Raw genomic sequence first — 61,238 nt, forward strand, 5'->3', positions numbered from 1 at the left:
CAGCACAATAATGGCGGTAGGTCTTAAGATAACCTCGGTAAATAATATTTGGAAGGCGGCCGTAAATTAAGATAAATATTCTTCAGAACTCTAAGACTAAAAGATTATAGGGAAGGCGGTCGGCGTAATTATTGTAGATGGGGGGGGGGGGGGGGGGGGGGGGGGGAAAGACTCTTTGAGCGTACTTACAAGAAAATAGTAATAAGGTATTAAGAAAGAGAATTAAATATAATATAACGGGATTATTAAAGTATTATATAGCGAGTAATTGTATAATAGTTAAAATATTATATTTAACAAAGAGAATAAAAGGAAGATTGTACTAGAAGGATATAGTTTGGGGAAGGTTTTATATTAGGCGCTAAGACCGCACGGGCTAGGCAAATATATACATCCGACTAACTAGGAGGCTCACATCCTTATTAATATCGCTAGTCCCAGCTTAACAGATTTAGCAAAGCCGAATCTTTAATTCAGGGCGCTAGCCCTATAATATATACCCTTCAGTTAGGAAATTCGTACTATTAACAATAAATCTAAAACTAAATAATTAATTAAGAAACAAATTAAAAAATACACCTAGCGTATTTATAATAATGATCTTGTTCCCTATACTATATAACTATAGTACCTTATTAGCATAGAGTCCTTCTCCAATTCCCTAAAGGGGAAAACCGTACAGCATTAAACGCCGCTAGATAAAAACCCCCAACTATATTTTAGTTGTAGATTTTACGCCGCTCCTCCTTTATTTATAATTATAATAGTTCTTACCTACCGCTACAACGAATTAATCCCGTTTCTCCCACCGCTATATCATTCTAATATTAAAATAATAAAAATAATAATAATAAAATTTAAATCTAGAGCGCTACCTCCCTTTATTATCCTTCTATCCTAATATCTACCGTTCCTTCTTTTACCCTCTCCCTACTTCCCTATTCTATTTTTCTATCCGTTACTCTATTTCCCCACCTCCTTATTCTATTTATAATTACTTCCACCCTAACTTTTTACTTCCTACTCCATAATTCTACTTCTATTTATAATAATATAAGGACCCTCTCCTTCTTCTATATAATCCTCATATAACACCCCTTCCTAATTTCTATCCTCCTTCTTCCCTATTGTAACTTTATTTAAAATAACTTCTTTCAATTATTATTGCCCCAACCTAATCGATTTAACTTTTAATATAAAAATCTCCTCCTTTAAACTATCCCCTAGCCCTATATACTTAATATATTTAAAGCCCGTAGCCCTTACCTACTTTCTTTATAATTTTCTTAACCTTATAATTCCCTAAAACCAATATAATTTCCTCCCTTATCCTTCTAATTTATATACTAACCTAATTAATACTCTATATAAAATTCTTTATTTATACTATACTCTAAATTTAATTACTTTCTTAAAGACTGGCGATAGGCCCGCCTCCCCTAACGCCTTCCGTATAATTATTATTAGTAAGGTTTATTATATTTTAACATCTAGTAGGTTCTTTATTCTCCTATTCCTTTCCTTGTTATTATCTAACTCCCGTATTATAATTAGTAGCTCCCAAAATGCAATTTATATCTATACTACTAATAAATTTATATTAAACATCCCCGCCGGCCTTTATAACACCTATAATACTATTTAAACAGTAATTATTACTATACTATCTAATAGCTAGCTTAAATTCAATTAAAAATTAGAATCCTTTATTTCCCTACCCCCCGCACTCTAACGTCACTAACCTCCAACGGAAGGATTACCATAAATTAATTATAAGGAATATCCATTATAATCGCACCCCCTCCCTCCTTAACAATAGCGTTATAAACTTAATCCGGATTATTTCCAATTCTAATAGCAATATTATTACTCTTATACGTATTTCTAGTAGTAACGTTACTACTACTCCTATTCGTATAATCTCTAATATTAATAATAGTAATTCTATTCCTAATAATCTAATAATTATTAATACCCCCGGCTACCCTACCCTAAATAAGGATTAAGCTTAATAGTACTATAAAGTTATTATAAATTAAATCTATATAATAGTACTACTTAAGCAACTCCTTAAGCATAATTAAACGTTTCATTAAATAATATTTCAATTCTTACTATAATTATAATTTAAATAGCACTTATAATTAGTATAATTATTCCTTCTTTATTCCTATATTTTATTATTTTAATATTACTAATATCTTATTCCCTTTTTAGGAATATTTTACAAATTCTTCGCACTACTCCTCTTCTAATTCGATTACTAAATAATATTCTCTCAACTTCCCTAACTTTAATACCTAAAAAAAAATCCTTTCACTCTTAAGTCTATTATCCAAATATTTTTAAGATTCTTCTTTTATTAATAATTAATTTTTAAAGTCCGACCAAAAGAAAATATCTGTATTAAAGTAATTCAGAACTATATAAATAAAAGTCTCCTTCTTAAACCTATACGTATAAATAAGTATTAAAATGTCCGGCACTTTCTTCTAATTAAGGAAAACCTGAAGGTTAATAACCTCTATCCTAGCCTAAATTAGGAAGGAATTCTTCATTTTAATTAATAGGTATAGTTCGTTATTCTCGTCCTCCAGCGTCTATTATCTACCCTTTTTCTTCTTCGTACCGACTATATATTATTAAATAACCTTTTTACTAAATTTAGGGGTAAAGTTAGTAATAATAAATTTATACCGCCGATTTAATTTAGCTACTACTATTATTAAGTAAAAATTATAGTACAATACCTATTTTCAATTCGTTATATCTTCTAACTATTCCTCTTAATCAATAACTATTAATTCTAGGATTTATAATAGTAGTAACTAGGTCCCTAATTCTAAGGGGGGACCTATTACTATTACTAACAACTTCTCCGTTAATACCTATACTCCGGTCTACTAAACCTTAATTATACTATTTTTTAATTTATCGGCGGATAGCCAACCTCTAACCTATTAAATTTAAATATAATTAGTAATTTAAATTATAATCCCCTGGACGAATCTAATTTAGTCCGTCCTAATAAGCCTCTCTTCAAAAGTTCGGACCTTTTTATTAAAATAGAGGTTGAATAAAAGATAAAAAATTTCTATTTTTGAATTTTGTACTAGTATAACCTTATATACCTTAATAATAATTTTTAAATATGTAATTTAGTACTTTACTAACCTAATTACTATCCTTCGTATTTTCCTATAAATTTTAATTAGCTAGTAGAATACTAAGGCTCCGTACGTAATAGTACTATATGTCATAGCTGAGCCAGACTGGTTGCCAAGACTGCCAAGACCACTCCCATGGTCCGTGTTCTTATCTGTGCCTTCTAGTTGGGTGCATCCTTATCGCATCCACCCGTATTGTCTAATTAGTTGCATCCTTCCAGGGACCCACTTCATTCCTATATTTAGTTATACCAATTAGAACCAACACTTCTCTTCTTCTCTTTTACTCCCCATAATTAATTATTTATTACATTCGTCAAATTAGTAGTACTAGCTACTTACCCAATCTACGTACCGTAATACTTAATTAATTATCCCTTCTCTAATTGGCTTAGTGTACGTAAACTATTAATCAATCAGCGATTATAATCTCTCTCTTCTTCGATTAGTACTGCTAAGAGTAAAGCTGTACTATATTAATATTTACCCGACCGACGGAACCTAATTTCTATACGCAATTAAATAGGGCGCCTATTACTTTATTAGGTCTAGCCCTAATACGAAATACGTAAAGTATTACGTGGACTACGTTATTAGTGTACTAGAAGGTTTACGATTAAAAGTAGAGGATTATACGTAACCCTAAAATTCGCTATACTAACGGAGAGGTCTAGAACCCGGATTTTCTTTTTTCCAACCCTATTAGACTACGATTTACATTATCGGTGCCGGTTAATTAGTATCGTTTCAACCAACTATTCACTTCTCCAATCTTATTAGATTGTATATAATATTCACTTCTTTCGTTTTACTACCTTTAAAAGGCAGTTCAACTTGCCCCCCCTTAAAGGTACTTATTTTTTCTCTTCTTTACTTCGACAACTACTACTATAATATTTAGTCGACTATAGCTAAAGTACGCCCGCTTACGCAACTACACCTTCTCGACCTATTACCCTTAATACCTTTTTACAATAGCGGATTAGGGTTAATAATAGGTTTTAGTACTAATGCCCGAGTAAGTTCTAAAAAACTATAATATTACGATTTAGCATATTAAAAAGACTATTTAAAGTATACTTTCCAATATGAACATCTTAAATAAAAAGCTCTTTTTATTAGTTAAGACCATTAACAAGGCGCCTACCCCTAAGGCAAAATTGCCTAATACCGATAAATTCACCGGAATCAACTTCTCTTTTAAGATATAGCTGTTTATAATCTGTGTAAAATTTAAGTTCGATAGTAAGGCTATTAGTAATATTAAAGTATAATTCTTTTACGTCTACTCCCGTTTCGATGGAAAGATTTAGGCCTTGGTTATACCGCAATTAATTCAATCCTCCGATAGTAGCGTTTTCGACCCCTAAATGTTCCTTAACCAATTGGCCCGTATTTATAATAATCTTAATAAAATTTAATAAACCAAAGCCGCCTTATATATTATTCAATAGTATAAGGATCCGTTTAGTGTGTTTATTACGAAGTTTGAACGTTTACTCTATAAGGCTTAAATTAATATTTGGTCCGAACCCGCAAAGATCTCCCTTCTCCGTTAAACCCTTAATAAAGAGATTCGTAAATGAACGTTACAGATTTATCCCCAGCCAACCATATACGTAGACTATATCGATAAATTAAAGAAAGTATTCGGATCTATTCACTTCTCTAATAAATATAATAGTAATTATAAGGATAAAGATACTATAAATATTAATATTATTTAAGTTACGCTAAGCTCAATTAAATTTAATTATATAATTTCCCGTAAGGCTCCTAATAAAATTTTGCCTCCCGCTCCCAATACTATAGCTATAGTTCCTTTAGCCTTAACTTCTCGCGCTTAGTTTAATACAATTGCAATTTTATACGATGATAATAATAATAATAACGTTGATAATAATAATAATTCCGTCTCAAGTTACAATTCTCGCGCTTCTTATTTGTTAGAAGACTTCGAGCGCAAGTTGGAGCGTATGCACTACGGTAATAGATTGGCTAGATGGGGTTGTAATTTGGATTGAATTGATTTAAGTATATAAGACTGGGTTTAAGGCTCTCTAGAATAACGTTATTGAGAACCTTGATAGTTACGTAAATCTTTATAATAATGAAGGATTTTGATATTTCTAGTCGACTTTAGGTCTAAGTCTTTCTTCCGCCGGGGGGGTAATATTATAACTAAACCAGACTAGTTGCCAAAACTACCAAGACCACTCCCGTAGTTCGTATTCTTATCTATACCTTCTAATTAGGTATATCCTTATCGTATCCACCCGTGTTGTTTAATTGGTTGCATCCTTCCAGGGACCCACTTTATTCCTGTATTTAGTCGTGCCAGCTGGAGCCAGCACTTCTCTTCTTCTCTTTTACTCCCTATAGTTAATTATTTATTACATTCGTCAGATTAGCAGTGCCAGCCACTTGCCCAGTCTACGTGCCGTGACACTATAAATATACTTAATATAAATTTCCATTACTTAAATAAAGAAATAACCCTATATCTTTACTACTAATTTTATAAATATATTTATTTAAATTTCTATTTTCTATCTTACTATTTCCGTATAAACCCTATAATTAAATTTATAATCTAGCTAAACCCTTAGGAATCATATAAATTCCATTAATCAAAATATTACATCCCTAAATTAAGAAGTTTCCGTCCTTAGTACCCTTATTCGTAATAAATATATTAATTCTATCTTACTTACTTTAAATTCTATACGTCTTACTCCTACTTATTCCGAATATATCTCCTATACTATCTATAAAATTTAATAATGCTCTTCTACAATACGCACTACTACAATAATATTAATATCATCTACAAAGCTAATCATAATTATATTTAGGATCATAATTAATTTTTAGTATAACGGGGTAATAAAAAGGATAAATAGGATAGGGGAGAGGGGAGAGCCTTAGAATATACTTATAATAGTAATATAAAGGTAGGATATTTTATTATTAAAAAAGAAGGAACCTCTTCTACCGGCAACGAAATTAACTACTTATTTAATAATTTATATTAGGAACTATATTTCCTATAGGGTATATAATAGCTACCTATAATTAATTTTATTGAACATTCCTTTTAAATTAAAGAGTATAAGGATAGTACAACTTTAAGCTTCTAAACTATATATACTACGTTAATAACTACCTAAATTGTAAATTTTATTAAACAGCCTACCTACTTACCTATTCAACCTTCTAATAAAAGATTGAACTTTTCGGCTACCTATATTAATCCTTTAGTAATAAATATTTTAAAGATCTTTCTAATATTATTAAATAGTAATATAAATTTCTATACACCCGCTAACTTTTATTAGTATTACGGCACTATATAACATAGTCCCGTCCCTCTCGGCGTTCCGCCACCGCAACCCAACCGTTCTTTAATCAACTCTATCGAATCTCTACTTAATTTATATATATAATCTAGGAGTAGAGTTTTCGCTACTCTCTTTTAATCTTCCCCTCTTTATACAATATTATATTTTCTCTAAATCCTTCCTAATCGGTATTATAATAGTATATTGCACCTTTTCTACTAAATTAATAGCCTAATAACCTCTTTATTATTTCACTTCAACTTACTTTAAAATTAGTACTAACCTCTCCTAGTCCTAACCCTATTACGCTATATATACAACCCAATTACACCTCACCAAAACTCCCCCTCAAAAAACGCTTTAAATTAACAATTTTACTTTTATTATTATATTCTATTATTATTACGCTACGTATTCTAACTATTTACAATACCTCACCTCCTTTTCCTTATATAATATACTACTAACGTTCTATTACTAAAACTCCTATATTAAACTACAAGCGAATTTATAAATTCATTAAACACGCCTACCCTCGGCTTTAACGTTATACCTACCCGCGAAATTACCGCTTGGACCCTCTTCCGCCCGGATACCTTCCCTTTTATTTATAAAGCGGTTGAAAGCTTACCGGAAGATTTCTCCAATTTCGTTTCCGCTTTAGAGGCGGATTTTAATATCTTTATTTAATTTTAATTTCATTTTATTACTATTAAAAATTATTTCGGCCGGATTTATAGCGAGTTTTGTACCGCCCGATAGGAGGCTTTAAATACCTAATAAACGGTTAATTAAATTTAATAGGCCGCTATCTAGAATTTTATTATAATTTCTTAAGCATAGTAGGACTTTATTAAGGTTATAGCCGAGGTTACTACTATAATTACGTAGGTTTAATAAGTATAATAATAATTCACTATAATTGAAGACTGGGCCTAGTAATAGAATACTAATATAATAGTAATATTAATTATAATTGCCCTAATTACTAATACTATCCGCCTATATAGCGTTAAACCCCCCGTGTTTAACAATATTAAAATATCCTTATTTAAACGCTAGGAAGAATATATTAATTAATAGTCCTAATTAATTATTAAATGAGTATTCGACTTTATTACGTATTTAACCCCGGCCGACTACATCCTTTATATCTCTTAACACCTTTTTAATCATATTTATACGTATATTCGGGCTAAGGTTAATATTATTACTTTTAATTTTCATAACGCTTCGGCCTAACCGACCGGACTCTCCAATTTCTAAGATATCTTTATTTATTTCCACCTTTATTATATTACTTTAAATATTTATATTAAAGTAGTATAGGAAATAGATTATTTTAAATAGGGTAGTACCCCCTTCATTAATTTTATTACTATTTCTATTAAATTAGCTAATTAGTACGAATTCGACGGATAGCGCTATATCGACGCTTTTAAATTTAAAATTAGTAGCGTCCTTTAAAATACTTTAATTAACGTTACTATACGATTAATGGCTAATAATTTTAATATATAGGTTAAATTCCTCCGGGTTTTGGTTAATAATATTAATAATTATTATTATTAGAATAATAGCTCTTCGGCCCTATCTTACCCGCCGCTCCTAACTAGTAATATTAGCAACCCTATAGTCTTTAATAAGGTCAGCGCCCCTTAGAAGGGATTAATCTCCTAAATTAAGAAGGATTGCCATTGGAAGTTCAATTTATATATATATTACAACGCTTTCAATCATTATATAATAATTTATATACCGAAGGTTAAATTAAAGCCTATTAATTTCGCTATTATTTTAATACTTCTTTAGGACGTAGGAAAAATCTAACCTTTAATATAAATCGCTATTAAAAGCGAAATTCGAGGGAATTAGAAGATTTATATTTATATTCTATAGGACTTAATACTAATTTCTCTTTTTCGAATTCCTTTCGTTTCGGCGCCGGTTCGTCAATCCCTTACTCTATTATAATTAATTCTAATTACTCCCCAATAGGTTTTATTAATTCCTTATTTATATACTACTATAATATTCCTACTACGCTACTTTTTTAATTATATACCCTTCGTTTAATTAATAGCCGGAAGGGTAATAAAATTTTATATATTTATATTCTATCCTACTCTATAGGTTTATTTATAGACCGTTTAGCCCTATTTATATAGTTATTCGACGGCCCGGATATAATCTTTAGCCTCCTTTAATTATAAAAATATAATTTAAAGATTAATTAATTTAATAGTTCTATAAAACTCCCAGGTTTTACTATTATTAAAGTTGCGGCCCCTATTAGGCCTAATTAGTAAATATTTAAAAATATTCCCCCTAATCCTAGCCCGGCCGGAACTAACCCCTTAACTACCGTACTAATTATTAAGTTTACCCTCCGAAATAAATTTAAACCTTTTATAAAATTTAAAATGTTTTACTACTATTCTACAATAGTAGGGAAATTATAGTTACCAATAAATATACATTTAAACAACCGTACCTAACCCTAGGACGCCTCTATCCGGATATTATCCGCCCTTAATTTTATTTTTATATATAAAGAGCCTAGTATTAAAATTTATAAGTATACGCCGGATTAATTCTACTATTTTACTAAACCTTTAATATTAAGACCCCTTAATATTATAAACGATACTTAAACGCTTAATAATTTAACTAATCCTAACTAATTTTTTTATATTTTTAATAATATCATACTTTGGATAATCTTCTAAGGCTAGCCTACCGAATAGCCCCTCTCCTAATTAATTATTAATTATAGGGATTAGGTAATAGAAAAACTATAGTTTAAAATTTTTTTAATAGAGGATATTTAGAAATATATTAATAGTAAATTATTATTAATTTAATAGGAAATTTTCAACGCCCTCCTAAATTATCTTCGGCCGAAGTAGAAGGCCTTCGACTTTAATATTATTAAAACGATACTACCCTACCGCCCCTTTAATTATAAAATCAATTTAATCCTTAGTTAGAACCCCCCTTACTACCGCTTACGGCCTATATCCTAAGAAGAACTCCGTACTATCCGTAAGTATTTAAATAATTACTTCGCCGCCGGTTTTATCCGTCCGAATTCTTTACTAACGGTTACCCTAATTCTATTTATTAAAAAGCCTAGTAGGGGCGTTTATATTTATATTAATTATAAGGGTTTAAATAATACTATTATTAAAAATAAATACCCTATCCTCCTTATTAGGGAGATTATTAATACCCTCCGGAAGGTAAAGAAGTTTAATAAATTTAATATTATAATAATTTTTAATTAGCTACGGATCGCTCTTAGGGACGAATAAAAGACGGTATTTATTACTAAATTTGGCTTCTTCGAATATTTTATAATTAATTTCAATATAATAGGCGTACCTATTTCCTTCTAATACTATATTAATTACATTTTATTTAACGTTCTTAATAAATATATTATAGCCTATTTTAATAATATATTTATTTATAGCGAGATTAAAACGGAATATAAATATTATTTCGAAGATATTATTCTACACTTTTATAAAGCAGACTTTATAATTAATATCCGGAAGTATAAGTTCTATAAGTACGAAATTAAATACTTAAGTTTAATTATTTCCCAGGATAATCTCCATATAGACCCGGAAAAGGTAAATATTATACTAAATTAGGGCGTCCCTAAAATATTAAAGGACCTCTAACATTTTATCGGCTTTATAAATTTCTACCGCTATTTTATTAAAAGTTTCTTAAAGATTGCCCAACCCCTAACTATATTAATATCCAAAAATAAATAAACTTCGCTTATACCTCTTATTATTATAACCGTATTTGAATAATTAAAAGTCGCTTTTACTTCGGCGCTAATCCTTATTTACTATAACCTTAATTAAAAGACTATTATTAAAATAAATATATTAAATTAAATTTTTGAGGGTATTTTATCGTAGGTTAATAAGGAAGGGAAATACTACCCTATTACCTTCTTTTTATTAAAATATTTTCCAATAGAATATAATTATAAAATTCATAATAAAGAATTATTTATTATTATTAAAACTTTCGAGGAATAGCGCTTTAAATTCTAAGGTATAAAGGAACCGGTTAAAATTATTATAAATTATAAGAACTTACAATACTATACTTCTACGAAGTTCCTTAATTAATAATAAGTATAGTAGTCCGAATTCCTTAACAACTTCCGTTTCTCAATTATTTACTATCTAGGTACTTACACTATAGTCCTAAATATACTATCCTACTTCTCTAGTAGTACCCCGGTTAATAAATAGAATATTAGTAATAACCGAATTATTAATTATATATATACGTTCTTACCTAAGGAGAATTAGATCGAAGAACTAAACTATAATAAAGCTAAAACGATACTAATAAAACTGTTCGTCCTCGACGCCAAATCCCTTATTAATAATTATATTAATATAATTTATTTCGCTTCCCTAGAGTCCCTAGCGGCCTTCGCAACGCTTTAAAACTCTAATTATAAAACTTTCCTAAAATAATTGCAAAAAATTATTAGTACAATTATAACTAATTATATAATAGCCAATAATAGGGTTTTAATCAATAATAGGATTTTCATTCCCCTTTATTCTAAAATTAAGCTCTAAGTCCTATAATATACCTATAGTTTAATTCCGAGCGGCTACCCCGGACGGTTTAAAATTTATAATTTTATTCAACAGATTTATATTTAACTAAATTCTTCCTATAATATAATTATTTTTATTTAGGTTATTACTTTTACACTAGGGTTAAAAATTCCCGCTTCGTACTACTTAGTCTCTTTAAATTATTATTAATCCCCTTTCGTAATTAATTTAATATTTCTATTAATTTTATCGGCCCCCTCCCAGAAATAAAATCGGACGGCTATATTTATATTTATATTATAATCGTCGTCAATAAATTAATAAAAATATATTACTATATTACTATTAATAATTTATTAATTAGGGAAATTGTAGCCGTTTTCCTTTATAAAATTTATTACCTTTATAATATACTAAACTCTATCGTTTCTAACTATAGTACTTAATTCGTTACTACTTTTTAGTAGGAGTTTTATTGCTTATTCGGCATTAAGTAAAAACTATCCTCCTCCGTTTACTTTAAAATAGATAACTAAATAGAAATTATTAATATTTATATCGAATAATATCTCTATACCTTCTATTCCTACTATTAGGACGATTAGTTATAGTAGTTCCCTTTCGTTAAATTTATAATTAATAATTATATTTCCGAAACTATTAACCTTTTACTATTCTTTACTAATTATAAATAATATTCGAAGATAGGTACTAAGCCTTTTAATTACTAGACCGGCCCTATATCGGTAATATAATATTAAGAATTCTTTAATATACATAATATTAAAGAGCGGGTCGATAGGATTACTTTTAAAATTTAATTATTTATAAAGGAAGTTTAAGAACGTTATTATTATTATACTAATTTATATCAGTCCGACGCTCCTTATTATACTATAAGTAATAAGGTTTGGGTAAATATATAATATTAGAATTAGGGCCGCCCGGTCCCTAAGTTTTTTAATAAATAGGCGGGCCTTTTCGCTATTAAGAAGGTATACCGCCGGGCTATTATTATTATTATAAGTCCTTTATATAAAGTTTTTCTAATTTTTTATATTTCTTTCGTCCGCCCCTACTAAGAAGGCCTCCTAAGCTAGGCTATATTTAATAAGGCCCTAGACTAACGGGCCTGTAGCGTTATTATTTTACTAATTAACCCCGGGGAAGAAGAATAGTACTTTAAATATATTTTAAATTCGTAATAGGATAAGGATGGTAATTTCAAATACCGAATTAAGTAGCCGAAGCCTTACCACCCCGATTAGCAACCTATTAAAGATTTTTAGGCGAATATTAGCGATATTAAGGATTTTTATATTAAGAACCTAGGGAAGCCTAGCCTTTAATTATATAAGAACGGTACTAAAATATTTGTTCGTTATAGGAGCGTTAAGTTAATAATTAGTATACTATCGGAATATTTACTACTATAAATTACCCTTTCCTATTCTTAACTAAATTAAGTAATTAGGGTAATTATACCCAGCTCTAGGTATCCGGCAAAGTCTCTACGGTTTTTTCTTTACAATTATTCTACAACAATTTTATAGTTTTTATAATTTTAAAAATATAGAATTACTTTATTTAGTATATTTAATAATAAGTCGTTATAAGTATGCCGCTTTTTTAATTATATTATTTAAATATTCTACTATAATTACCCTAATTAATTATATTCCCAGAATATTAATAAAAAACCTAACCTCCAATTTCGGTAACGTAGTGCCTTCGACGCAGGGATATTAGTACGCTGTAAGTAAGGCGGTTACTTTATATTTCGGTCCAATTCGGATAATTAAATATAATTTAATTAATAAATTCTTTAATACTTTTAAGAATTATATTCTCAATACTCAATACTAGTAATTATGCGAGATACCTTAGTTTCGATATTGGAATAGAATTGGAACTTCGCTAGGGTCTATTATATATAATTAATATTTCCCTCTATAAAATAAAGCTTAATATCCTTAACCTAGGTACAATATTCGATTATAAACGTATTAAAAGCGGGGTAAGGACCGTCGGTAATTGCGAATATATTATAATGTAAATTAGCAGTAGTATAAACGTTAACATATTAATATAATATTAAAAAACCGTCTAAATACCCTTATTAATACCCTACTAATATACTATTATTTATAATTTTCTTAATAGCCTTTTTAATACTAATAAGACCCTAATTACTACGGACGTCCTCTATCATAGCTTAGACCCATGACTGCCTGGGTGCAGGAGTAGTCACGTGGGCGCGTGCCTACGCGGCACACTCCACTACTCCTTAACGGGAGTTTGGCGCGTACTCTATAAAACCCTGCGTAGCTAGTTCACCTTTGCACTTTTCCTCTTCCTTTCTTTAACTTTAATATTATATTAAATTACACTACAACCTCCTTAAACTAGCTTACTCTCGTAATTGTATGCGCCCTCACATAATATTAAAGCTAAAACCTATTATATAACCAGGGACGGTAACTATAATATCCTAACCCAAATTATCGATACCCGAAGTCGTAAGCCTAATTGTAATTAGTAATAATAAAAACCCAAGAGTATTTAAAATCCCTATAACCGACCGTTCAAATTGCAAAAACCTAATAAATTATAATTAACCGTAGCGAGAACCCGATATTATAAGATCCTACTTTGAAATCTATATTTATTACAATTAAAAATAACAAACTCCAATATAGCAACCAATCTTAGCGGCTAACCCGAAGACAATCCGACGGCTAAAAATTATATTATAAATTATATTAATATTAATAGCAAAGAAACCGAAATACCTTCCCTTACCATCGCCTACCCAACCCTTCCTTAAATAAATCAACCTTCTTCCCCTCCTATTAGCAATTAGAATCAAAATCGCCCATCCCCTAATTCCTCTACAATTCGCAATTTATCCACCCTACACAATCGTATCACAATACAATAAAATACGCCGAATCGTCTACCCCCCATTAAAGGTAAACCTAATATAGAAGGCCCCTTCGAAAATTCTTAATTATTACAATATTAGAAAATACAATTTAGCATTAAATTTATTCGCAATATTTAGAATAAAGTCCCTTCAATTCATTTATCTATTAAACGTATATTGCTAAATATTTAAAAATTCAATTAATTAATACTAATAACTACTTAGGACTAAAGTATAGAAATTAAAAATTTCGTACAATATACCCTACAAAAAATATAGAACCTTTATTAAATTAATATTGTTCCTAAAATAAATAGTAAACGCCTAGCCCCCTCTTTCAACAATTTAATAAACGACGTTATTAATCAAATAAATTATATAACTAATATTTTCACTAACTATCGCAGTTTCGGGTATATATACTTCCAACCCTTTACAGAAGACGGGCAACGATTAGCTACTTTAAGATCCCTAAAAGGAATAATAACTTTTATTCAATTTACAAACACTTATAACTAAAACCCAGCGGCAATATAGAATAAGGTCCGCATTCATTTCCTATCCCTTTAAACTTTTTATACATTTATTAACAATTTAGTAGAAATAACTAGACATATAGATACTATAATTCACAAAATATATTCTTTTATTATATACTTTATTTAGAAGATTAAAAAATAGAACGCAACTATTGTTTATATTAAAAATAAACGTAATATTGCTATAAAAGTATCTAATAGGGACGTCGATTAACAAAATCGCCTTACGGACCTAGAAGTTGAATACCGATAATTAAAAGAAGAATTATACGAAGAGCGCAAGAAGATTAATTATTACTAGATATTTTTTAACGAATTACTAACCGAATTAGCAATTAATTACAATCTTTATATTAATAAGGCCGTAAAATCCTATATAAATAGATTATTTACCGAAAGGACTACGAATCAAACTAAAATCGCCCGTCTTAAGGGTAAAATCAACGCCCTAATAGTACAACTCAATAATACAAAAATCCGAGCTAAATTCAAAGGAATACCCGCCCTAATAAGTTCTAACGAATTCCGAAAGTAAATTATCATATTAGAATAAGAAATTAATAACCTAAAGGCCGAACTACTCCTCTTACAAAAAGAAAAAAAAATAATTAATATTACTATTAATATATTTTATAATAAACTTTAAATTACTAAAGAGAAAGCCAATATATTAGAGAAGAATAATAAATTTTTTAAAAAATCTTTAATAATTAAAAATATTACTATCTTTTAAATATTTATCGAAGGAATAGCAAAGTAAACCTTCACTAACGAATTTATTAAAATTACCCGAGATAATCTCTATAAAAAGCGTTAAATCTAAATATCCCCGGCTTATGAAATCCCCGAAATAATTAATAAAATTCCTTAGAATATTAGAAGTCCTACTAATAATAGTAAACTATTATAAACCAATAAAATTTTAAGTAACGGGGGTAATAGAAAAAGGATAAATAGTACGGGAGACTCCGACTCTTCTAATAATAATTCTAATTCGGATTAATTAAATAATAATAATAATAAATATTACGAAAAATAGTCGGAAAAAGCCTTTATTCGCCTATTTTTAAATATTTTACCCAAACTAAGCTTTAAACGTTTTTTATATTCTTTTAGTAATCGGAGTAAAAAATCTATTAAAATACCCGATATTCCCCTATTTTATAATGAATTTAGTAAGGATAAAATATCCTTCGAAATATAATTATCCTAAATCTACAGCATACTAAAAATTAATACAGATTATTTCGCCTCTAAATAGGCCGCCTTTAATATTATTGTAAATTAATTAAAAAGAAAGGCTAGTAAAGTTATCCTACCCTTTATTTATAAATATAACGGTAATCCCCTATGTTTAATAATTATTAATAAATTACTAAATTATTTAAAAAAGAATTACCTAAATAAAAATATTTTAGAGAAAGCTAACATAGAATTTAAAAAATTAATAATAAAAGATAATAAGTATTTCTAGGATTTTAAAGTTAAATTTGTACATTTAATTAAGCAAATCTATATCCCTTTATATTATTAGAAATTTATTTTAAAATGCAAAATCCTTAAGCGACTTTGCGATCCTACTATAGTAATATACTTAGATTCGACTAAGAACTTCGAGGATTATTATACAATTATCCAATTTATTAACGAGAACTATTAATTGGATATTACTACGTCCTCTGTTCCGTCGTCCAAAAAATTCCACTACGAAGGTTTAAGTATAAAGATTATAACGACGTTTACGTCTAACCCGAATAGAAATTATTTACTAGGATTATCCTTCTTCTACAAAAAACCTAATATTAAAAAATACCGTTAATTCTAAGCTAAGGGTAAGTATTTTATTTATAAAAAGGAAGGCTATCGAGCTTCAAATTACCCTAAACGTCCTTGCATTGAACGAACTTACAAAAAGTATAAAGCCTTTCAATTTAATATTATAATAGTAAACTTACCGGATATCCTTAAAAATATTATAATTACCGACTTAAATATTAAAGATTCTAAAGAAAAAGAAATCGAAATTATTTTAGAAGAAGAATCGAAAAACTAAATACCCTAAGGAAATTAACCTCCTTCCTAAGAGAAATATCGATTATAAAAGAGGAAATAATGAAAAAAGTACCTATAATAATAAATACTTTCCAATTAAATAATTATCTAGGTAAAGGATCTTCTTTTTTAATTAAATACGAAATAATTCAAAATAAATTATTAATTTCTATAACCAAAGCTTTAATTAATACGGGAGCCGATACTTACTTTATTATAAATAATATATTTACTAAATAACTACAATATCTATAATTTAAAATTTATAATAATTTCCAATCGGGTTATATTACCCTATACCAATAGGCCGAACCCAACATTATTAACTAAGTTATAAAGGATTATATATACCTCTAGGGTTATAAATTCTATAATAAATAGATAATTATATTCCTTAGCCTTAGCCGAAATATAATTATAGGAAGAATATAATTAGAATAATATTAAATAATAATCGATTATTACTATTAATTCTTATATTTTCCGGACTCCTTAATTCTAACGCCCAATACTTAAAATATTAGGATAAAATAACTTAAATTTCTAAATAACTTAGAATATTAAAAAGATATAGCCTGCTATAATACTTTAATAGTCCGAAAAGATAAGAGACGAGCCGATAGCGCCCTCTTATAAATACAATATAATTTATCGGAGAAAGGAATCGAAGAGGATATAAAAGAATTTAATAAAATAATAATAAAAATAGGAAGAGGCCTAAGGATATTAAAGGCAGAAGAGGAGGTCTATATAGAAGACGGAACAATAGAATTCAAACCTAGAAATACATTTATAGAGGAGAGAACTCTATAGAACTATATCGTCGAATTGGAAGTAGCTTAAATATTTACCCTACCCCTAAAATTTACAATTTTACCTAACAATAGACTACTATCGCCGGACTAGCGCCTAAAAGAATTATATATATTAAAGTACTACACTAAGGGCATAGAAATCTCTGAAATAGCCTAAATAGAATAGGAACTCTTTAATAGTATTAAATACGAATATGTATTAAAGGCCGAAATAGTTTAAATAGAATAAATTATATAAAAAATAAAAATATTTCGCTAATTAACTACCTATCCTCTAAAAAATAAACGAAGTCCCTACCGATTAAAGAAAATATTCGGTTAAATAAAGGAGAGACTAAGAAACCTAGCGGTAGTAAATACAATAGTATTTAAATACTACTTCTAATAAGGAATTAAAATAGAATTTATAAACCTATACGAAATTAATAAATTAATTAATAATATAAAGAACTAAATATTACCCTTAAATAACGAAGAATACTAATCTCTAATCCTAAAGAAATTACCTCCCTAATACTATAACTACATTAATATATTCAGCAAATTCGAATTAAATACTTTACTAAACTACCGAGAAAAGGTGGACTACTAAATCCTCTTAGAAGAAGGAAGATCTCCAAATAACCTAGGTTATAACTTCTTATATAAAATAATATTAGAAGAATTAGAGGAGTATTAGAAATATATTATTAAGAATTTATAAAAGGGTTTCATTAAAATTAGTTTAATACCGTAGGCGGCCCTAGTTTTATTCATCCTTAAGGTTAATAATAGATTACACTTCTATATCGACTATTAAAAATTTAATACCTTATTGAAGAAGGATAAATACCCCCTACCCCTCATTAATAAAACCCTATCTCGTATTGGGCAAGCGAAAATTTTCTTAAAAATTAATATCCAATAAACCTTCCACCGCATTAAAATACACCCAAACTACAAAGATCTAACAACGTTCTATACAAAGTATAAATTATATAAATACAAAATATTACTATTCGAATTTATAGGCGGCCCTTCGTTATTTTAACGGTTTATTAACAATATTCTAATAGACTATTTAAATATATTTTATAATATTTATATTAATAATATTCTAATTTATTCGAATACTATCGAGGAATACGATAAATATATACGAAAAGTATTATCTAGGTTATAAGAGGCCGGTTTGTAAACGGATATTAAAAAATACAAATTCGGGGTAATAAAAACCAAATTTCTAAGATTTATTATTAGTACCGATAATATTTCAATTAATCCCGAAAAAATAACTACAGTTAAGGATTAAAAATAACCTACTATAATAAAAGGAGTTTAAACCTTTTTAGGATTCTATAACTTTTACTATAAATTCGTAAAAGATTTTAACCGAATCGCTCGACTATTAATTAATTTAACGAAAAAGGACCTACCCTTCTAATAGTCGGATTATTATTAGGAGGTATTTAATAAATTAAAGGATATACTATTATCTACCCCAATTTTAACGCATTTTAATTACAATTGAGATACAAAAGTAGAAATAGATACGTCTAATAGAATATACACTAGAATAATAAATTAAAAATAAAATAACGGAGAGTAGTACCTAATAGTTTTTTATTTAAAAATTATAATAATAACGGAACTAAACTACCCTATTTATAATAAAGAGCTATTGGCGGTTATTCGGACTTTAGAATATTAGCGACTGGAGTTAAAAGGAGTAACCCCCTTTATAATAGTAACTAATTACTAAACTTTAGAATTTTTTAATAATAAACGGCTCTTAAACAGCAAATAAATACGATAATTAAAATTACTATCTAAATACTAATTCTAAATAACTTACCAACCTAGGAAGGAGAATATAACAGTAAACGCTTTATCCTAAAAACTCGAGAATCTAAAAACTATTAAAATTAAAAAGGAGGATTAATTTATACTATATTTATTAAAACTAAACGAAAAAGGATATTTAGTATTTGCCGGCGATAAAAAGGAAATATCGATTACGGAATTATACATAGTATTGTCCGTAGGATTAACTTGGATTAGCGGAACTAATTTGGCCGAACTAGTTCCGGTATTAAATAGAAGAAAACTAGCGGTATTATCGGGAATAGCCCTAATTAATAAGATACTACAACTAAATTAGGAATCAATATTTTTAACGCTATACCGAACAAAGGCCAATTAGAACAATACTTCCTTTTCATTAACCAATAGATTACTATATTATAAAGGGAAATTAATAATTCCGGAAGATGAGGATACTCGGATATATCTTATTAGGGATATATATTTACAAATACCTATTACTTACCTAGGTAAAGCAAAGATTAAAAAACTAATCTAAAAGTAATACTAGTAACCAACTATAACTTCCAATATAAACCGGTATATAGCTAACTACTAGGATTATAAAACTTTAAAATATCTTTATAATAAAATATCTAATAAATTATACTTAATTCTAATTAAAAATAATTATTTATAAAGGAGTATAGTAATAGATTTTAAATTAATACCAACCGATAAGAAGGACTATAACAACGTACTAATAATAATTAACTAATTTTCAAAACTATTATAGTATATACCCTACAAGGATACAATAACAGCCCGATAGGCGGTGGAACTATACTACTAAAGCCCTTATCGTATATTTAAATACCTAAACGAGATTATTAATAACCGAAGACCTCAATTTATATTAGATTTTATATAAGAATTAATAAAGATCCTAAGAATTACTTAGAAGTTAAATAGCCCGGAATATTTATAAACAACGGGTTAGACGGAAATTATAAATTAATATATCAATTAATACCTACGGCCATTTATTAACTACAATTAGAATAACTAATCCGAAGTATTACCGGCTTTCGATTTAATATAGGCTATACTATCCTACGAGAATCTAAATAGCCTATTACCTTATAAAATAGTTATAGACTATCCTATACCAATATTTTTTAATTAATAAAGCCGTACCTAACTAACTAATTTACTAGTAAAGGAAAAGATTAATTATATAAACGCCCAGAGAACGGCAGAGATATTATAAAATTATAAAGATATAGCTCTTAAGGCTATCAACCAAATACAGGAGCGTTAAATAGCATAGGCCAATCGTTACAAGCGGGACCCCGACTTTATTATAAGCGATAGAGTCTTTATTATTAAGAAAAATTAGTTTATAGACCGTCCTAATAATAAATTAGATTTCCTGTAGATAAGAATCCTTTATTGGATTAAGGTAATAAAGGGCTACTTATATAAATTAAACTTACCGCTATTATAGAGGAGTTGTAAAGTATTTTATATAGACCAATTTCGTAAGGATATAGGGAACTTATTACTAGGATAAACAAAGACGAACCCCAATAGAAAAATTATTAAAAATATAAAAGAAGAGTAGGAAATCTATTAAGTATTATCCTTAAAAACAACGGATAGGAGGCTCTAATATTAAGTAAAATAGTACGGATAGGACTTTAACTTAGAATAGTATTTAATAGAAGGATTTAAAAATATAGTAGAGGAATTAAAGCGATACTATAAAAAGTATTTAAATAAATTAGGACCCCTAAAAAGGCTTTAATATTAGTTAAAAGGTAATTACAAGGATTATAAGGAAAATAATATACCGGTTGCAATAAGAAAAATAATAAGGAGGAAACGAGGTTGAAAATAGACGGTTATTAACGGACGAACGGTAGGATTTACTAATAAACTAACGATGATCGTAGGATTGGTTGGATAATATAGCGGAATTGCGGTCTACGTCCCGAGGGTAAACGTACTTGGGAAGTGAAGCGTCGTGGGTTTAAAATAGGCTTGCGTTAAAATGTTTTTTTTTTTTTTTTTTTTTCCTTTTTGTACTTAATTCGTTTTCGGCTCTAGGGCTGAGCCTTCATTTGGAGGCGGGGGTAATATCATAGCTCAAACCCATAACTGCCTGGGTGCAGGAGTAGTCACGTGGGCGCGTGCCTGCGCGGCACGCTCTACTACTCTTTGACGGGAGCTTGGCGCGCACTTTACAAAACCCTGCGTAGCCAGTTCACCTTTGCACTTTTCCTCTTCCTTTCTTTAGCTTTAATATTGTATTGAATTGCACCACAACCTCCTTGAGCTGGCTTACTCTCGTGATTGTGTGCGCCCTCACATCCTCCTTAACTATTATAAAGTTTTTAAAGAGTTTTTACATTTCGGTAACAATATTTATACGAATAGCCTTATTTTAAATAAATTCACTATCCTCCTTCTCTTTAAAAAAAGTAATTTAAGTAATTAAGGTAGCAGTATTAAAAGCGTCCCTAATTATTAATAGAATAGCCTTATTTTAAATAAATTCACTATCCTCCTTCTCTTTAAAAAAAGTAATTTAAGTAATTAAGGTAGCAGTATTAAAAGCGTCCCTAATTATTGATAGAATAGCCTTATTTCATTAATAAAACTTCAAATTTAGAATTTTTAAAAATACTTATAGGATTATAATTATCCTTAAATATATAATAACGGTAATACTTCTTCTTCTTTCCTATAGGGAGAAAGTAGGGAATTTTTAGCGGGGTAATATTATTAATCTTAGTATTTAAATTATAATAATAAAGATAAGGTATATAATTAATTTTAGGTACGAGGGTCGATATTACGGTTTCGTAGGCGGTAGTATATCCCTCAGCTATTTCGGTAGTATAATATATATTTTTTTTAGAATGTTCTTTATTTATAATAACGGCGGGAAAGTAATAGAGGAATAAGAACGAGGTACAAATATTTTAGTAGTAATACGCTATTATAGAAGGAAATAATAATATATTATTATTAAGAAAAGAAAGGAAAGAGTGAGAATAGGAAGAAGGAGCGAAAGAAGAAGTAGGGGAAATACGCAACGTACAGTACTTATATTACTAAAACCGAATCGGAATTAATATAATATTATTTTAATTATTAGAGGCAATAAGCTTTTAGTAGGTAGCGTACAATTAGTAACGTATTTTAATAAACGTAAACGTATAGCGATATTATTATAGTAAGGGAGTAGAGAGTTTGTAGTACTTTTATTTCATTTATAATTAAAGTTAATTACGTTTTGAGGCTGGGGGTACTATTACAGTACTATATAATATAGTCCCATCCTTTTCGGCGTTCCGCTACTGCAACCTAACCGTCCTTTAGTTAGTTCTGTCGAATCTCCACTTGGTTTATATATATAGTCTAGGAGTAGAATTTTCGCTATTCTCTTCTAATCTTCCCCTCTTCGTGCAATATTACGTCTTCTCTAAGTCCTTCCTAGTCGGCATTGTGATAATTAGGCAGTATCTTTTTTAAATTCTTTAAAGATAATTACTTTTATATTTTTGAACCGCTATAGAAAATACCCGAATTGGAAGTTAGCGGATATTCAATACGTTATAACTTACTAGAATAATTACCTATATAATTTCAAAAACCTATTTAAATACTAATTAACCCTAGAAACTTTATTAAATACTATCCGCGAAAATATATCCTAAATATCCTCTTCAATAACCAATTCGCTACTAACTATTAGATTAATACCCTCTAATAATTTAATCTAATCTAGTAAATAATCTATAAAAATATCCACCTTTAAAAAAAAATAATCAATAAAATCCTTAACTTTACCGCTATAATCTCTAATTTTTATTACCCTTTTATAAGTTTAAAGGGCTGATAATTTAAACGGATCTACTAATTAATAACTTTAAGTCCGGGCCCACCTTTTAAATAATTAAAATTAATTTAAATTCTTCGAAGCCTTTATAATACCCTCGTACTACGTAACCTACTATACTTTCGCTATTATCTTCTTCTTTATTATAACTTTAATGAAATCCTTCTAAGTTAATACTATTCAATATTTAAATAATATTTAATATATCCGCCGCACTTCCTTTATTACTAATTTATATCCTAATATCTATTAATTTACTCTTCTCCTTCGACCTTTCTTCGAATATAAAACGAATTCTTTTATAATACTTATAAATTCTCCATCGAACCTACAAAAAGCGAATTTAATATTTTCCGCTATATTAATCCTTTTTAGAACTAAAATCTATTCTCCACCCCCTCCATCACTTTTACTATATTTATAAAACTCTAATTATATTTTTCTTCCATTTTTATTTTTCTATTCCTCCTTCTTGATTAAACCTAGACTTCCTAAGGGTAATAGTCCGAACCGGTTTATTCGTACCGCTAAATTCCCTAATATTTAATTTTAACCTTAAGTAATAATTATATTTAATTAATTATCCTATTCCTTTCTCCTTATATTATATTCCTGAATCTTATTAATTCGCTATAGGACGTAAATAAATTGAATTTCTAACGTTATACCTATATAAGGAAGTAAATAATCCTTAGATTAATCCTATTCTCTAAATCCTAATTAGGATAATAGAGGTTAAAATCCCCGACTATAATTTAGTCTTCCGTTAGGGGCTAGTTTTAAAGAATTTAAGAAATAGCAACCCCTATTAATATTTTAGCGTTTCTTATATTAAAATAAAAGAATAAATAAAATAAATATTTATTAAATCCCTCCGGTTTCTAAATATTACTATAGCCTAATCTTTGCTAAATCGAAAATTTAAATCTTTTAAAACCTACTTTTCATTTATATATATTATTACCCTTCCCTCCTTTGAATAATTAACCCTGAAATACCTCCCGCTTCTTAGATAGTAAATATCCCTATTTAAATTCCTACCCGGCTCCTAAATTATTATAATATCATTAATCTCCTCTTATTCAAATAAAAGTTTCTTTTTTTTATATAACTTCCTTATTCTTTAATAGAATATTTTTAATTAAATAATTAATTACTTTAAAATAAAGTTCTTTCTAATTTTACAATAGAGAATAAAAGTATTACTTCTTTAGGGGGGCTATAACCGTATAAGCGCTATCACGACTACGTATTCGGATCCCTCTTATATTCTACAATTATAAGTAATAAATATCGATTAGACTCTATAGGGTTAAGGATTTCAATTAGAAAATTTAACGAATAATTTTTTTTAACCGTCCTCTCTTTATACTTCCTATAAATTATCTCTCTAAAGTAATAATATATAGGAATTAGGAAAGGCGTTTAGTAAAATACCCTTATTTACAAACTCTATTATTAATTCTAATATCTTTCTAATAGGGTTCTTATAAGAGGCAAATACCTACGGCCTTTCAATATATATAATAGATATTTTTGTAATAATTTTCTAAAGAATAGGGTACTCTTTATAATTATAAATAAAATATCCCTTCTTCCTATATAATTTATAATACATAAATAACTAATTTTTTATTAGAAGAATAATTTACTTTACTAAAATAATGTCCTTTATATTTAATTTTACTATACTAAATATAAATATTATCCTAACGATAAAACCTTACTATATATCTAATTCAAAAACGACGCCGAAACCGGAAACGCCGATTTCCGGTCGAGGAGTGCTCCAAAACGAAAACTAACAACGGCAATCGACTTACGAGGGTCGTTTACATCCCTCACAATATTTTATAACGAACGTAGTAATAGCGTTACATTGTTATTACTAATAGCTATTGATAGTAGTACTTATAGGCTTACAAATAATATTTATAACCCGCTTGCGGAAATCTCAATTTATAACGACCCTAAATGTGAGATGAACGGCACGATAGAGGCAAAATGGTCTGAATATATTATCTAGAGAAGAATCTAACTATTGGGAGGTTTACCGTCATTCGAATCTTATACTCTTATTCTATATCCGTTGATCCTGCCTACCAGTAATCGCCTCAATAGTCGTCCTGACTATAGATGGTCGTCCTGACCATAGTAGGGTCAACATCTTATAATACCCCCTCCCAAATTAATAATCGTCCTAATTATTACTAACTACATAGAAATGGAGATAGTCTTTGAACAATCTAGTATAACCGTAAGAATAATAGTAATAGTCATAGTAACCGGTAGTATAGTCTTATAATTATAGGGCGAAAGAAAAACGACGGAGACCTCCCTTATTTCGGGCAATATTTATAAGTAAATAGCCCAAAGGTTTCGTTCTACAATACTCGAGCATCGTAGCGTCGTACCAAATACCAACCATCCTTTATAGAAAGACTATTACTAATATAATTAATTAATAATAAGGATAATAAAGAAGGAAATAGCTTTAAGCCGGACAATTAGTATTAAACGAACTGTCCTAACTAAGAATAAAAGAAAAAGGAAAAAGAAAAGAAAAGAAATAATATTGTTATAAAATGCAATAGCGCTATTATCCTTTAGGAGTAATATAATAAGGATAAACTACCGCAATATCTTTAATCATTGTCTATTGCTATACTCTAACTATCGCTAGACTAAATTTTAATAAGTTCCAGGACGGCGGCTAAATTAGTAATAAGTACTAGGGCGATAAGCGCTAGGGCGATGGGCGCTAGGGCGGCGACCGGTTTAGTAATAGGCGTTACGGGTTTAATAATTCGCTTTTCAAAGCCTGTCTAAAGTCCGGACCTTATATACGCGTATCGTTGCCCGGCCCGTATTTCCATAAAATACAGGTACCTAGGACCGGTAGGTAAGCCGATAGTCTCAGTAGCGTTATTAAATTCCAACTCGTCCTATACGATTTAGACTACGTACAGCGTCTCAAATACTACATTGATCGTTATACTGATTCTAAATCTTTAATTAATAGCTACGCTAATATTATTCTAATAATTGGCCGTATTTACAGCCCCGTCCTTAGGCAGATTTTTAATAATTTTAAATACCTCCTTAGAGTAGTATATTATATTTTTTATTCCGTCTACTACCTATTCGTACTCCCTAACTATAAAGTTATATCTATATTAGAAGCCCTTATAATCGTTACGTAAATCGATATATTCGTTATTCAATTTACAATAGTCGTCGTATTAATTTTCCAAATCCTTACATTATTTATCTTATTTTTTATAAAATTCATAGTAAATTTATTGGAGTTTATCTAATTCGGCCTAAATAACGTTCCGAGATTTCCGTCTTTTAACCAAACTATTATTAATTATATTAATTAGGTGTTTAATTACCGCCGGGTTAGTAGTATTATTATTAGTAGTAATTAATTAAAGGGCGGTAATTGGTGGAATAGCGCCGGCTATAGTCTATTCGATAGAGTTGAACGTTTTAGGGACCTTAAGTTCTCTAATATTTAGTATAGTAGCGTTCGGCTCTATAATATTTAGGACGGGGGTAATTAATTTAGGTTAATTAGTAACTAGGTTCGTCGGTTCGGCCGGGCCTTTAGGGTGGGCGAATTGCCAATTGTAACGCGCCTTAACGATAGTTACGTACTATATATCGATTAATCTAATATTTTTCAAATAAATAATTATAATACTATATACTTTCAGCTTCAATTATTCGCAGGCGATAATTGGCATATCTACTAGTTTATTAGTATTGAAGGCCTGGACTATTTTATTGACGATAAAATCGAATATTTCTTTCATTTTACACTGTACCGGGGGCGCTATATTATTATCCTAATATACTAGGATTGCGGATTTATTACCGGCGTACGTATAGTGCTAATTAATTTTAATTATTAATATAAAGTTAGCGGCTTTCAAGTTAGTAAGCTACTCTATTATATTATAATTTAAGGTAAGTATTATAAAGTAAGCTGCTTTAACAATAATATAGTTTAACAGCTTAATGCCATTTTCAATAATAGTATTATTAATCCCCTTCCGTAAATTAGCGCCTTTAATAATTATAATAATTTTAAGGGCGTTACGATTGTAGCTATAATAATTATTATTAGACATCCGTTTATAAATGCTATAATCTATTAATATATCCATCACTATAGCTGTTTTTTCTATAAGTAAGTAATTACGGACGATTTATTCGACTTTAGATAATAGGTCGTTATCAGCACGTTCGGCTTAGGGTTTACTAATTTATTTCTTTAATAGTAACTAAATCTACTATTATCCCGCCTACCTTTATATATTAATCAAGTATATAATTATTATTCTATATTGGTTATTATCGGTATTTATTTTTAACAACTATATTCGATAAATAGTATGTTACGTTTATACTAATAGTAAGGTGAGTAGGTATTAAGATTTTTATAAGTTAATTTAAAGTTTATTTAGGGATGGTGTTAATATCGGTAGTAGCAGTAAGGTGAAGGGGTATTAAGATTCTTATAAGTTAATTTAAGGTTTATATAGCAATAGTATTTCTTATTTATAAAATAATAGTATAGGAATTAATAGTAACAATAATAATTATTTGAAAAGCGATAATATTATAAACAATAGTTATTTAGAGAGCAATAGTATAATAGACGATAATTGCTTGGGGAGCGATAGTATAATAGGTAATAGTTTTGGCGGTAATTAAATTAGAGATAAGAAGGCTTTTATATTCGAAATGTACTTTTTAATAGATTTTATTATTAATAGTATCTCGGATAGGGTAATAAGTAGCGCTATGTTAGAAGTTTCTAGCGTTTTACTTTATTTACATTTTATTAAAATAGCGATAATAATATTTAATTTGGAGATACGATCTACTTCAATTACTATAGTTTTATCCACCGACAATTTATTTATACATTCAAATAATTTAGGGTTAATAGGATAAAATCGTTCGTAATTACAAACGAGATTTTAGGCGTTCTCTATCAAACCATTAATATATAGACCACCTCGTAGGTACTATTCATTGTATTCTATACCGTAACCTCTATACTTGACCCAGTACTCAATAAGCGGCTTACGGCTATATTATAAGATTTTTCAATCTATTATTTTTTCAACTTCGTATAATTACCAATCGTCGATATCGCTTTTAATAATAATACAGTCGCTTAATTACTTTTTACAATAGAATAAATCTTTACTTTAGGGGTATTTTCTTAAATAGTTAACTGAAATAATTAGATAAATTTTCTATACGCGGGGCAATTCGAGTTCGTATACAAGATCGTCGACTTTACATTTGACTAAAAACGGGCTAGTTCGCTAGTCGGCGTATTTACGTAATTTAGTTCCTAGTTGGGTATAGCCTTTGTATAGTTATAATATAACTTTATTACCTTCGGCGAATTAAAGTAGTTAATAACTCCAATTAAATATTAATTTATATTTCATTACGGCCCAATCAATAATTTTAACTGCCTCGCAATAATATAAGTATTTAATAGCGTTAAAATTATCTTCCTCGAAGTCTATCAATTTAAATAAATCGAACGCCGTATTTAATTTAAATCCTATTACGATTTTATTAGGTATACGGCCTAACGGCATTAAAAGATTATTATTAAAATTATATTATAACACAGGGAGTATATTTAGCTATAGAATCTCGGGGTTTTCTATTATATAGTATTGAATTACCAGCTTAACCTCCTAGTTTCATCGTTTAATTTAGCTATTCGATTTCGAATTCTATACTATAGTATATACTAATATTATATTTAATTTCCGGAAGACTGCCTTCTATACCGCGGATAGGAATTTCATATCCCAATTTAAAATAGATATTCGAAATAAACTTTAATTACAAAGTAGGAGTATAATAATCAGCCGTTCGACCTATTGGCCGGCAGTATAATCTATTCGGCCGAGAATTAATAAAGTCTTTTTATTAAAATTGCAAATAATAATTATTAACATATTATAATAGTCTCCGCCCTAGACCGTTAATTAACTAATTTACTTTAGGAGCCTTAGAACGAAATTTATATAAATAGTATAGAAGGGTACGGAATAAGGTCGAATAGGCTTTATTAATTTAAGGGTAGCTTTACAATCGGTTCTAAATTTGAAGTATTACAGGTAATATTCTACGTACTATTTTAAAGTTTTTATTATACGAGGAAAATAGAATCCTTCTAACTCTTATATTATCTTTACTAAATTAAAATAATAGTGTTTATCGTATACAAGGGCGAGTATTTCTTATAAAGTATTACTAGGTACGTATAGTTTTACTTTGCTTACTTAAAGAAAGTAGTATAGCAAGCCTTCCTTAAAGCGAAAGGGGAATCGCTTATTAGTATTGAAGCCGAACTTCGCATTACATTCGTTATATTCTTTCAACTTTCGTACAACGGTAGTATAATATATATCTTTAATATAGCCGTTAATAAACTTCGCCTTTATTTCGTTATCTATATAAATATAAATAGTATATGCCGTATCTTTCCAAATATTATCGAGCTCGCTAGTCTCTAAGTATAGCTCGGCTTCTATACCAGGAAGCCTAGATAGGGCGTTTAGTATAATATTAATTTTACTAAGAATATAACGTATATTGAGGTTGAATTAGAATAGATACATAGAAGCAACAATCAATCGCGAATTTAATTTTGTAAGGTCGGTAATATTTAGATTAATTTGTTTGACTATACCGATAAGGGTGCGATAATTTATTAATACAACGATTAATTTAGTATATAATTATATAAATTGCCGGAGGAATTGGCAAGCTTATACTAAATATATAGTTTCGAGTTTAGTTGGTTAATAATTCTTTTCTATAGCGGATAGTCGTTTACTATAGAAAAGGATAGGCTGGATTTTGTAAATAGGAACCGATTTACTATCCTACTAATTACTATCGATATAGAAAATTATAATACTAAAACCCTACTTTTTCGAGGCATTAATCTTGAAAAAGGTAGTTTAGTTAGGGTAGTAATAGAAGATTACTATCTTTTTAGTTAATTAATTTTATAAGATAGTAAATATTTCTTTTTTAAATTTAGTTAGTACGAAATTCAATATATTAATAAATATTTTTCGTACTATTAGGGATTTCTTTTCTAATATCTTACTATCCTTCTTATTAACTTCGATAAATTTAGCCTTCTTTTCTTCTAATAGACCGATTTTTTAGGCGAACTAAAGGATGAATCTTTTCAGGAAGTTAACTAGGCTGATATAGTACTTTAATAACGCTAAATCGGTAGGTTATTAGATATTTCAAATAACCGCGATACGGTCGGTTATAGTAGCTATACTCAAACTATCTACGCAGTAACTTAATAACCGAACGGACGGATAAGCGACGAATGATTTTTTGGGGGTAATATTAAGGTTAATATTTTTAAAGAATTTGAGGATGATTTCTAAATATTTGAGATAGTCTTTAGCTATATTGCTAAATATAATAATATTATTAATATACCCTATTGCGAATATATAGTAAGGATAAAACTTATAGTCGATGAACTATTATATATAAATTGGCGAATTCTTATAATCTATTAACGTAACGTTCAATCGTTCTAATCCTTTCGGATTAATTAAAATTATTCTATTTTAGTACAGTAAGTAAACGTTAATTTAATAAAAGAATGTTAAACTATCGAAGTAATTAGTAAAGTTCTTGCCTTTTATTCTAGCGATAATTAAATCTTAGGTTGGTAATAGATAGGAATTATTAATAATTATACGGTTTAACGGTCGTAAGTTAATTATAACGCGACCTTTGCGAACGTTATTAATAGTATACTAAATAATAAAATAAGAATAGCCAAAAGGTATTACTCTTTATATTTATTCGAATTTACTGTCTTAGTATATTTTATTTAACGTTTTATTAAGGAATTAATAGTTTTAAATTCCGAATTAGTATAGCCTAGATAAGACCTTCTATCTATACTAATTTTCGACGAGGTCGACGCGGAATATATTTTCCTCATTTATTTTAATAATACTACGACCGTTATATACATCGTATTTATCCAGTAGCGCTTTAACGTATTATATATACGTAGGGTCGTAATTATAGATTTTAATACTGTAAATTAATTCGATTTTTAAAATATCTTCGTCTTTACTAATACCGAGGGAGGGGCTTCGTTTTAATAATTCGCAAAGTAATTTCAATACATCTTCCTTAGTTAATTCGTAATCGAGGATATCGTCGGTTATTTCGTTAGCCTTACGTAGAATGTTTGTATTGGGGGTAAGCGTAATATTTTCGAACTTTAGTATAAATACAAATTCTTTATCCGGTTGAATTTTCGCTACGGCTAATAACGTTTGTATTTATATAAAAGAAATAGATCGGTAACTATTATTATTAAGATCTTTAATAATGTTTATTCTTTAGGAATAATAAATCTATATTAGTTTATTAGTTATATTAACTATATTAATGAATTTGGGAGTTTTAGTATTGAGAAGATAATTCCGAGTATAGGGGTACCTAGCTTCGAAAATATATTCTTTAAGTATACCTATTAGTGATTTATCGGTAATATAAGCGAAATCGATAGGAATAAATCGTTTAGAGTATAGTAGAACGACTATATTATAGGTCGCTAATACTCTTCGGCGGATTAGTTTTACTGTATAATTAATCGCTATAACTATATTACTATATATTGGGATTCGTATAGAATTTTTAAATAAATTGATAACGATTTAATTTAGCTGAGTCTATTGTATTCCTAATAGTAACCTTGTAGCCAATCCTTTAATTATTTATACGGTTAATATAAAAATTTATTATACCGGATAATTATTAATATTGCCTTCAATAAAGAGGTTGAATATAGTTTATCTAGTAAAAATGATACAACTACTAACAACGTTAAATGATTTCGTCTTTAAATTATCGAATTTCATATTTAGGCTTTTACTAATTTATTATTCGTCGATTAAAATATTTAAACAACTAGTATTTATATAAATAGAATATTTATTACTGTTTAACGTTAGGCGAATGTTTATTTAGAGGTAATTATATTGTATAGGGTTATTCGACGGGTTCGAAGGACTTTAATCTACTTATTCTATTACTCTGAAAGTTTTAGCTATTTTATTATATTTAATACTATTTATTACAAAGCCTACCGAACTATAGTTTTAATCGCTAAATTGCAGCGGCGATTAATTAGATTAACTAAGCTTAAGTTAGCTAGGTTCGGGTCCCGAACCTAATAGCCTTAGTTTAGTATATAAGTTAGTATAAACGTAGGTGAACATTTTACTACGTATAGGAAAGACTTCATTATACTTTTTATATATTCGGCGATTTATATTATTATATAATAATAAGTAAATAAAACCGGAATCATTATTAGATTTAGTAGTACCCGTAGGAATGCTTATTAATATATTATCTAATAATAAATTAATAGTTAGGAATACTTCTTCCTTTCCTAAGCTATAATTATAATTAACCTCCTCAAAACCTTACCCCTTAAAACGTTCTCCCTTAGAATCCGGCTCATCTATTTCTTTATACATTTCACATTCATTTTTAATAATATAAATACTATTATAAATTAAACTAAATTTAATATACCAACAATAAATATATTAGTACGGACAATTCTATTAATACTAGCCACAACTAAATAAACCTCCGTATTAACCGGACGATAAGCTATTATATTTACAAAATAAACCCTAATAATTATTACCCAATAACCTACAATATCCGTATAAAGACGAACCTCCGTAGTACGATTATAAACCGCTTTAATATCCGCCTAACGACGATCTGCAATACTTGGAATAACCGCAGTTTAAGGGGGCTAAAGATGACCTTTGGTAATTATTATTACGATTAAAGGACGGGCTAGGGTAGTTACGTAGGCGGTCCTCCTTTCCCTAAAGCGCTATATCTAGGTCTTTTTTAGTATATTCCTCCTACTTTATAAAGTTTGCGACTTCAATAGCTTTAATATTAGAGAATTTACTATTAAATTCAACCCTCAGCATACGCTTATTAAAACTACTACTATAACCGCCCAAATTATTAATAATTTTAAGCCGATGGGTTTCCGTACGCCGATCTAAATAAGTCAACCATTCATCGAAAGTTATATTGTCGGCGGGTTCGACAACCAAATCTTTAAGGCCGGAGTATAAATAATTATAAATTCGGACTATATACGTACCGCGATCTTTTTTACCGAATTCCTTCGAATAGTAGATAACTTCTATTATAATATTACAAGGTAGTTTACTAGCGCGATAATCTTTGTACGAATATTCTAATACATCGAATTTAGCTAATACCTAAGCGCGGAGTATCTTCCAACGTATAAGAATTGCAACGTACTAATTATCTAAATTCTACTTTATAACTACACGGGTCTTCGTATTAAATTAATTTATATACTATACCTTCATTCCGCTTATAAACAATTAGTAGAAGTTCTTTCGAAGTATATCTACCTTCAGATTATTATTAACGGCATTATCTCGGATAGTTTTAATAAAGAGATGCGGCGAGGTAATATAAATTTTATCCTTCTTCTAAAAGTAGTCGCCTCTAGTATTATTATTTTTTTCCTTTATATTAGGCTAGAAATAATTAATTATCGAGATTTTCCATCCGCCGAACGTAGTAGATTAAAGGGAATTAGCGAATTAGTTAACTATAACCTCAAGTTTATCGTTATTTATCTTACCTATAGCTTTAATAATACAGGTAATATAACGGAGTTCTTCATCGGCGTTTAACAATTCTAATTCGCCACCTTCGCCAATATCATCATTATTATTATTAATACTTTCACTACAATTACTATACTAATTACCGCTTTAATCGTTATTAATAGTAGTACTACTACCTATATTTAATTAGACGGAACTTATACTACTTTATTTAATTAATTATCGTTAGCGTTAAATAACTACTTAGAGGCTACGGGGTATACGAAGCAATGTGTGTAATACCTTTTACTTTTTAATAGAAGATTGGGAATTGGGGGGTAATTTAACTATATATTAATCTCTAAGCAGTAATCCCGCGATATTAGGGAAAAATAAAGTTTTAATTAATAAGGGGGGCTTTAGGGGTAAAAGTATAAGTATAACGCTAAGCGGGCTTCGTAGTTTATATTAGAAGGTATAAGGATAAAGGAGGTTAATATTTAAGAGCAGGGTTTTAATAGATTTAAGGGCATTAACCAACAGTCTAACTTAAGTTAGCGCTTTCCTTTTTTACTATTTTAACGGCCTTAAAGGCATTATTAATTGGGTATTTCGTTATTTATTTTAGCGTAGTAAAGAAGGAATTTAGAGATTTTACTATTTAGGTACCTTCCTAGGAGGCTCTAGGGATACCATTCAGTTTAATAATAATCATTTATTATCGGTTAGACGTAATTAATAGTCGGTTATTAATAAACTTAGGTTAATTATATTTATAATTAATAGTTTAATTGGGTTATTCCTTTTAATATTTAGCATTATTATATCAGTATTATTAGCCAGTATCGGCGTAGTATAATCGATATTTAAATTGGAGTCGGAGGAAATAACGATCGTAATCTTAAATTAAATTTACTACGATTAGTCTTATATTAGAAGGGAAGTCTATTAAAATCCGACGTTCGCTAAGTATTGGGTAGTTTGGTTAATAAAATTAATTATTACATTAGGTAGTACATTGGGTATAAAAGTATCTAATCCGGTAGATATAGAGGTTTTGGCTATACGAGGATATTATATTAAATTTAATCCGTATTGGTTTAAATAAATTAGCAGTTCGTTTATTACTATATTACGCTCTTCCTTTACGTCGATTATTTCCGTATCAAAGTCTTCAATCTCCTCGTTATATAGCAATACATTTTCAAAGAGATAATATTTACTATCATTATTATCTTCAGTATTATTTTCCAATTCTTTAATTTATAGACTATTATTATTAATAGGAAATAGTTCAATATCTAGCGAGGAAAATAGTTCATCTATTGAATCGAAGAAACTTCGACCTTCAAAGTTGAACAATATAGTTTAGGTAGGCGTTTTGATAGTACTATACAATTATTTATCTTCTTTATTAATATTTATAAGTAGTTATTCGGACGGTTAATTATTCAAGTACAAATATAGAAGTGATCCTATTAGTGTAGTTGATTTTAAAAGGTTAGTCTTTAGGTTGCGGGTATAAGTAATAGTCGGTCTATTATTAATAACCTCTTCGTTGTTAGGGTTATCGGCTTGTTGATTTTCGTTTTATTTAGTTATAGTAGGGAAAAGTATAATATTCGGTCGTTAGTCGACAATTGGTTAATTATTTTAATATTTATTACTATTCGGTCGTTAATTAATAATTAGTTAATTACTTTAGTATTTATTACCGCTCGGTCGTTAGTCGACAATTGGTTAGAGGGGTAAAATGAATTTAATTACTACTTCAAAAAATTATTTAGGGATATAGTAATTAAGAGTCCAACTATCTAGATATAAGGATAAGGACGTTCATTGGAATTAACATATTGCCCGCGTTATAAATAATGAAGTAACTGATGCGTTCTTATTAGGTAGGGGTAGTATCGCGATAATTCGGCTAAAAGCCTCGCGTTTTAATTAATTTAGCCATCCGACCTATTAGAAGCGTAGGTTTAGATAGATGAAATCCGATATGTAGCGTAGATCTCTGATAGTTACCGGGTCGGCTAAGTCCATTTTAGGCATAGTATTGATGGATGACGATGATTGATTGGTTGGATGACGGCGGTCCGTAGACCGATATACAATTTGCGTACAAAGTGTAAAGGTCGGGCGAAATAGTTATTAATAAAGAAATAATTTCTAAAGAGAAATCCAACGGTATAGTATGGGATAGGATAATAGTTCAATTCAATTGTTTATTAGGTACTATTGTGAAATGAATAGTACGATGGAAGTAAAATAGTCTGAATGTATTGTCTGGAGAAGAATCTAACTATTGGGAGGTTTACTGTTATTCGGGTCTTATACTCTTATTCTATGTCCGTTGATCCTACCTGCCAGTGGTCGCCTCAATGGTCGTCCTGACCATGGATGGTCGTCCTGACTATGGCAGGGTCAACGTCTCACACTAAAGCTATACATATCGTAAAGACTTTAGAAAAAACAGGAGAAAATAATAAAATATTAAAGATATTTATTATTAAAGTAAATAAATTTATAAACTATAATACTATTTCGACCGAAGACCGACGCTAAATTCGAAAGCTATTTCTCAAATTCGCGAAAGTAAGCATTAAAAAAAGTAAGTCCCCGCAATCCGAGGCTAATAAGGTTAGAGCCGAATAGTTTATTACTAAGACGAATTTCGATAATTTAAAGAAGGATATTTTAAAGGAGATTAAAAAAGGTACTTAAAAAATATTACAGTGCTAAACTAATATTATAGCGAAAGCTGTCCTAAATAAAATTAGTACTACCCTTTAATAATTACCTACTATTACTATTAAAAAGTTTACCCTTTCCAATTTCGAATAGTAATTTACAATTGAGGGAACGACAATTATTACTAAATTTATAAATTACTTAAACGGAGATACGAAGACAACCTTAACTATAAATTTAAATAAGAAGAAACCTAGTTTAATAATTTATACGGCTATTCAAATACTAATAATTAGAAATTATATAATTATATTCAATAAGTTTATATATAGTTAGTACTAATAGAATTAAATATAAATTAAAGAAGTTTTTAGTTCGAATACCTTTATTACTATAAATATTATAAGTATATTAATCCGAAGCGTCCTCTAAATTAGTATTAATAATTATACGATAGTAGAAATTTTAATAAAAGCGGCAAAGGAAGGAAATACGGAGGTAACTATCATTAAAGTTCGGTTATAGAAGAGAAGGAATAAAGAGAGTAAAAATCTATTCCTAATAAAAATTGCTATTATATTAATAGTATACTTCCTTTAAAATAACCTTTTTCTTTAGGATAGTAGTATATATCCGTACGAATTATTCTAAATTTCAAATAACGTTTTATAATATTAAAAATATTAGAGAATCGGACATATAGAAAAATTCTATTATTAGGAAAATATTTATACCTAATATAACGAGGTTAAATATAAGGAGATTATTTCGGTAAAGTGAATTACCTATTTAATAAAAATTAATTATTCGTTTATTATAAACTATATAGGAAGAAGGGATATTTTACTTATAATTATAAGGAATGTTTTATTCTTTAGAAGATTATTACGAAGGTATTCGTTATATATATTAAGAGGCTACGGGCGTTTACCCCCTATAGGAATTTTATTAGGAAGGTATTAAAGTTAATAATAGAATTTATAAACGAAGGTATTCTACCGGACGCCCCTTTTAATACCTATACTATGACTACCTTAGAGAAATAATTTATAGGAAATATAAAGAGAGGATAATTAAGGAAAATTATTAATTAAACCTCCCGATTAAAACCTTTAATCCTATGGGGTTTAATTAATATTTACTATTTATATTCGTAAAATATAAGAGGGAATTGGACGTATAGTAGTAGTAGTATTTATCCGGCCGTAGTCCCTCTTAGGGAAATAATATTCTTATCTTCCGTTTTGAAATTAAAAGAAACCTTATTTTAAAATAATTAATAATTTAATTAAAAATACTTTATTAAAACGTAGGGAAGTTATATAAGAGAGGGAAATTTCTATTTGAATTAGAGGAGACTTATAATATTATAATAATTTAAGAGTTAGGTAGGAATTTGAATAAGGATATTTACTATTCGAAAAGCAGAAGGTATTTTAAGGTTAATTATTTGGAAGGAGGAAGAGTAGTAATATATATAAATTGAAAATAGGATTTAAAAGATTTAAATGTCCAATTTAGGAAAGATTAGGCTATAGTAATATTTAAGAATTAGAAGGATTTAATAATTATTTATTCTATTTACTCCCCTATTCTAATATAAGGAATGTTAAAATATTAATCGGGGTCGCTACTTCTTAAATTCTTCGAAATTAGCCCCCCGGCGGGAAATTAAATTACAATCGGGGAGTTTAATTTCTATTATCCTAATTAGGATTTAGAAAATAGGATTAGGTTAAGGGCTATTCACATCCTTACATGGGTATAATATTAGAAATTTAATTTATTTACTCCCTATAATAAACCGATAAAATTCGGGAATATAATATAAGAAGAAAAGGATAGAATAATTAATTATATATAGTTATTACCTAGGGTTAAAGTTAAATATTAGGGAATATAATAGTATAAATAAACCGGTTCGGACTATTACTTTTAGGAAATTTAAATCTAATTAAGAAAAAGGAATAGAAAAGTAAAAAAAAAGAAAAATATAATTAGAATTTATAAATATAGTAAAGGTAAAGGAGGCAATAGAGAAATAGATTTTAATCCCTAAAAAGATTAATATAATAGGAAATATTAAATTTACCTTTTGTAAATTCGATAGAGAATTTATAAATATTATAGAAGAATTCGTTCTATACCAAAAGAAAAGTTGAGGGAAAAAAGTAAATTAATAAATATTAGGATATAAAATAGCGAGAAAGGAAATATAGTAGATATATTAAATATAGTTCGGATATTGGATAATATTAAATTAAAAGGATTTTATCAAAGTTATAATAAGAAGAAAGAAGGCGGGCTACGTAGCGCGAAAGTATTATTGAAGCTTTAAAAAATCCAAATCGATTTTAATTATTGGAGAAGTAAGCCCGGACCTAAAGTTATTAATTAATAAATCCACCCAAATTATTAACCCTTTAAATATACGAAAGGGTAGTAGGTATTAAAAATTATAGTAATAAGGCCGAAATTCTTATCGATTATGTTTTCCCAAAAGTAAATATTCTTACGGATTATTTACCGAATTCAATTAAATTATTAGAAGGTACTAACTTGATAGTTATTAACAAACTAATTACTAAAAAGGATATTTAAGACGTACTTTCCTAAATAGCGTTTAATAAAATCTCTGGAGTTAATTAGTACTTAAATAGGTTTTTAAAATTATATGGACAATTATTTTAGTAAGCTATAATATATTTTGTATCCGCTAGCTTCTAATTTATGTATTTTCTATAATAATCTAAGGATATAAAAGTAATTATTTTTAAAAAACCTAGGAAAAGCGCCGCCTAATAAAGGTTAGCGGGCGTATAGAGATTTATATTACTACTTAGTAATATTAGAAAAATCTTCGAAATATTTATAGTTAAAAGATTGATATAGGCGGCCGAAGAATTTAATTTCCTACCAGAGGGCTAAATAGGTAACCGGGCAGGCCGTTTAATAGAATTTATAATCCGGGTAATTACTAATATAGTATATATAATTTAGAAGTTCGGGGTTATAATATCCCTTATACTCCTTGATTTAAAAGGGGCGTTTAATAGAATTAATTATAAATAGCTATTATATACCCTATAGGAAATATAATTCCTAATATAGATTATTATATAAATACTTAATTTTATTATTAGTAAAAAAAGTTCCCTCTTCTTCAATAATAAAATATTCCGCCCTTATACTATTATTATAAATATTCCCTAAAGTTCCCCCCTCTCCTTTATTCTATTTATTCTCTTTATTATTCTACTATACTAAAAATTAATTATGATTATAAATATAATTATAATTGGTTTTATAAATAATATTAATATTATTATAATAGGACGTACTATAGAAGAAAATTATTAAACTTGGTAAGTAATATAAGAAATATATTCGAAATAGGTAGGAACGAGAAGTATAGAATTTAAAGCGAATAAGATGGAATTAATATATTTTATATAAATAAGGATACTAAGGATGGGAATTCTTTAATTCGGAAATTTAATATTTTAATTAATAGAATTTACGAAATTCTTAAAGGTCTAATCAAATTATAAATTTAATTATAGAATTTATATAAAAATGATCAAATAAAAAATAAAGACTTAAATAAATATATTTATAAAATTAGTAGTAAAGATATAAGGTTATTCCTTTATTCGGACGAGGGAAATATATATTAAATATATTTGTGATACTATTACATATAGAGTCTTAATATTCTACTAACTAATTAAAATTTATAAAGAATTATGAAAGATAGTAATTAAATTAGCAAAGTACTAAATTAAATATTTAAAAATTATTATTAGGGCGTATAAAATTATACTAATACGAAATTTAAAAACGGAAACCTTTTACCCGCTATTCGACCTCTCCTTTAATAAAAGGGTCCGAACCTTCGAAGAAAGGTTTATTAAAAATAAATTAAATTAAATTTGTTTAAGGAATTATAATTTAAATTACTAATTATATTTAAACCGAATAAATTAGAAGTTAGTTACCTACTAATAAATTAAAAAGTAGTATAGTTAAAGTTCGGTAGGTTGAAGTATAAGTATTAACGGAGAAGTTGTTAGTAATAGTAGCGGGTCCCCCTTCGGAGCTAGGGACCTAGCTACTACTATTATAAGTCCTAGAATTAATAACCGCTAACCGAGAGGAATAGTTAGAGGATGTAATAAATTAAAAATAAGTATTATACTATAACTACTACTTAGCGATAATAGTAGCTAAATTAGGTTAGTAGTATAAATTTATTATTATTAACTTTATTTTTAAATTTAGTAGAGAAGTTATTTAATTATATATAATCAATATAAAGAAGAAGAAGGGGAAGTAATAAACGCTAGAAGATAAAGATAATAAATTATACTTACTAATTAAAGTAAAAAGCTCCTTCCTAATTTAAATTAAGATAGAAACTATTAACCTTCGGGTTTTCTTTTACTAGAGGAAAGTATTAGACGTTTTAATATTTATTTGTGTATATAGGTTTAAAAAAAAGATTTTACTTATATAATTCTAAATTATTTTAATACGGATATTGTCTTTTAATCGGACCTTAAAAATTAATTATTAACGAAGGAGGAATTTTAAGAATATTTAGATAATAGAATTAAAATTGAGAAAATTCTTTTTTAGGTATTAAAGTTAGGGAGGTTAAGGGAATATTATTTAGTAATTAAATTAGAAGAGGAGTAGTACGAAGAACTGATAAAATACTTTTAAGAAGGGAATAAGACATTAGTAATATTAGAATAAGAAAATATAGGGATGAGGAAGGGATAATTGTGCTAATTACGGGTGCTATTTAAATTATAATTATAGTAAAAATTGAAGCGCTACTTAATAAGGCGCCTAATTGCGCTTAAAAAGTTATTCGAATAACGTTATTATACGGATTTAATTTATAATAATTTTATAATACTATTAAACCTAATTTTTATTTAGAGCGTAACGGCCGGAAGTATCGATAGTTATTAGGCTATTAAAAGTAGAACTATTACTATTAATACTAGAGATTATATAACTAAGAATAGTAATAATATTATTATTAAATATAATATATATAGGAGTAATAATATCATTATTAGAATTAAAAATAATCCGAATTAAATTTATAACGTTATTATTGGGGAGGGAGGGCGATTAATTAAAATAGATATCCCTTATAATAAATTTATAATAACCCTTCTATAGGAGGTTAATAATATTAGAATATAAGAGGTAGGGAAGAGTACGAATATTAGTAGGTAGGTTGTTATATCTTAAGTATATATATATATAATCAGCGAAATTATTAGTAATACGAATAAAGGATTTAACTTTCTAATTAAAATTAGGTTAGCTACCTAATAGTATAGTAATAGTTATTACCTAAATAATATTACGGACGTTACAAAGGCCGGCAGGGACGTCTAATATATCTTTACTAGTAGTATAAATAAAGGTTATATTCCAAGAGCCGGTAATTATAATACGGGAATTAAATAATAGTAAGGAAAGGAATAGGAAGATAGAGAACCTACCGGATACCGAAATATAATAAACTTTATTAATAATAATTATATAAAAAGTGTTAGAAAAGGCGGATTTATTACTAATTTTCGGGTAGATAGTTAAATTTAGGGTATAGTATAAGTAAAGAATTTTATAAATAATATTAATTAAGTTAGTATATAAATTAAAGAAATAGAGGGAAAAATTATACTATATTTAAGGAATTATAACATTAAGAAGATTATAAAGGAAACGGGCAAAGGTTGTAGGCTTTAAATATATTAGGGATATAAGGCTAGGGGATAATTTAAGGGAGGAAATTTTTATATTGGAAGTTAAATTAATTAAGTTAGAGTAATAATAGTTAGAGGAAATTATTTTAGGTAAAATTGTAATAGGAAAGAAGGAAAATGGGAATTAGGAAGGGGCGCTATAGAGAGGATTATATAAAAGGAGGAGAGAGTCCTTATACTATTATAAATAGAGGTAGAATTATAGGGTAGAAAGTAAAAGGCCGGGGCGGAGGTGATTATAAACGGAATAAAGAGGCGGGGAAGTAGAATAACGGACGGGAAAATAGGATAGGGTAGTAGGGAGAAGGCGGAGGAAAGAGCGGTAGATATTAGGATAGAGGGATAATAAAGGGAAATAGCGCTTTAAATTTGGATTTTATTCCTATTATTCTTACTATTCTAATATTAGGATAATATAATAGTAGGATAAATAAAATTAATTCGTTATAACAATAAGTAAGAACCGTTATAACTATAAATAAAATAGGAGTAGTATAAAATCTACGACTAAAATATAGTTAGGGGTTTTTATCCAACGGCGCTTAACGCCGTATAGTTTTCCCTTCTAGGGAATTAGAGAAGGGCCCTATACTAAAATAGTACTATAATAATATAGTATAGGGAACAAGATTATTATTATTATATATCTAATTCCCTAATATTTATAATATTATTAAATATTATTCGAAATTTAAAATAATTCGTACGGATAAATATTACCGTCCTAAAGGAAAATATTATCCTAAAGGAAATATACTACTAATATAGTAGCATCTTCTACTAAAAATAGACTTCTATTCTCTCTATCCCTTCTTTTCTATAACCGAATTTTGATAATAATTACCTCCGTATTTCCTTCCCTCACTACTCTTACCAAAATTTCTATTATAGTATAATTATTAATACTAACCCAAAGTATACTTCGGATTAATACGCTTATAGTATTTATAGTAATAAAAGTATCCAGACTAAGAACTTCCTTAACCTATATTTAATTCTAGTAATACTAATTATATATAAATTTAATCAATACAATTACATTATCTCCAATTATCGGTATTCTAATAATCGTACGGATTACCAAACCGGGTTTCTTTTTATTCGAATTTATAATTAGGGTTATTTTCGTATTTTCATTTAAATAGTTTATAAATTCAATAATAATCATCGCTCCTTTAATTGTAAACTACCATTAAAAATCAAAAGGAGTAAACTTTTTAATAATAATAATAAATAATTATTAAAGGGTAGTACTAATGTTACTTAGAACGGTTTTTATTATAATATCAGCCTAATACTCTAGTACCTTCTAAATACCTTTTTAAATTTCCTTTAGAATATCCTTTTTTAAATTATTGAAATCCTTTTTAGTAATAAATTAATTAATTTCAATTTTATTAGCCTCGGGTTATAGGGACCTACTTTTTTTAATATATACTTTTACGAATTTAAAAAATAATTTTCAAACCTAGCGTCAATCCTCAATCGAAATAGTATTGTAATCTATAGACTTATTTATTCTAATGATAAATATCTTTAATATTTTATTGTTTTCTCCCGGTTTTTCCAGAATTTTCGTAGTAAGTACGGCTTTAGGGTTATTATAAACTGAGATTTCCGCAAGTAGATTATAAATATTATTTTCGAACCTATAAGTACTACTATCGATGGCCATCGGTAACGACGATGCAACACTATCGTTGCGCTCATCGTAGGATATTATAAGGAATATAAACAACCCTCCTAAATCGATTACCATTGTTACTTTTCGTTTTGGAGCACTCCTCGACCAGAAATCGGCGTTTCCGGTTTCGGCGTCGTTTTCCTAACGTATTTATAGATATATAAAATATGCTAGAAGAATAATATTCAAAGAGTAGACGAAATAAATTTATTAGATTAACAAAAAGTATAAGGACCCCAACTTCGACATTAGCAACCAAATTATCATTATTTAATAATTATAATTAACAATAATTCGCTTTAATAACAAATTCGGGTTCTTTAATACCCGCAACTATTATAAAATTATTAAGAAAGTAAATTACTCTTACTAACTAAAACTCCCTAATAATTAGAAAAGCTTAAACCTCTTCTACGCCAGCCGTCTATATAAATACAATAATAACCTGTTACCCAACTAGTTTATTGAGTACCCTAATCCTATTACAAGAAAGAATAAGGACCTTGAATAGAAGGTTAAGAAAATTAATACTTTTAAAGTTATTAATAGTGGATTCTTTTATAATGCGGACTAAAGGGGTTAAGACCCCAATCTAAAATACTAACCCGCTTCGGACTTTAAATACATTTTGAAATTGCTTTAGGAATTTTATAAAGCTAAGCCGGAGGCCCCAGGCCCGTCTAAACAATTAATAATTAAATTAAACAAAAATTAGAAGAAATATACAAATAACGAGCTATTAGAATTATTAGAATTAGAGCGCTTACAACGAATCTTACGTAAATACAACTATGAAAAGATTATTATATTTATTATAGAGCCTCTAATCTAGTCTAGCAAAATTCGTAAACGAATCGTTTATATAAGGGGGGGTAATATAACGGCACCGGTCCGGCTATACCGTTATACCTACTATACCCTATAGGAGAATTAATGTTATAAAGTACTAGAAGGTACTACGAAGGTTGGAGGAACGAATAACATAGAAGGTTCGTACTAAGACTAACCTAAATAGGCGCTAAGCCTATTCGAAAATATTTACTCTTATTTATTATATAAGTAAAAGGAGATACGAGTAAAGGGATTGGCTATTAGCGACCCGTATATAGGTTCCGCTATTACTTATATAATAGAGTATTTATTTGGATTCGTAACGTATATATTTATTTCTCTCCCCTTTCTTCTCCTTACCTAAAATCTTCTATTATAAATAGAAGCTTAACTCTACCTTCGAGTTACCTATATTATACCGTTACAATTATATTATAATATATATACGCTAGCCTATACTTAGGAACTCGGCCTTCGTACCTCGCCCTATATCACTAGACCTACGCACACCTCTCTTCCTCTCTCTTTATACAACTATATATATCCAACCAACCCCCTACTATTATACCTTGCCCCGTAATGGAAATATAAAGGCTATTATAAATAATGGAATAAATTAATAAAACTTAGTTAAGTAATGTATATATATATTGGTTCTAGTAAGTTTATTAGTTTAATATTTATAAATTAGAGTTTTAAGTAAAAGAAATAAAAAATATTATAGCTCGCTATAAGTACCTTATTAATACCTTGTAATTATATTAATTACGGAGCATATATTAGAGAGTTTTAGTATCTTTTATTAAATTTCTAAGGTTTGTATATAGGTAGTTGAATCTCTCCTATTTACAAATTCTAACTTTAGAATTAAGTTATTTAAATAAATTAAAGCTTGTAAATAAACCTATCCTACCTTGCGATTTTCTCTATTACCCCCTTATTAAGACGCCTATACCTTCACAAGGCTCGAGCATTATTATAGGCCGAAAGGTAATATAGAAGATCCGTACTAAAAGTCGTAGCCTATAGGCCCACCCAACGCCACAAGCGAGTAAGGCGCAGCGTATCTATTTATAATAGGCCAGAATGTAAAAAATTGGTCACTCTGTGATCCGTGCGTTCTGTCTTGGTAGTCCAAAAGGGAAAACTTGGCGCTATGCAAAACACAGTTTGAATAGCAACTCAAAAAAACCACTTTTTCCTTTGTAATGGAGATTCCTCTTCCGCCGTTGTATATATTTAATAAGAAACTCTATTCGCACGGGGAAGAAACTCTATTCGCACGGGGATCCACCTTTTTGCCCATACATAACCCTAACCCTCTTAGCCCCCAATATCTCAGATATATTCTTTAATAGATTTCGCCTAGTAAATTTGGGTATTATATTCTTTTATGCTATGCCAAGCGTAAATTCCAGACTGTAGCCAGTGTACGCACTAAACTCGATATTTATAAAATATTTTACAATGTACTTTATAGGGCATTTAGTAGTATAGTCGTACGCGCCCGTCGGTTGGGGTATTGTTATATCGGCTATCTATATTACGGTTAGCTGGGGAAATATATTAAAAAGTAATGTATTAATTTATACCGTCGATTAAATGCGAGTGTTTTATTTACTTTAGTAGTATTTAGTAATATACGGGGTAGTGGATTGATTAAATATAATGTGGTAATAATGTGTATAGTTTAGTAGAGGAAGTAATGCGACGAAGTATATATTAGAATAATTGTTAAATTAGATTGAGCTGGCTAGTATAGTACGAGGGTGGCCAGTGCAACCCCTAGATGGGTGTAATAGCTTAAAATCTAGGAGCTTGGCGGGTGCGGTACGAGCGAGACTGGTGCGGGTCGGTAGTGGGTATGTAGGGTTAGGGTTATGTATGGGTAAAAAGGTGGATCCCCGTGCGAATAGAGTTTCTTCCCCGTGCGAATAGAGTTTCTCTATTTAATTGCATATAGTGTCAAGATAACGAGAAAAGAAAGGCGGTCATTTTGGTACTGGTCGCACTATAGTGCACGCATTAGTTATTGAGAAAAAAGCAAAAGAAGTTAAAAATAAGGATTCTAGTAGTAAATGCGCTCGGGCGTTATAAATAACTAAGTTCCAAAAATAACCAAGTCCGAGAAATGACCTATAACCCTACCCTTAAATATTAATAGGAGGGTTAGGGTTAGAAATAAAATTTTTAGCATCGGATTTTTGAGTAAAAAAAAAAACAAAAAAAAACCAAATTTTGGGGAAAACAATTTCTAAGTTTCTTTTTTCTTTTCTCCCCTCTGCCTCGTAATATACTGAAGAGAATTCAACTACTTTAAATAATAAGTAGTTAAACTTAGTAGCTTAATAATTATTATAGCTACTTACTTCTTTAGAAGTTATGTATTTAATTTAGCTTTAAAGTTTTTTACTTTTTTTTACTTCCTTTTTAAATAGTAAGTATAAGCGTCTTTCTATCTCCCCTAGACTTTAGCTCCGCCCAAGGGAACTGTATTTTAGAAATATATAGGGCGAGTAGAGACTAACAGACTTTCTAGGACTAATATATATATTAAAGGTAATATTTTAACACTTCCTATTCTTTGAAGAGCCCCGTCCTCGGCCTAGGCCTCCGGTCTTTAACCTAACTTAATTTGTATATACTAAATACAATCAGAAATTTATAAGGCTATTAGCAGCATCTTATTAAACTTAATAAATAATAACAATAAATAACACTATAATACGAATTTGAAAATGCTATATAAGTTAAATAGTAAATTTACTTATAATTTAATAAGTTAGCAGTTTTATAGCCGGTTTACCCATTTTCTATATCGCTTTAACTACTGAAATGTATTATTTTTACTAAGACTAGAGAAGACTTATAGTACTTCGTGACTTTTCTAATGTGACTAAATAACGCGGACTATAATATTTATACAAAAGATCGAGAACGAGAAAAGTGTCCTTTCCTAATAAAATTGATAATTTTATATTAGTATCTAAAATATTAAAATAGAAATTTACAATCATTTTATCTAATATTAGTATTATAGGATTTGTACTCGTTATATTAGAATTTGAAAAAAATCTATATTTTTATTTTATATACGAGAAGAGTAACTTTATTAGTTGATTAGTCTTTATACCTAAAGTACTACAACAGTTAGTAAAATTTAAGTATCTATAAGTGTATAAATATAAAGGTAGATAAAATTAGTCTGTATTATATAACCTCCAATAACAACCTTCAACAAACCCGCCCCACAATTATATGGGTCTCCTCTTCTCGAACCGTAAAAACAGGGGGTAGGGTCGTGAGTGGGGTGGGCTTTGGAGGGTTAGTGGGTTATAAGAACTGAGACTAGGATAAAATAAGGTCAGCCGATTGTCCACTTTTGGGTCTTGGCGAAAATGAGACATTTGAGTAGTTAAAGGGATGACTATCCCTACATTCGTAGCTTCCACGTACCAAGCGAGTAATCATCGAACAGTTTTTGAGCCTACCTCTTTACCTCCCCACAACCGAAATCTACCGCTCACTATCCCACACTACCGCATAATCCCATACGACGAAGTGTTGATCTTACCACTGGGGTGCCCTTCCACACGTGGTACCTTGTTGTTAGCGCCTGCGGATGACGAGCATCCCTCAGCCGATCCGGCCACTTGGGCCGTGGTATGTCTTCAATCTATCTCAACCCATCCATACCCCTTCCGCCTCCTCTGCCACATCTACCTATTCCGCTTCCCCTCATTCCGTCGGTCTCTGGTGGTGGCCAGGGCAACTCCGCGTAAGGATGTGGAAGGTCCTCCATCATCGGATGGCCTTTCAGCCCTGTGCTTCCGTCTGTATGCACTGCGCCGTCTCAACCACCTCCGTCCGCTCCCTGCATTGGCCAGTCCTGCTTCCTAAACCCCAGCCCCCTCTCAGTCTCCCAACCGGTTGTTCACCCCTTCTCCTCTTGACAAGCTCACACCAAGGCTAATCGTTACGGTTATATTCCGGCGCTGTTCTCAGTGAAGTGTTTTCGTCCTCAAGGCACGCGTTGGGCTTCTATCGGTGCCTGGCCAACACTTGTCGCTATGCTGTTCCATGGTCTGTCCTCCAAGGCAAGAATGTTCCCGACGTATTGGAGGCTGCAGTCGCAAATCTGGTCCTCCGGTTGCCCCGGTTGAGTGTGGCAATCACTGGCGATGAAGCATCTCGCCCTTACTTTGCCTCGGTGTCCTCTCTGGATCTTTCTTACCACTTGGAATGTGTGGAGCTGCGTGCCGAACTTGATTTTCATGCTCGCGACTCACACCTACTCCATATGTTAGAAGCCCAACACAACCAGTTGTGGCCTGACGTCGGGTTCCGACCGCCCTGGAAGGTGCTTGCCGTTTATGATCCTCGGCCGTCACAACTTGAGGACAGGCTGATACTCGATATTGTGCTTGCCATCCACCACTCTCTCGCTGATGGAAGGAGCACAGCCATTTTTCAGACCAGTCTCTTGGACGAATTGAACAAGCCACCAGTCCGCCCTTCGTGCCTAGAGGACCACGTTTTACGGATGCCCAGCAAGCCTCATGGGCACATTTCGCCACCTCAGGAAGAGCTCGTCAAATTCACCACGTCTTGGAGGTTCCTCGCCGGCACGTTGTGGAACGAATTCGTCTCAGGCTGGCTCTGCAAACCAGCGACCGACCTTCCTTGGGCGGGCGCACCGATCAGGCCTGACCCTTACCAAACCAGACTCCGTCTGGTTACCATCCCTGCAAAAGCTGTGTCACAGCTTCTTGCCAATTGCAGGGCGAATGAAACCACACTCACCCCTTTACTTCATGTGCTAATTCTCACATCTCTGGCTCGACGCCTAACAGCAGAGGCAGCCACGTCATTTCAGAGCTGCACTCCTGTAGACTTGCGCCCCTTTATTCAATCTGGATTTCATGTGGCTGATCCCGCCGAAGTCTTTGGAGTACTGGTCACTTCGGCGTCGCACACTTTCAACTCTTCTCGTGTCTCGGAGCTGCGGGAGCAAGCAAGTGGAGAGAAGATTTGGAGCCTTGCTCAAACCTTGCGTCAGGAACTCAAGGACCGGCTCAAGACCATTCCTCAAGATGACATGGTGAGTATGCTTCGCTGGATTGCCAACTGGCGTGGTTTCTGGCTCAACAAGGTGAACAAGCCGCGGGAGCACACATTAGAAGTGTCCAACATTGGATCGCTGCATGGCAGTCCGGAAAACACTGCCAATGCAGACCGAGAAACCGGTTCAAAGTGGCAGATAGTACGGTCTGTAATGTCGCAGTGCGCCATAGTCGCAGGGCCGGCTCTCTGTGCTAGCGTTTCGGGTGTTGTAGGGGGTCCCATAAGCATTGCGCTAAGTTGGCAGGAAGGTATTATCGAGTCAGAACTTGTCGAAGGTGTAGCACACGATTTGCAGCTCTGGATGAACCAAGGCGGTCCAGTGCATGGTCAAAGGTTGCCGTAATGTGCGCTGACACGGAAGTTGGTGTCGTGGAAACGAGGTCTTGCCGATCAGCAGCTGGGAGGTGGTGGTTTACTTGTATAAGCAGGCTCTTTTTTGTAACAGAAGTCTTCTATAGCCTTTGTGCTCTCCGTGTAGACCTTCCGGATACCATAGAAGAGTCAGTAGCTGTACTTGAAATGATGGCGTTACTTTACTTGTTAGAATGGTACATGCAATCTAATGCTGTGCTTGTCTGTTAATTTGATAGCCAAGTTCCCACTCCTAGCATACTAGAGGAGATGTCTTCCGATCTCCTAAACCCTAGATATAAGGACCGAATAAATAGTTACCCTAGGTATGGATCCAAGAGGCGTCAACAAGATTACGGCGTGTTTCAACTTGGAAACGGAATAATACCTACTATTCACAGCTTGAAAACGCCTTAGGAAGTTGCTCTGAGGTCTCGAGCTAACGATCAAATTAGTTAGGGCGTGTTTGGCTATTCTGAAATCCGACTCTGAAGTGTTCAGACCCGTTTTTTCAGAGCCGTGTTTGGAATAGTCTCAGTTCTCAAACCCACTCAACCTCCCGAAACCACCCCACCTCACTCCACACTACCCGTTTCTAATAGAGGGGGTCTGTAATAGAGACTATGTTTGGAAACACTTTGAAATTTTTTACTCTTAAATCCCCATTGAAAACCGACTCTGAAATTTACTACTCCACTTTGTAAAAAAACAGCTGATGAAATCGCGTAAATCTTCTGAATTTCAGAGTAACCGATTCTAGACTATTTAAAATCGAGTTGGCTACTGAATTAGTATTTTGAAATCGGATTTTATAATTTCAACTACTATATAACTACCCTTGTTATTACTATAAATCGATAAAATTGATTACTATACCCGTTAACGCGTTTATATAATACCGTTAAGCATTATATTATTATTATATACGGATAATATTAGTAATTGCGATACTAGTTAATACTAGTTTAATATTATAGGCCTACTGTATTCCTATAAATATTAGTAGAAACAGTTGATTAATAATATACGAGCTTCTTTATAAATATCCAGGCCGCTTCTAATCGTTATTAAGGATAACGCTAGATGCCCTCTATAGATTGATAATATAATTTAGTAAATATACTATTTTATCCAGCTCGGGGAAGACTACGATATACGAGAAGGTATTAATCTTTCTCTTTATTATATTATAGGGGTTAACCTTTTATATAATTATATATACCTTTAGTTTTAGTTTACAAATAGTACACCGGTTAATAACCTATATTAATATTTATTATATAGAGTACGAATATACTATTAGTATATTCTATAAAGTTCTAAATATTTACTTTATACTAGTATAGTATAAAGTCAAGGTCCCCTCCTTAATTACTTTATATAAAATTCAATCTAACCCTAAACTCTTCCTATATTTTTGTAAAGTATTCTAGGCTTTTAATAGATTGTATTTTAATATGAGGGTATTGAATAAAAAGTAAAGACCTTAGTATAACTATAAAATAGGTATTTTTATAAATGTTTTACTAGTTTATAATCTTACTAGTAAGAGTATATACGTATAATTTAGTTGGGAGGGGTTAGCTAATGATATAAGGGTACTAAATTATATTTATACTAATAATTTTAATATCTTTAAGGGATAAGTCTATTTAATTAACGCCGGTTATAATAGTAATTTTAAACTCTTTATACCGTACCGCGGCGTACGTTACTACCTTAAGGAGACTAAACGTGCCGGCTTAAGACTAGTAACCTATTAAGAGTTATATAACCTTCGTTACTCCTAAATTCGGATTATTATTAAAAGAATAATTAATCAGTTAAAGGGGACCTTCAAAATCTATTGCGTATCTCTATCCTTCAACCCTACTACGTAAGTAAAGGTTATATATATAATTACTATAATAGTAAATTGGATTTTAAGTTAATAAGGGTGCGACTTTGCAGCGGAGGAGATGGACTTCGCTATTATAGATCCCGTAGTGTATTGGATTGTAAGAAAGAGAGTAAATTTCTTACCCTCGATAGTAATAATAGACTAGGAGAGAATTAGAGGAATAGGAAGTTAAATAAATCTTTATTACAATTGTATTATAAAGAGAATATAACGGGATTATTATAAGAAATTTATAAAAAGGAGAAAGATATAAGGTAGTTAAAAAGGGGGGGGGGGGAGTAAAGAAGGGAGTAAATATATATATTTAGTGCTAGCCGTCTAAATTACTTGTTAAATGTAAGACGTTAACCCTGCCTTGGTCGGGACGACCAATAACCGGCAGGTAAGACATGCCAGCGGACCTAGGCAGGGCATAAAACCCAACCTGGGGAAAGCCTCGACGTAGTCAGATTCTTAGTAGAACAATAACAATTATATTATTTACATACCTATAAGCCGTTTATTTTACAATAGTACCTAATCAATAATTAATTTGAACCGTTATTATCCTATATTATACTACTCTTTAGATTTCTTAAAATCCATTTACTTATTACATTTATCGCACTACGCCTAGCTGTTGTACTTTATATAGCGAGCTATATGCCGGCTCCCGTACCGCCGTTAATTAATTAATTAATTATTATTATTTGTTAATACTATGCTTAAAATAGATTTAGCTAACCTAGCGACCGTTAGAGATCTACGCTACGTATTAGATTTCATCTATCTGAACCCGCGTTTCCGATGGGTCGGACGGCTAAACCAATTAAAATACGAAGTATTCAACCGAATTATTACAATTCTACCTCCTTCTAACGAGAATACGTCGATTATTTTATTATCTATAATATAGTCAATCCGTTAATTATAATAAACTCTTCTAACTTCTTACCTAGAAAATTGGACTCTTAATTATTATATTCCTAAATAATTTTTTAATATAGCTATTAAGCTCGTACTACTACCCTAAATAACCCCTTCTACAATCGAATAAAATAGTAAATACTAAAATAATTAATTACTTAGCAGATAGTAACCGGTCGTTATACTTCTCTATATTATAATAGAAGAAGATAATAATTAATTCCCTAACCCTTCTAATAATAAATTAATTAATAATTAAAGTTATATTAACAATAAGCTAACCGTTCCCTAACACAATAACTAAAAAGACTAAACGTCCAAAGTTATTTACAAACTACTCTTCGAATACGAAATTAGTAACAATCGTCCGGTTGAATAATAATAACCCCCGTAAACCGAAGTAGAACTACCAATTTTAATTATACTAGTAGAATTACCTCCCCTATATTTATAATTCGAGTAATTACTAATAATTAGTTTCGAGGAAAATGGTCGACCAACCGATAGAGGATAAATACCGATAATATCATTCATATTTAATAATCATAGTTTTTTCGATTCTACTAATAAACCCTTCTCTTTACTAAAAATCGACTCCTTTTCTTCTTTAAAGATCGATTCTATTATTAATAATAAGAACTCCCAACGTCTTAATATTAATATAGAAATAGTAGAAAGTAGTACTATCGGTACCGAACTGTAGAATAACTTATAAAATATTAATATATTGGATATTAGTAACCTACTAATACTATTTAATTTATATAGGTTAAATTTGGTCTAGTATCCTTATAATTATTAATTATCGGCCGAATCGAATATCCTTATACCCAATATACTATCTAATATAATAATAAATTTAATTAACTATATAGTTTAATATTTAGGAGACGTCGGATTCTAATAAACTTCCCCAACGGTAATACTAGAACAACTTTCAACGTACTTATCGTTGTAGAAAATTTAGAGTAGGGCGATAATTGTAATTTCCTTTGATTTAAGTTCGATTTCCTTTAGTAAATTAAATAGCGTTTTAGAAGTTATGCTAGTAAATTAAATACTAAGGTAGTTATCCCCTATAGAAATTAGAAGGAGTAAATTAATTAAACCGCCGGTTATCAATATAACAAACCTAAATTTACTAATAGCCCGCTATTAATTACCTTAAATTAATAATAAATAATTATTTTTAAACCGAACGGTATCCCCAAAGCCTCCCAAGAAGGTACCAAAGTAAAGGAATTACTAAATTCCTTCTCCGTTTTTATATAAGGAATAAAGAGGCCTTTAATTAATAATACTATTAAGATTATTAAAGTAATAGAAAGGGAAAGTATTAATTAAAATTAGACTATTATTTAATACCCTTAAATCTATTAAAACCCTACTCCCAAATATTAATCTTCCCTATCCTTATACCTTCTAATATAAATTGCGAAGTTTTCCTAATATTATATTCGTACTTTTATTAAAAACCTTAAAACCCTACTTATTAGTCCAACCTTTATTCTCACCCGATATTACTAATTTACCCCCTAGAGATTAATATATAATCGAATTGCTGTTTAATTCCGAACCGTTTATTGAAAAATAGAAGGTATTATAAAGATTATTAGGTATATTTCGTAAGCTCTAAGCAACTATTTAACGCCGGCGTTAATTAATTAAATAAATAACCAGTAATATAAATTCCGTTTAAGCAGATTTTAGTAGTAACGCCGCTACCGAAGATAATAATTATAGTAAGAATACCGGTAATAATAATAATACTACCGCCGCCGAAGAACCGGAAATATTGAACAGTAATAAAGAGCTTTACTATATTACACGTATTATTAAAGCTATAGGTAAAATAAATAACAATAAATTAAAAATTATAATTAATTACTTCGCTACTTCCCTTTAATCTACTACATTTAATAGCTAAAAAATTTCGATAATTAATTATTTTTAGTCGGATATTAAGGAAAAAAATAGTAATATCGGAGGTAATTATTTCTAAAAGAAAAATAAAATCTATATTATATCGCCCTATCTCTTTATTAAGACCGTTCGAAATAATATTATCAACAATAATCTAAAGGTAGATATTTTTTAGAAAAATCTATATTAATTATTTATAGGTAGAACGAAAGTATAATATATAAACTAATTCGATACAAAGACCTGCGCAGCTATAAAGCAGAATTTAAATAATTAGTATATTACGATTCTTATACGTTGGAAGATATTCCGCGCTTAAACATTAACTAAATTCGATATATTAGAATATTTATACGAAGATTATTATATTAATAAACTACCTTACAATATTGTAATAGAAGTTATCCGCTATTTGAAGGAGTTCGGTAAAAAAGATCGCGGTACGTATATAATTCAAATTTACAATTATTTATACCCCGGCCTAAAAGACTTAATCGTCGAACCCGCCGACGATATAATTCTAGACGAATAACTAACCCATCTAAATCGCTACGCCGAAACGTATTATTTCAAAATTATTAATAACTTAGGAGGATATAATAGTAATTTTAATAAATAAATACTAAGGGCCGAACTTAATAGTAAATTCCCAAATATTAAAGCTATCGAAACCGCTAATTTCGTAAAATAGGAGGAAATCAAGGAAGACTAAAATATAGTATTATAGGGAAAGGAGGATTATTAGCGTTATTACCTTAATTTAACCCTTAATTGTAATATAACTTATTAATAATTATCTTTAGCCCCATTAAACTACAATAATAATAAATATCACAGATCCTCGTTTAGCGAATATCAGGGTAGTCTATAATCGTATTAGAGAGGCTTATTATATAAATATCGCAATTCCTCGTTAGGAAACGGATATTAAGGTTCATCCTACAAGTACAACGGCCTATCGTCCGGATAGCGTAGCGGTTTATTTAACCGAAACTAACGTTACTAAAATTATCCGTACCAATATATTTATTATTAATATATTAAATTTAAGCTAAAATATAATAGTATTTACTCTATTGAGGATAAACGTAAAATTTATTAGGAAAAAGACGAACTAAATTCCGAAGGAGAACGTTTTAAAGGATAAGGATTCGAAAAAATTAATTAAAATTATAATTTAAAGGAGGAAGAAGTTTTCTTAATTATTAATTTATCGACCGGAGGTAATATATTAATAAATATCCCTACTAGTACTACTAAATCTAATATTAATTCCGGTTCTATTTATTTATTATCGTACAATATAAATCGGCAAATATATAAAAAGTATCACAAGGTTTTCCCTACACACAGTAAAATATTTACCCACGTCTATACCAATTCATACACCGAACTAAGGCTATTAGGTTCGGGACCCGAACCTAACCAACCGAAACTTAGTAAATTAAATTAATTACCGCTACAATTTAACTATTAAAACTATAATTCAATAAGTTTCGCAATAAATAATATTTAATATAATAAAATAATTAAAGCTTTTAAAATAATAGAGTAGGTTAATAAAAGTCCTGCAAACCTATCTAGCAACCCTATACAATATAGCTATTTCTAAATAAATATTCGCCTAGAACTAAATAGCAATAAACATACCGTTTGCATAAATATTAATTATTCTAATATTTTAGTCGACAAATAATAAATTAATAAAAATCCAAATATAAAATTTAACAATTTAAAAACGAAATTATTCAATATCATTAATAATCGAATAGTTCTTACTAAATAAGCAACGTTCGACTTGTTTATCGAAGGTACTATCGATAATCGCCCTATACGCTAAGTATTTATATTGACCGTATAAGTTACTAAAGGACTGGCCGCTAGACTACTATTAGGAATTCAATAGACCCAACTAAACCAAATTATTATTAATTCATTAGCAAATACTATATAAATTCTAACGTATAGTAATATAATTATACTAACTAATTACATAGCTAAGCCAATTCGTTGAAGAGTATTAATAATGTGCAATATAATTATTCCACCGCACTCTAAATATTTTATTCCCGTCAATTTCGCATATATTACTAATAAATCACTAATAGACATTTTAAAAGAATATATCTTTAAGGCTAGGCATCCCTACGCCCGAAATTATCTCCTTAATACGAAAACCCCTAAATTCGTGAATATTATTAATACTACTAATAAACTAATACGTATTTATCAATCCTAACGAATAGATACTATTAAAGATCTCAATAATAATAGTTATTAGGCTATTTTATTTAAATAAGTCTAAGCGTTATTAGCCGTAGTAAAAGTTTAACCCGGTAAAAAATTCGTATTTACCGCAGACCTTAAGAATATTACACTAACCCTTAATATAATAATTATATTTAATAAAATAATTATTCGAACGACCGATAACGTTCCTAATTGCGAATTTACCGAAGAAGACGCATTGAAATTCCTCTACAAATTATTAAAACGACGTCTATCCCTTAGTATCGGTAAAGATAAAAATATTCTAGAAATTAAATCTATCTACGGAATTAAGATTTACAATTGCAATCCAGTATACGTACAATACATTAAGGTTTTGTTTAATAAATATAATATTTATAATAAACGTAATATAATAAAAATAAACGAGGGTAATATACTTCGGATTAACCTCGTTGAAAACTAATATAAATAAAAAATTTTATTTAAATTTTACTAATTTAATATCCAAAATTGTTAACTCCTTAATAAAATATTAAATAAAATATATAAAGACGGTAAATTCGAATAAATATATAGGGCAACGCTATTCGGTTATCCCTACTTTATTATTTAGTATATTATAAATAGCGTCCGAAAGGAGTGTATTATTATTAATTTATAACTGTTGAACCGTATAATTATTGGCGATTCGTACTTACTACTAACCTAAAACTCTATAATCGCTAGAATAAGAGGCAAGAATTTCGTTAATTGTTTTAACGGTTTAATATTCTTCTACTAAATTAGTATTTACTTACCTTATTAAAATAGAATAATCCTAATTAGTCTAAGGGAATTAGAATAATCGAACGTCGTACTAATAGGCTATAAAAATTCGCTAACTTATATAAATAATTTATTAACCGAAAATTCTATCTACACTATATATTTATAACGGGATATATCGATAATATTATTATATTTAGCAATACGGCCGAAAATCACTTAAAATACCTAGAAGTTATCTTTAAACTATTTTAAAAAATTAATTTCAATATAATAATAAAGAAGTCCTTCGTTACGTATCCATTAGTACGCCTACTAAATTACTACATAGATAAATTAGGTATAGCTACTATTACTAACTATATCACCGCTATATAGAATATCTAATAACTAACCGACCTAGTATTGCTAAAATACTATATTAATTTAATTAATTTCCTAAAAAGATTTATTCCTTAATTCGTTTAAAAAATCGGTCCTTTGGAAGAAAGGAAAGCTAAACTTATTAAAACTAGTAAAAAGGACAGTAAAATATTAGAGAAGAAATCCCTAGTAATAAGAAAGACGTTTACTAATATATTAAGCTTCACGCTAATAGACTTCGAAAAAGAAGCCTTTACTATTCTATAGGATTAATTAATGAAAGAAATAGTAATCTTTTACTATTATTTAAATAGAATTATATTTTTCAAAATCAACGCTTCGAAAAGATAGGGTTTCAGTATTATAGTCTTTTATATTGACGGCGATTGGTAGGACGGCAAATCCATTCCTATTCATAAAATCTAGCCTATTCTCTTTTATAATAAACGGTTATCCGCCGCCGAAAAGAATTACTAGCCAATAGAGCTAGAAACAGCCTATTTAATTTAAACCTGCCAATCCCTCCGCTAATTAGTATAATCCTACACTAAACCCGTTATTGTCCTAATAGACTATCGCGCCCTTATTAGTATAATTAAATAAATTAACCTAGATACTACCGACTTTATAAAATTGAACTCGAAACTTATTATTACTTTTATATATTTATCTTAGTTCAACTTCGATGTTCGTTATATACTAAGAAAAATTAATATTATTCCGGACGTTTTATTTAGATTATTCAGCGTTGAAATTGAACTACGGCTAGACGTTAATAAATTCGATAATATTTAGAAAGACGCTACTTACGCAATTTACATCTATATAAACGAAGATACAAGAACGAAGTTTATTACTAATTATAAAAAAGATAAATATTACGCTACTATTATACGTAAATTAAAAGAATATAATAATTGTAGTATAAAGTTCGGTCTTAATACTAATAAACAATTTCCCTTTCAATTAAAAGATAGGTTATTATACTACTTCCTTCGTATCGGAAAATTAAAATTATATATTCTCGCTAATACTATATACGATATATTCGCCTTCGTATATAATAAATATTATTACTTCAACTTTATAAGAATAATGTAAAAATTGGAAAGATTTTGCTTTCCCTATATAATAAAAGCCTTAAAGCAATACGTAAAGTATTACTTACAATGTTTGAAGTCTAGGACGGATTGTAAAACCGCCCCCAAATAGATAAAACCTATAAAACCACAACTAGTACCTTTCTATACAGTTCACATAAACTTCGTCACTAATCTTCCCAATTAAATTAACTAATTAATAATGTAGGGCGGAGAATATTACAATACACTTATAATCATTATATATAATTTTAATAAAAAGACTTTATTAATCCCCGGCCGAATAAATTATATTATAAAATAATAGGCCGAACGCCTCATCACTATACTCCTATTATACGATTAGGGCTTATTCCGGGTGTCAATTACTAACTAGGATTCTAAATTTTTATCTGCAATTTGGAAGGAGGTTTTCCTAAAATTTAATATAATAATTTATTATACTACCGTATAGAATTCGAAGTCTAATAGCTAGGTTGAATAGTATAATTAGGAGGTTAAAATCGCCATCCGGTACCACATTATAGAGAATTTTAATATTCCTTAACTAAATATTCTCCCTACCCTATAGTACAATTTTAATAATAATCTATTAATACTATTAGGCTATACCCCTAACGAAATTATAATAGGTTTTAAATTAAATATAGCGCTCGACCTATTTAAACTAATAGACTATTAAAATAACGACTTTAATACAGTTTAACGCTTATACTATCGCAAGGCGGTTAAAATTATTAATTAAATAGTAATGAAATACAAACTAATATTTAATAAAAATTATCAATTTCTCCAATTTATTAAAGGAAATAAAGTAATACTATAATTATATAAAGGCTGTATTTAACCAGGCACTAAATCGTATAAATACGCTAACTAATAAATTAGGCTATTTAAAGTCAAACGAAAAATTAACAACCTAATATATAAATTCGAATTACTACCTATATAGAGGATTCACTTAATTATTTCCGTAAATTACCTAAGAGAATACTCCTATAGTAAAAACCTATTTTATTACGAAGAATAACCAAATGAATATATTATAGTCGAAGGTAATACTAATAATTGGCAATTATACAAGGTAGAGAAAATCATAGACCGAAAGATTTTATAGTATAGGAACAAATTATTAATCGAATATTAGGTAAAATATAAAGGTTATAGTACGGAGTATAATAAATAGTACCCGCGAGGTGGCCTATATATTAATAGATTAATAGAGAACGTCTAAAATCTCGTACAGGACTACGAAAAATTGTATCCTATTAATCCTAAATTATTTACCTATATAAATAAACTATACGCAATATTAGACGAAACGGCGGAAGTTAATTAAATTCCTAAATCCAATATTATTATCGCTATTCTATTAAAAAAAAATAAATAGGGCGAAATATTAAATACTATATTACTAATAATATTAATCGAATCTTTAATTATTTCGGAGAAAATAAAAAGGTGCGTTACTGCTATTAAATCCTTTTTTTTACTTCCTTACCCCTCTTCCCAAATCTCTATTCTCTAATTAATACCAACTTCAATATTACTATCGCCCACTTAATACTCCCTTAATTAGTACTATATATACTAATTTAATAGTCGGTTAACCACATTTCAAACTATCGCTACTATCTACCATTATAACCAACGTTATACACTTCAAATCAATACCCAATTAATCGTATCTTAACTTACTATTACTATAGCCTTAACCGTTTATAA

At 29.4% G+C, this 61,238-nt stretch overlaps 4 protein-coding genes across 4 annotated transcripts; 1 reads left to right on the forward strand and 3 right to left on the reverse strand.

The window, feature by feature from the left end:
- Positions 1-30,440: 30,440 nt before the first annotated feature.
- B0T23DRAFT_328231 (uncharacterized protein) lies at positions 30,441-30,644 on the reverse strand (the record flags this gene model as incomplete). The annotated part of the gene is made up of 1 exon (XM_062835673.1): positions 30,441-30,644. A coding segment is annotated over one exon (204 nt), but the record flags the coding sequence as incomplete, so codon positions are not given.
- A 2,478-nt stretch (positions 30,645-33,122) lies between these two features.
- Positions 33,123-33,722, reverse strand: B0T23DRAFT_328235 (uncharacterized protein; the record flags this gene model as incomplete). Its single annotated transcript, XM_062835675.1, has 2 exons — positions 33,123-33,395; positions 33,654-33,722. Coding segments are annotated over 2 exons (342 nt in total), but the record flags the coding sequence as incomplete, so codon positions are not given.
- Positions 33,723-45,858: 12,136 nt separating this feature from the next.
- B0T23DRAFT_328234 (uncharacterized protein) lies at positions 45,859-46,074 on the reverse strand (the record flags this gene model as incomplete). Its single annotated transcript, XM_062835674.1, has 1 exon — positions 45,859-46,074. A coding segment is annotated over one exon (216 nt), but the record flags the coding sequence as incomplete, so codon positions are not given.
- Positions 46,075-48,070: 1,996 nt separating this feature from the next.
- B0T23DRAFT_391393 (alcohol acetyltransferase) lies at positions 48,071-50,645 on the forward strand. Its single transcript, XM_062837940.1, has 3 exons — positions 48,071-48,197; positions 48,306-48,511; positions 48,854-50,645. The coding sequence occupies exons 2-3, from the start codon at positions 48,472-48,474 to the stop codon at positions 50,314-50,316; spliced, it is 1,503 nt and encodes a 500-aa protein (XP_062687685.1). The 5' UTR covers positions 48,071-48,197; positions 48,306-48,471; the 3' UTR covers positions 50,317-50,645.
- The last annotated feature ends 10,593 nt before the right edge of the window (positions 50,646-61,238 follow it).

Source organism: Neurospora hispaniola (assembly GCF_033458365.1).
Source record: "Neurospora hispaniola strain FGSC 10403 chromosome Unknown B0T23scaffold_17, whole genome shotgun sequence".
Taxonomy (NCBI): Eukaryota; Fungi; Ascomycota; class Sordariomycetes; order Sordariales; family Sordariaceae; genus Neurospora; species Neurospora hispaniola.

Bases quoted from the DNA above. Each gene is read 5' to 3' on its own strand.
- B0T23DRAFT_391393 (XM_062837940.1), top strand. From the start codon at position 48,472: ATGACGAGCATCCCTCAGCCGATCCGGCCACTTGGGCCGT. The intron at 48,512-48,853 runs GGTATGTCTTCA...GCGCTGTTCTCA, and splicing joins GATCCGGCCACTTGGGCCGT to GTGAAGTGTTTTCGTCCTCA.